Consider the following 72,089-nt stretch of genomic DNA (forward strand, 5'->3'; position numbering starts at 1 on the left):
ACAGGACTTGAGAAAAGCTGTGTTCAATGTATCTAAGAAAGACTTCTTTAAGCGCATAAAAATGAGGTTTCCGAGAAAATGATTGTCCGGAAAAGCGATGAGGATAATATTCAGGGGCTGATTGCAGACCCGCTGCTCGAATTAAGAATACAACGAACACAATCGTCAGACTCGCAGAACGTGATTGAAAATTGCATCAGTTCGCTATATGCATGCTGAGAATAATTGTCAACATTAAATACTGAAGTTCAATCCAGATTACAAAGCTCCTGCACATGAACAGGAAGACTCTGATGCCTGCCACTAGCTCCTTAATAAAACAAAAGTGTCAGAAGCTCAGAAACTGTGATAAGCTTTTTAATATGGAAATACACAATTACACAATGCAAAAAAATCAAACACGATATAATATTGAGATTATGTTTTCAACAATCGTACAGAAGGTTTTAAAGTCATTGGACATATGTCGGTAAATTATTTGCAATCTTTTCTTTAGGATAAAGATGTAAAGAACAGTAGGAAAAGCGGTGGGCAGTTAGATAAGCAAACATTAAAACACAGACGGAACAAATAAGTTTAAGACTCATTGACATTAACTGTTGTCTCAGTGCCAAGTCAACTACATTCTTATTGAATCTTTTCGAAATGAATTACTAGTGAAACAAATCGCAAAAAAATCCACATATAATGTTCCTTCAATTCGCTACAAATAAAAAACAAACATTACAACCCAAAACAGAAAATTACAGTTCTGTACAAACTGCATTTATATAGCAAAATGTTAGCTTAGTAGATACATAACGTCATTGGAATGTTGTCTAGTGATCATTGTTACTATTCACGATAAAACATATATCAAAGATTTTGTGTAACACAAAGTTCAAAGCGTTTGCTAAGAAATCTTAAAGCTTTGGCACATACCAATGCTAAAAGAATTATATGCAAACTAGTGTCAATTTTGTGCAAGGAAACATTTCACTTCTGTGAAGATTTTTGGAAGGCAATGTTTAAAGTTTGTAGTAGGTACTAATAAAGTTATAGTCAGGTCAATATTAACGGTTATTTTGTGACGAAATAAAGTGTCCCTGGGAACCCTGTATATTTGGATATTACAATCAACACTTGTTTTCAACACACCCATTCGGATTGTTAAAATGGATTTCGTGGTGTAACATTATACAACGACTGAATTGTTGGAAAATATACAGGACAAAATTTTGGCTTTCACAAAAAAGTCAGCATTGGCTTGCATACCACGTTCGGATTGTCATTAGCAACGACTTAAGCGATTGATTTCCTCACTTAATTTCCACAAACACAGAAACATAGACTGACACAAAACTTATATCATGGTCTAGTACAAAACTGTCATATACTGGCTTGAGCAAATGATCTTAAACTTGTATACAAAACCTAATACTGATATGCAAAGCCAACTCTTTTAACATGGGCAGGTAAACAATATTAACACAAAGCGTGAACAGTTGCTTGCACACATACATCAATATTAGCTTGCGAAAAAAGCTTAAACACGGTTTGTAAGAAAACCTTCACACTGTCTTGCACAAAAGCGTTAACAAACACTTTCCCTATGGTATATACAAAAACATAAACATTGAAATGTTGTTGCCATCTCCACCAACCATTTAATCAAACATGTCTGCATCCACGCCTTCTGACCAAACTGCAATCGCACTGTCCATTACAAGCACCTACTGATCAAACTATGCCGTCTTCCTGACCCATGTCTGTTGACCAGCACATTCTTACTGATCAGTATCAGCATCTAACACCCACAAACAAACACCAACAGCCACTAACAATCATCCAAATCCACTTATCTACACTAACACCTACAAACAGGCATGTAAAGTAATGGAACAAGGTATTGATGATTAACACAATCCAGCACTACCTTTTATCAAGCAAACATAATGGTGAAAGTGGCAAACTGAAGCTACCGGAGCTTATATATAAAGTATTTTCTACAATACATGTTTTGCTGGATGTGCAGTTTTTATATTTGTAGTGATGTCATAAATAGTAGCTACCATGTGAGACAACTCATATCAAATTAAATGGCCATGAATAAAAGTAATATTCAATTACAAAAGTGTCGTGCAATTTATCAAGGACAAAAAAAACCCCACAAAACAAACAAAATACCCCAGTAATATTATTTAAAATTAGCTGAGACAAAAAGTCGTACAAAGATTCCGAAACTAATACGAACTTACGTGGAGGCTAAAACTATTCGGAATATCATTGACAAATGTGACCAAAACTAAAAGCAGTACTTACATTCGAAAACTGTCACGACCTTGAGTAGAGACAGAAACAAGTCAGAAAAGAAATTAAAAGTATGATGAAATAAGAAATATAACTTAGAATTCAAAAAACCGATACGGAATATAGCAGCACATTTAACGCATTTGGAACATAATTTTTAAGAAAGATACTTCAAACTAAAATCAATGTTAAAATACTGAATCAGTCCAATATTGAATTAAAGGATGCACGCATATACAAATGATTAAATTTTTGAAAATAAGTATGAAAATTAAAACTTTTGAAAACAAAGTTTTTCAAATTGTAGAAAGGCTAGTAAATAATACAATTTAAACTGGCTAAATATTACACAAATTTCATTTTCTGGAGACATTCAAGATTAAAATATAAAATGTTGGAAGGTTGGTGGACATCGTTAATAGTATTTCTGTTTCTAGAAACATCGGTGGTCATAAAAGGAATCATTGTGTGTTAACAAAGGATTATGTTTTTAGAACATATTATAAACATTTGCATCCGTTAGTATGATGAAGATCATCGGTCAACCATGTTCACTATTTAAAACCAACAAATACAAATAAACAGATGAAGGTTAAGATATTTACATTTTGTCATTAACACACATAATTGCAATCCAACATCTAGAATTACAAACAAACATATGATGGAACGGAAATAGTTCAAGGTCATTCACATTAAATTATGAACTAAACAAGTGGTCCTAATATATTGTAATTAAAAGCATGTGCTTGTATTTCAAACAGGCTTGCTATAAATCTTCCATTTGTGACTTTATATCAATGCAAGACTAATGCAGAGCGAAAGAACAAAGAAAGTGCAGAGTTGTATAGTACCATCTTCAAAATAGACTATGTCATCCAATCCCTGATATAATCATTAAGAAGACAACCATGCTTTAAAGAAAATACACCATTCTGATTACATTATGATCACTTAAATTCATTTATTACCATGTATTTACACAATTTCGTAACATCAGATGAATTATCGAGTTAAAAGTTTTCCTGCCTCGTTTATCTGTTTTAAGCATTTGTGTTCGCCGATTCTCTTTATAGACTTTTAATGCATTGTATCGTTGCCAGTTAAGTTTTATCAAAATAGTAATACAAATCTGGAAAACCTTTACTTATGTATCATGCTATAATTAAATTATAAGACCAAATGGCGTTTCAGTGCCTTTCATATTCAATTTTATGCCTTTTTTTTTGCTGGCAAACTCAAACCAACAAGCTTCTCACAGCGACAAAGAGTACTTTCCATAACTTATTATACATTGCCACATCGTCCTATTTTAATAGAGACGCGTCTCATTTATACTTCATGTAGGCACTCGAGTAACTTCAAGGGTTGGATCTTACACACTGTTCGTTATGCATAACTAGCGATAAATGTTCCTAAACGAATTCTTGCTTTCGACAGGAAAATGTCTTTTCATCATCAGTTTACCAATAAAAGAAAACAGTATAATATAGATGAGACAAATAGGAGGGGAGTAAATCAGCATAGTTACAATGTATTTGATTTTCTTACAAATCCAATACAGATGAGTCTTACATATACACATAGAGAAATGAAAACGAAAGTCTTTAAGTAAGTTCGATTGTGTGAGCGTGATGTAATGGCTAATTTCCTCAAAGTTTTTGATCGCTAAGATATTACAGAATGTTTCGGTCATTCCTAAATCTTGTTTGCGTTTACTAAATCGTATTCTGCAGAGCAGAATATTCTGCCGGAAGGAAGCTTACTAAGGAACATTCTAATAACCTAAGCGAAATCGATGACCCATTTTGTGTCATTATAACCTAATGTTGACTATGCCCAGCTGTAAATTTTCATCATTTGGAACAGTGCTTATCAACGCTACAAAATCAGAATACAACCGAATGGAATGTAGACCAACAACCTGAATGACAAATCTAATTAAAATCAGATATCCACTATTTTGCGTTATGTCCCATGTTATTACCATAATTGCTAATGTAATCAACCAGTCAGATGAATTATTATATCTTCGCGGTTGGGAACCTAAGCACCGCTGATGATGATTTATTTGTGCCGAACGATTTTATTCACCTCTAAATTTCTGGAACCTGCATTTCCATTGCCTAATTCAAAGGTCATCAGAACATGAACCCTAAGCGGTTGCTATCAGATCTTTGCGCAGGACAGTGGAGATTTGATTTTTAACAGATTGCCCGAATGAAAATTCTTATATTGTATTCGGTCCAAATTCATTGATAACACATTATGTGCTCAAATTTGAGCATGGCAACTATTCGACACATAAAATCGCACACATGCTTAACATATTTCAAGTGGAAGTAATTTTTCCGTTACAAACAAGCCGATTTGCTGATGTTTAGTCCTTTGTAAAAATGGCGGTTGCTATCAACAATGGCAAATCGATGTTTCATATTAACTTTCTCACATAAAGATAATATTCATATGACTAATGTATATTTAAATGCCAATGAAATTCAGTACATTAAATGAACAGAGACTTTCTTTTCACAATCGAACATTAAAGATATCTAATAATTCTCTTTCGTCGCTGGAAAAATAGGATGCTTCCTCCTTGTGCCAATATAAACTTAGTCATTTGTTTGATTTTTTTTTTCTTTTCAGCAGTCATCATAAAATAATCACTATTTATGTCAATGGATTAGAGGACAACTGAGGAATTTTATTTACTATTGTTTTTCTCAGCGGCTCAGATAATTCTAAAATCGGTGAATCTATATAGTTTTCAGAGAACAGTAAAATAGTTGCATCATTGATTATTGTTAGGGAAGAACATAAGCAATAATCCAAACGACTCTTGATTGATAATGTAAGATTTGTGCAATACATGTATGCATTATCACCTCACAGAAACATATAACTAAATTTGAAACTCGGCCTTGGATTCTTTTCTATGGACAGCAAATTCAAACGTAAAATTGGCAGATATCACGCTACGCTGAACACTATGATCAGAATACTGCCCTTGGACGTATATACAAGGTTTCATATATTAAGTAATATTGCCAGTGCCGATCGGAATATTGCCCTTGGGTGAATATAGAAGGCTTCAATGGTCTAGTGAATGGCATTCAATCAGTTATTTAGTCTCTTTGAAAGTGCATAGTTGGAAATGAATATATTTGACTTTATGTGAAGGAAGGTGCCATTAATTACTATGGATGTTAGATCAGTATATTTACGCTTCTTTTATCTTCTTTTAATATCAGAGCGTAAATTGGTATTGTTACCACTCTAGATCATCACATATGTAACAGAGATAAAATGAAACCAAACTTTTAAGCAAAATCAAGAAGTACTTTTCCCCATAATAAAGTGTGAATATTCAAGAGATACTTACCATATTGTGAATAAAATTCAAAACAATCCTACATGACCTATCAAAGATCTAAATCTAAAGAATGTTCCGAATCTGTTCCTATATTCTCGAATGACCTGATATAATTCAGTCACGCAATCTGACAAGTATTTGAATGAGATCACACAAATCCAAAGTAATATCTTAGTCCAAACGTCAATGGAGACAATAGAAATTACAATGAATATTTCAAATAAATAATTCATCTCGAATAGTATCTGATGTCAACAGAACAACTGTTACTTTCTATCATGGATACCCAGAGACTGATGTAGAACATAAATGAACTATTTGCTTATCAATTCTATATTTATAAGAATTCATATTTGACCTACATTACAATATAATGTGAATACTCCAGCGGAGAAACGTAGCATAATCTTAAACAAGAATTGCCATGAACTCAAATGCTACTACACTATTTCGGTTGCATCATATAATCAAATAATTTAAGTGATTTACTATCTTGTCAATTTTGTTACGACCCAAGAGAGGATTAACCTTAAATATACATAATGGTAAAGAGGCTCGATTGTAAACGGAACAGAACGCGCACTTTGAACGTTTTCCGTAGACAAAATATTTATATTTGAATTGGAAACGGCATTCTAGTCCCGACATTAGAAAGCGTTACTAAGACGAAGCAAATGAAACGTTCAATTAAAAGCCGATATGAAGTCGCATGAAGAAGGCATGGATACCTTTAAACACTGTTGGATGACCGTGATATTTAAGAGCAAAAACGTGCAGTTCAAACTGCAGTCAGAAGGAGTTTTAATTTTCAAGTTATGAAAATAACATTTGGAAAAATAAACTTGCAGTCTTGAGATGAGCAGTTTCTAATCGGAATGACGCTTGTGATGAGTAATAAAACAATGAAAATTATTTGGGGTATCTGAGATTTCCAAGCTTCAAAGTAATAATTAATTAGAATTAAGGTCTTGTTCACTCGCTTCATAATATAATAGAACTTTGCAATCTTTTGAACGAACAGTTTAAATTTATAAAAGGTTTGCTTTTCAATATATATTGTTTTCTTTGTGACCGAGAAACGCAGCCTAAGATACTTTAAGAAGTATTGATCTTTACTATGTCCTATTACTTAAAGTCAGCCAAATTGAGTAACCAAAATAGTTAGGCTTGTTCTGACCCACATCACCAAACGAAATATGGATGATCATTATCAATCTAGAATGCTTCAGGGTCATTGTTCAGACCATTTGATATGACTATAGGATATCCCTCTGACTATTGGACCAACCGGCTCTATGACCACCGGACATTAGGAAGTATTGATATGTTCTGAGTTGGTGTAAGAATGTAAAAGATATACCAAAATCAAAGATAATTTGTATTAGTTGTACGCACTGATAAGTTACATCCGATGCCAAATTGGATACGGTCGCTCAAAGGCGACAATTACCATTCTGATGTATGTTATTAGAAATTTAATACATACGATGACAAGTTCTTTGTAGCATAGGGAATTTCTTCACAAAAAAAAATGTTAAGGCTGAATGGCAAACTTGATTTTAGAAAATAAAGGCTTCGTGTCTGAAACGGTTGTAATTGTAAATCTGTTTTTCAATGATCATAATGTGTTTCTTTTTATCTGACATTAACTACTGCCTTTATCACCATTAAACAAGGAATTTATTAGCATTATATTACATTAATAAGGACAACTATAACATTATTTCCATATGACTGCTGCCATTTACAAGATAAAATATTACAATGCACATGATAATTTCTGCCGCCGAAAATATGTCATTTCATAAGTGAGTGTCGACAATCGCTTACACGTATAGATTTGCAATTAGTAGTGTTTGACTTAAACAATGTTCTAACGGCCCATATATATATATATATATATATATATATATATATATATATATATATATATATATATATATATATATATCAACTGACTGCAGAGGTTAATAATGCCTTTGAATACTCTCTTAAATAACGTTTTAAAGAAGAGAATAAAGCTGCTAATATTTAACCAATATATCAATGTATGCAACACCGACTCAAGATAATTTCATGTACATCACAAATGATGCCTATGAAAGGTTTTGTTTCCGAAAATACGTTCTAACTCTAACGTTTTGAGTAATTGGACTATATAGTACTCATAAATTTCAATTTTGCATCTGCGTCTACGTGAAGACTATGGATAAATGAACACAAACTTCACATTACAAATACTAAACAAGATATTCCTCAGTTTTCGGCAACTAGGAAACTGTTGAGATTCGTTACCTTGAAATGTACTTGGATATCTTTTACAAGAAAGTGTGTGTGTGTGTGTGTGTGTATTCTTCATTTGCCTAGTGTATTCTGTGATAACTATTGTAACATTGTGCCCTTCTCAGGTACGGTATTTCAATTCGTAAAAATTATTGATAGATCTAGAGGTTTCGATGACTGCAGTGAGGCTGATATGATCGAAACTCTCTGCTTTCATTATGAAGCCATAAGGAGGATGATTCCCCCAAAAGAACTTGCATGTTGACGTTCTACTGAGTCTCTGTGTCCAAATCGATAAACGCCTTTCTGCAACATTCTTTTAATTTATTAAATATTTACCTTTTGAGAAATATGGCAACCAAAACGGCGACTGCAAGAGGAAACAATCTGTCCCAGAGGCAAGAATGAGATCAAGATTGATCGTCCTCCGCAGAGAATAAATGTTTGTGCTAATTGCAAGGCAGAACATTTATCATACGCTAATGGAAACTATAAAAGATACAAAGCATAAAAGAGAAAAAAGTCATGACCTTTCCAGCGGCCAGGAGATTCGTGAAAAAGAACCTGCCACAAATATTGTCTATACCCAGAAAGCCATTTTATCCAAAGGTCCAGTTATAATGTTAGTAATGATGCCAACAAAACCCATGTTAACAGCGAAGTAGATAATCTAGTTAATTAGCCTGACACTGTAGTAATAACATCTAATACTACAAGCAAAACACCACCAACATCTAGCCTATGGAAAGAGAAGCAACTCATTTGTCCTCACGGAGCGACGCAGAAGATTCCCAACAATCCTGCCAAAATATCGGGTTCTACGCCAAAGGAACAGTCATCTAGCGCTAATGTCGATTAATTCATAAAATCGAGCAAGAGGAAAGCTAAATAACAAACTTGACCTTTTAAATGTATGGACGATTCTATCAAGCAATTTAATAAATTTGGAAGTCTAGATATTATGAACGCTATAGAGCCCGTGATAACGCACTAGAGAAACCTCCCAGACATTACATACATCCACGACTTCCATACACATGAATGACACCCTAATACAATGACAATGCCGCGGTTTAAAGGCAAATATAGATAAATTCGTTTTCTACGAAACCATGATCCAAAAACTATTTGTCTTCAGAAAGTGATAGTTAATTCTAAAATCGTCATCACCTACATCAATTTTTCAAGACATTCTTTTACTGCTGCTGGAGGAGTATACATCATGATCAATAATAAAACTCATCATAGCCAAAGTAATACCAATACTACAGGCTAAAGCTGTTCATTGTATTCAATATTTTTAGTTTGCTTAATGTCACTCTCAACAAGAACTCTATTCAATTCAATTACATATTTGAATCGTTCCCTGCGCCTTTGGTTTGCTTGGTATTTTGTACGACCACCATACTTTCTGGGGCTGTAAAAATGTCAACGTTTCTTTGCCCTTGTAATGATAATTGAGATAGATAGATAGATAGATAGATAGATAGATAGATGGATGGATGGATGGATGGATGGATGGATGGATGGATGGATAGATAGATAGATAGATAGATAGATAGATAGATAGATAGATAGTCATCCTTCCATCAGATCATATTCGTCCATAGATCTCACTTCAATCCTTCTTTTTTATTTCACGTCTCGTGGGAAGTTTTCCTTGTTGCTAACTTTTTATGAAACCCGTACTTAAAGTATATTGGTCTGATAGTTTTGTATGGTACACATGTAGGAGAGAATCATATTAACAAGGATGGAGGTCAACGTTTTCACAAAATCCACATATAATGTCTCAGAATTTCGTGTGAAAAATATAATACTATATTAAATCTTTAGCTAGAGTGATATTTCGGTTAAACTGTATACCAATTTTAAGGACTATGATTAACTTATCAAAGTCGAGCTTAAATACTCTTTTTGTAACGTCATGAAAAATCAGGTCGTGTGACATATTGTACTTTCACATTTGTAATGAGACACAGCCTTATTCCTCTATGTATATAAACGTATCTCGATTTAGTAAATTCATGTTAACAGTTTGGCAACAGGTCATTCAATGTGATTCGTTATAATAATATAGGATTATGTAATCATAAAAAATTCTTTATATAAATAACTAATCTCTTTCACTACCGATATTACAATCATCGCCTTTTTAATTGTCATTTGTAACAATAGCAGACAAGCGAAGAAACATCACTATGTATCAGAAGACGTGGACAGGCTCGAAAATTCCACGATCCAATGTTTCGCACTTGGTCAGAATAAATTCCTTTAGACCTCTGTATAGAGTATATTGTTCATATATGTATATGTTGACAACTATAGTTATATACACCAATGCACCCTAAATCTGCTTGAGTACGTGTTCGAGTATACGTGTGTGTGTGTGTGTGTGTGTGTGCGTGCGTGCATGCATGCCTGTACGTGTGTCACCCTTATTATATTTTAAAAATATAACCTGCTACAGAAATTGAGAACCACATGTCAGAAGGGTCTTTGACGACCAAATGAAATTAAATTCACAAAGAAATTCCTCGTTCTGGGAGAAATTGCATTCCCGTCTACAACTGTGTCGCACTTGACGAAAATTTGAAACCATCTTATGTCTGGCAGGAATTGAAAAAGGACTTGGCATGCTTGAAAAACAATGATTCCTTGTAATGTTGTCGAGACTGGAATAGGAGGATTTATGATGTGATATATTGATGCATGTCCTTGAAGACTGCAACAAATGTCAAGGAGCATGCACGGACAAGAAATAAAAAAGAATTAAGCGAAGTTTTGGACTGCTTTGATTTATTAAAGTATTTATTTACTAGTGTGACAATAAGCCGGGGTACCGTTAGGCTTCATCTTGTAACTTTCAAATCTCAATGGTATCATGTCTGATTATCAAGTGATAACTTGCATATTCTTACATTCTTAAAGGGTAAATCCGACGGTAATAAACAAATTCAGTCTGACCTTCATACGATACACTAGAATTCATCATGTAATGTACTTCACACACGCACGCATGCACACACACACACACTCACACACACACACACGTACGTACATATATATATATATATATATATATATATATATATATATATAGAGAGAGAGAGAGAGAGAGAGAGAGAGAGAGAGAAAGAGAGACAGAGAGACAGAGAGAGAGACAGAGAGAGTACTTGTACACGGCACGAAATAACTATCTGCGGCTTCAAACTATTGTATTGATAAATCAGACAAATGTTAAAGCAGAAAAATTGCAAGAAAAGATCTGATCGATTCTTTGACGCATTTAATGACAATGTAGGTCAAGTTTACCTAGATGTGACATTTGTACGTAAAAACGTAACTAATAACTTTGTTATAAATTGAGGGGTAGTGAAAGTTCGTATGCAAATCAGTTATGCATATAATTTTTATCTATATAAAATCGAAGGACTATCAAACTTAGTCAATACAGTAATTATGTTTAATTGATACAGTAATTATGTATATTTGATACATTAATTATGTATAATTGATACAGTAATTGTGTATAATTGATACAGCAATTATGTATAATTGATACAATGATTATGTATAACTGATATAGCAATTATTTAAAACTGAGGCGTCTGAGATTCAACAGCCTTGTATTAAACCTATATGTTAAAATTGTTTATAATATGACAAAAATCAGAAAGCCAACTGAACTTATTTTGTTCATACGTTCTTTGTACGTTTAACAATGAATCACTAAATGCGAAGCAACATTTAATCATAATTTGTTATTTTTCTTTTCTTTTCCTTTTTATTTTGTTTTGCTTATTATATACATCAGATGTAATTGCATGTTAAAACTAATATTTTCATAACCGTCAACATTTGTTCCCATTCCTGGAACTTTCTATGAAAAATAATGAAATGACTGTCAATTCGCTTAGAGAGTTCAGAATAAAGTTGGTACAATGCCTAGTATCAACTATCGACATAGATTTGTAGAATACTAGCTTAGTATCAACATAACTTCATAGTATGTTAGGTAGGTATCAACACAAATTGGTTGTATGCTTGCTTAGTAGCAGCAAAGCCTGGTAGAATGCTATTATCAACACAAATTGGTATAATGCTAGCTTAATATCAACAAAAATTGGTATAATGCTAGCCTAATATCAACACAAATTGGTATAATGATAGCTTAATATCAACACAAACTGGTATAATGCTAGCTTAATATCAACACATATTGGCATAATGTCATCTTAATTTCAACACAAATTGGTATCATGCTAGCTTAGTATCAACACATATTGGCAGAATAGTGCTAGCGTTTGATAACATGGTGTGCTCAACATCTATTAAATATCCTATGCACAACGGACTGCAATCGATAAAGCACTAGCGACTACACCACTAGACATTGTTTATTACGAATGTTTAGTGACTTAATTAACTTATGGACTGCACTACATGTAGTCTGATTACAAAATTCAATTACATTTCCGCTGAGAATGAACATCTGAGACACTTGTGAATAAACAAATATTCAAATCATTCGTGCCATCTACAATATTATCATAACTATTTCTGCCATTTCTGCCAATATTCCAATCGTTCGTGTCATCTACCATATTATCATCACTATTACTGTCATTTCTACCAATATTCCATTCATTCTGTCATCTACACTATTATCACCACCATTACTGCCATTTCTACCAATATTCATATTTGACTGTCAAATCAACGTAATTTGATTCATATTTCTTTAGTGAAAAGTATCTTGAAAGCGAGCTGACTGATACAAATACAACACGGACACGCACAATAAATTAGAGATATTTTTCTTACAAACAGATAATCATATTCGACGTTTACAAGCATCAGCTGAACTGCTTCTACGTCAGATAATGTTGATCATACAGGATCGTCATTTTCGAATGACACAAAGCAATGCCGTATGAATATTACCAACAAAATGAATACAACACTGATCTTGACTTTATCAAGATCAAGGAAAATTACAATTACAGTTTTGATCAATGCTGCCGTGGATACACTAAAAAATTATATATGTAGATTAGATTAGAGAAATCAGAACGAATATTAAGAGGACTTGCAATGATAGAGTATGCAATGTGACCCTCGTTACTTATAATTATATAACAACAGTATGCGATTTAGGATAATTTGCTTAATATACGTTAGAGCTGGCCTTTTAGTTGTTTAGGGGCTGCTGTTTGGAAAATACTTTGTCTTCATCCTCGAGACATAAGTCATGTTTGTTGTTTGAGAATGTTTAAGCAAACCATATAGTCAGTCAACGTCATATGAACAAACCTGTTGCTACATGTATTGTCTGACTTGAAAGAAGTATAACATAATAAGACCATGCAGAAATAACAGTATGACCCAACCAAACTGTATAGATATATCATTATGACCTCATCAAAAATGTACAGAAATGTATTATGACCACATCGAAAATGTACAGTTATAGTATTATGAACCTACAAAAATATACCGAAATGTATTATAACCCGACATGAATGTCAATAAATTGGTTAATGCGGAACTAGACTGTACCGAAATAGTATTATGACCCAACAAAACTGTATAGATATATTATTATGACCTCATAAAAAATGTACAGAAATGTATAATGACCATATCGAAAATGTACAGAAATGTATTATGACCCAACAAAACTGTACAGTAATAGTATTATGAACCTACAAAAATGTACAGATATGTATTATAACCCGACATGAATGTCAATAAATTGGTTAATGCGGAACTAGACTATACCGAAATAGTATTATGACCCAACAATATTGTAAAATTAATTGTACGACCCAATAAAACGGCGCAGAAATGGTATCATCACTTAACAAGACTTTGCGGAAATAGTATTATGGCCCACTAAGACTGTACAGAAGTAGTAGTTTCGCCCAACAAGACTGTACAGAGATAGTATTATGACCCAATAAGACTGTACAGAAACAGTATTTTCACCCAATACATCTGTACAGAAAATGCTTTGTGACCTAACAAGACTGTACAAAAGAGCATCATGACCCAACTAGAATGTACAGAAACAGTATGATTCAACAAGACTGTACCGTGATAGTATGAGGACCTAACAAGACTACAGAAATAGTAGTATGATCCAACAACACTGTACAAAAATAAAACTGCATATTACATCCAATAGTATATTGTTTAAACCAATCAAAGAAATATCTACAAAACTATCAAGGTAACATAACATTTCATTTGACATCACACGAATGTTTTATAATTTCTATACTTTTGGGGAAGTCCTATAGCCTGTTACACTTATCAATAAAACGGATGGCTTCCCTCTTCACTACCACTTCTGCGATGTGCAGAAAGTTACGAAACCTTCACACTGGTTGTGACATTGCCATCTGATTGATTCTATCGTTGCCATCCAATTAGATGTAACATTACCATCGAATTGCTTGTGTATTTGTATAATTGCCATCGAATACTTCTGTCATTGCCTTCCAATTAATTGTGTCACTGCCATCTAATTGTTTGTATCATTGCCATCGAATTACTTGTATCATAGCCATCGAATACCTGTCATTGCCTTCTAATTACTTGTCATTGCCATTTAATTGCTTGTGTCATTGTCATTTTATTACTTGTGTCATTGCCATCTAATTGTTTGTATCATTATCATCGAATTACTTTTATAATTGCCATTGAATTGCTTGTGTCATTGCCATCAAATTAATTGTATCGTTACCATAGAATTGAGCAGTAGTCTAAGTTGAATTTATTCTGGCAGGCTACAGCTCCAAAGTCACTGGCTGGAAACAATTAGTAACAAAAAGACTGCTACTGTGTAACTTAACTCTTTTGAATGATAAGATTTTTACAATTGTTTGAAACAATTATTTGTTTTTACACAGTTCACACAATAACCTATTATATATATCCAAATGAACTATTTCGAAAACATGGTATTAAACTTCGGGCTTAAGTCTTTAGAACGGTATTCATCTTATATTACAGCTTATAAGAACCATGATTCGGTGAGCAATATCACATCATCGTAATTCTCACAATGCCATCAATAACATACTTCAACAATTAATATAGTGATAACCTATTTAAGTGAAATGTATTGACATTGAATTGATATCACTATCTGTTCCATAATCAACAGTTGCTTGACAATAACACTTCTGAGCACAAAAAAACACGTTATTATTTGAAGGCTTCTTTCACAGGGATGAATCTGTGATATGTATCTGTTCATGTTCCAATTTTTCATCAAATGCTGTTTCAGACTGACTTTGACTCGTTTCTGTCCTCAGTGGAAAACTGTACAGTCATAAAATTATTTATATTAGCTCTCGAATCACTGCGGGTTGGATTTGACAGCGTTTCGACGTCATTTGCAGAGGACGTTGCCGATGTTTCACTCAATGCTCCAAGACTTCTGAGCAACTTTGGGGAATAAATCTTTCTGGCCTTGTCTGGTATAGGTACAGTATTTGGCGACCCGTTATGTACATGTTGTCCTTGCCACGCTACGTAATTTCCAACGGAAGTGAAGGCCATGTTTTTCATTTGTCTGAAATTTGACCTCATACAGCAGCAGCAACGCATAAACTCTCTTTTGAATTTAATGGTAAATATTCCTGGAATGAAAACAAAATACTCGTCAAATCTTAAGTCTGTCAACTAGCTACTTGTCCATTTTGGATTGGAACCATTTCTAGAGTTTATTATTGATTTGGTAATCTGTAGTTTGACCCAAACTCCCCATTTCCTTGACTCACGCCGAAACGCAGTTGTAAACATGCCTGAAATAAAAATAATTGCCACTGTTTTCACAACTCCAAGTATTTCGTTTACCAATGGCCTGAAATCTTAAATTAATAGTTTAACATTTTTAAATTTCTTATTTTGCTGCCGAAGATGCACAGCATTTATGATGCAAGCGTAGACATTTTTCACTGTCATTCTTAAAAACATATACACTCCAGGTTTGTGCCGGAAAGATTTATACTGTATTTATATCACTTTTCCATAAAATGATTCCTTTTAAAACCTCAAAGCCTCTTCATTTTATTTATGTTTGATATAAATATGCTTGTACTACCATGTACATTTTTACAAATATTTATATTTTATTCGTGACTCGTTTAAGTACAAGTGTATTTATCCACGTATTCATATTAACCCAACTTTTATTCCATGTACTACGAATAAAAACCATTGCTACGAATATTACACTATACTAATGGTACATTAAAATGGGTCATGTTAGTGATTTTAAGTTCTGTCATTGACTCTAAAACTGTGATTTATGAGTAAAATGTATTTATATTATATTATCGTACACACACGCCAGATTTATAATATTTTAAATTAGTCTAGAGTCGTTAGGAACTAATAAACATGACGCTTGAAAGAAATACGAAAATGATAAATGACTATATATTCGTCCTCCTCTCAACACTTTGATCCCAGCCTCTTGAAACGGATAAACTATCATAGCAGAAATAATTGCGTCGAATTTACGACCCTGCAAAGCCAAAACACAAACTGCTCAGATACAAAGCAATAAATCATGGTATGTATATCTAATTCGACTGAAAATGCGTCACATTCCGTTTGATTTATACTTTTTGACGTCTCACTTCAGAATTAGTTCAAGAATGCACGAATCCAATCAATGCAACATCGTTGACCATTTTTATACATTATTTGGCGGCATGACAAGAAGGTAATTTGTCAAGGTATAATGTACCAATACAGTTTTGCCAATCTCATCAAGATACACACCATGCAATTGTTTGCACTGCGAGCTTACGGTTAATGCTACACCCATTTTAGTTTTAAAATGCCAGTACTTGATTAGATTACGCATTTATCTAACCGTCTGTTAGCGTTTGCTGAAACACATTTGTCAAGTATTTCTTTTCTCAGCCTATTGCTTAAGGGTATGGTTCGAAAACTTTTAAGTTAACCCACGCTATCCTGTTCCATGGTTATTGCCATTTTAAAAAAAATTCAATATATTGGATTTAATCAATGAAGGAACAAAAATCTTGTTGCTCTTATTTGCCAAATTATGATTCATTCAGATTTTGGAGACAGTCAAAAATAAAAATGCTCTCTCCCACCTTCAAAGTACCATGTCTGCCTTCTTCGAATTTAGGAAACACAACATGTAATTCTGGATATTGGAAAATAATAGTTATACATCTTACCATAGACAATCGGATTCATGCATGAGTTGGACACAGCAAACATGAAGAGACCCTTCTGTACTCTGCCGTCCAAGTTCTTGGCGGTTTCTCTGTATAAAAATGCAAATAACATTGTTAATGCAATACTATTGATGATGAAGTCTAAATAGAAAATGAAATCTATATCTTCTACTAGGTGTAGTCAATATTGTTTTCGTTGGTAACTTTGACGCCAAAACTGCTTATATATATGAGATATTTGTAATGATGTATCTTCAAGGAAATGTGCACCTATTTTAAACAATTTGAACAGTGGGTTGCCAGAAAATGCTATCGTACGTGGCTTTCAAGCAGAGCAATCAATTTCATTCAACGTTTTATTTAAAATATGTTCTTGCTAACTTAGAATTCTTCTGTTATATGCTTCTGAATTTGTTGGATAAATATATTTTTTGTTCTCATTCACGCCACAGTGTATGTCATGTTAATCCAACTTTTAACCAACCGAGTCAACGATGAATTCAGTATCGCATTCCACGTGAGCCATTTGCTGGCTTTTCAATCACTACCATGGATATATAGAGAGTCTTCACCAGTTCCTGCATGGGTACAGTTGGCGCACGAAAGACGCTTATTCTCGATTCTATGGAGATTTTTCAGTGTTGTTAGAGAAAGAATATTCTTTGTATATAGATAAAAAAATTCACTGCTATTTCTTTAAATATTCAGACGATTTCTGCAATGCGATGCTTTGAATTGATCTTTATTTGCCCACATTATTTATTATATTCCAGGATCTGTTTGGATCGTTTGATTGTAAAGTTCTTACTTTCCTTTGCAATCGTTTTTTTATAATGAAACTTCTGATTTGCAAAAGTTTTCTTATACTGTTTACTAGATGTTAGCTTATTATCTTTACTCACTGCAGTTTTTCTAAGTTCGTGAAGTATCCTACACAAGTGGTATTCTTTTTCTGGCCTTGATACACTTGTTGTAAAACCAAGGCTTAGAGTCAGCTTTTTCTTGTGTGCGTTTACAGAACTTTCACCTGTTTGTATTTAATGTCAGTTCATCAGAACTAAAAAAATGTTACTTTAGTTGTTGATGATTGTCATGTTGTTGGGAAATTTTGCTGATGCTTCGCGGTTCATGTATACACATATTTTCTTATAGTTATTTCGTAGTGAGAGCACCTTGATACATAAATACGTTTTACGTAAGGTTTCGTCTATAGATTCGATTCTGGACAAAGAAACTGCCTGTCCGTTGTGTAACCGTTACGCTTAATTCAAAAGAAATTATACGTCCGAGTAGACGCGCTTTTGTTTGCTTTGCACTCAGTCAGCGATGTCCCGACCGGGAATTAACAGCAAAAGTTAGTTGGGGAATTATCCCAAAGCAGTTTTCAACTAGACAAGGCTGTAGCCAATCGGAACTGAGAGATTCAACTTTAGGGAGGAGTTCCCGCGTAATTGAGACGTTATTTCGGGTAAATTCATTTTTGGAAAATTAGTACAGTTAGAGAGCAGTTAGATGTACTCCGAGCGCATAAGTTGTGCACTTGGAAAAGGACGGGTAGACATTCTTGTGAAATTCTAGTTTGGATATGGAATTAAAGGCTTCTGAGAAAGCTTTCTACGTGGGAGCGAGAGGCGACAGAAGCAAGACACATTGAGATCACGTGATAGGTCTATTGAGACGTAATAATTTGGGTGGAAGCGTAGTACCGGAAGGACGCGTGGAAGAGTGTTCCGGACGTGCAAGGAGAGTACCGAGTCGAAAGTACAGGAAGTACCAGAGGAGAAAACGAGAGGCGGACAGATGAGTAACAGAATCAACACCGAAGGAATCACACTCTCTTAAGACTGTAATTTCATATGAGAATAGTAATTGGCAACGAAATAGGTAATTGTGTGTATTTGTCGGAAGAATTACGGTTGAGAAATTGTAGATGAAATAGTTGAAAACGTTGATATTTTATTAAATTGTTATACCTTTCACCTTGAGTCTTTTATACACCTAGTCTGTCGGCATTGCTGACTGTGGGCTCGGAGCTATCTAAATTTTAAATTCTCGTTCCTTCTCCGGTATTAGAAATAATACCGTAGAAGGCACGTGACAATGATTTTAGTTACATCCTCTAGTGTTATGTGAGCTTTACTGATAAGTTCCTGCATTTAAGTATTGATTTAATTCAGATTTTTGAACATTTATATGCGCATGGACTTCATTTTATCTTCTCGAAATCCCACAATATTCTTATTTTATTTTCTGTGACATAAACAATCTAAATATTAAGTACATGTAGATGATTATCCGGAATTCGCAAGCACATTTAATGTCCACATATAATTAGAATCAGACAAATACATGCCGTATGTATTTCTATGTATATCTTGTTAGTATCGGACGTTGGATATACCGTATTAGTCCGGACGCTCAGTCCCATATTTGAAATGCATTGTATCATTATCGAGACAGAATATTTAATGTTCTGTTTGTATTAAGAAAGTTATTTCAAATATCTCAAAGATTAACAGTCTTGGCATTAAAGTCACCAACCAGAACAATATAACTTCACCTAATAGAAAATGTAGCATTTCATTTTCTATTTAGGCTTCATTAAAGTTATACTACAAATATATTTAGGGTATACGTATCCTGATCCAACAATGACAAATGCACTAGCAGCTATTTCTATATTTCTAATTTTGATCCAAAGTGTATATGATTATTCTGATTCTACGACATCCACCAACTCGGAAAAAAAAAATTTAATAAGAACTGATATACCCCTGGAACGTTGATGACATTTACTTGTTTTTTTTTTGTTTTGGTAATTATTCAGTTACTATCGCACTAATGCCATCTATGTCCTCAAAAGCTTTGCTTCAACAAATGAAACAATATCATAAGAATGAATACATTCAGAAAATTCTGGTAATATGACTTTTTGTCTTGAACTACAAATATTTACATGTTTGAGTTCCTGGCATCTGCTGCGTTGGAGCCGTTAAGTGTTAAGGTTTTACTGGGTCAAATTATGGGTCAATGTTAGCACTATAGCGATTGTCCGTATTCAGGTTCATGCTGAATGGTGGGCCAAGTGTACGGCCATTTAGCTTGTGCATTGCTGACGATCCTGAAGGGGCCTCAACTGGGATATCAAAATCAGTACTACACAGAATGTAGGTATTAACACCAACTGCTGGCAAGGGAAGGGATTGACATGGCCAGGTAGGGTATACAGTCACATTTGCTACTGCTTGCTTTTCGTTCATTAGTTTGCCAGTGATTTAACGAACTTCCGCGAAAAGTTTAACTCTCCAATTTCTATCTTGCTTTTCCCTCCTGAATGCTTTGCTCTTTTAGAAACTGTTCATGTGTACCATAATGTTTTCCTTTGAGACGTGTAAGGTGCTGCTTGTAATATAGTTTTTAGATCCTCGTAGCGAGAGAACTTCTCAACAAATCGGTCGAAACTTGGGGCCCTTTCTTCGCTACGTATCTACAGATGTTCTATTTTCAGATGAATGTACCCTATTTTCTCGTTGAAATTCAACGTTTATAGGGTCAAGTGTATCACCTATGACTAATAAATGTTTCAATAAACAAAATTGTAATTTGCCTAAAAATGTATTGTTTGGTATTCACAATGAGTAGATGATTGATTCAAATATATCGTGTTGCACGCAATTATTACATTCATATCGATAAGTTTTCTGTACAAAATAGCAACGTCATTACTTCCTAAAATAAGGAAATAAAGGTTTTGATTTGAAAAAAGTGACTTTATTTTTCAATTTGTGTAGCTGGTTACATATTTTTAATTTGTGTGTCTGATTAAAACAAAATCCGTAGAGGATAACGTTATAATTTTCGAAAAGTGGAATATTAGGGACACTCAAGATGTGTGAGAGAAAAGGAAAGACAAAGAGGGAGAGAGAATATAGCCGAATATGAAAGCTAATCACTCTCTAATAAACAAATCGATTATTCCACAGGTCATGGCGGCATCAAAACATTTAATGTATATCGACCACCCTGTTTTAGCATGAATTTAATGAAATATATTCAGCTCTATCTCGAATCGAACGGTGCTGAAATACTTCGTACGCGAAACGAATGAGGTACTTTTAGCAACATTTAATACCGAAAACCCGGCAATTAACTCGGCTACAGACGCAGATATCATTAGCGATGTTGTGCGGCACGATCTACAGAATAGGAAAGCCTCCAGGGGGGTTTCATTTTAGAAGCGACTAATTACTTTGAATTGTGATTTTCAGTCTTTGCCATTTGACTAGATTAAAATCAGAGGTATGTAATAGATAATAACGAATTATTGTTCACCAGGTGGTCTAGAATGATACTTGAAAAATCTATTACAATCACCACTTTCAGTTGGTTTAGTTCATAAATTGGTACACACGATATTCCTTGCAAAGTCGTAGCCGTCACTTGCTAATGAATACGTGGCACTACCATATCTACACAAAATCAATTTAATACAGTACGCATGTTACTGGATTAAAATTAGAAACAAGTTTTTTAACCACTTCTAAATCGAGATAAGATATGGTCTGAAAAAAGTTTGGGCAATACACTTGACCATCATAGAAAATGTTATTTCAGTCCAGAAGCGAATTATAGCCAACATTTCACACTAGTATTTCCACACTAGCGTTTTATTTTAATTCTAACAGAGCGAACATTTTACAAACATAAGATAATCACGTGATCTAGCATGCACCTCGAGACATCAACCGACTATGACTATGATAAGCAGTCGAAAGCGTGAGTTCCACCTGCATGATATCTACATGTCTGATATCTATAGACAGTGATACGTTTATTTTCTTAAATAAAGCACCAAGGAAAATGCCAGAGATAAAATCAAGGCTATTGTATATCTTAATATAGACTTCATTTCGAGGATTATTTTCGTTTACATACATATTTCAATGTAAATCTAGTGGATGGTTTCGTTTTGTATTGTGGGTTTAGCGCCCTGTTTCATCACGGTAGAGGCTAATACAAGGCGGCCCGTATATCTGGTGGAGGAAGAACCTAGAAAAATTGCCAAAAGAACCATCGACCCATGGGAAGCTACTGGCAAGGTTTCTCACATTGGCCGCGCGGAGACTCAGATCAAGGTTTGATGTCAGTGATCTGTATAACTGAGCACCTTAGACAACTCAGCTACCCGGGCCACATATATAGTGAAACTACGGATTATGTTGTCAGGATATAGTTTTTAAATAAGAAACGTAACAGATTAACTTTATTGTATGGGAGTTTAAGAATGTCATCGGACAAATGTCAGTTTACATAATACCGATTATTAGGTTTTTCAGCAGTCACTTGAAATCCTACAAGATAAATAATTGATCATGTGTCTCTCTCTCTCATAAAAATTTACAAATATTAGTGCTATTATCCTGTGTGTACTGGTATGCGCGCGCGTATGTGTGTGTGTGTGTGTGTGTGTGTGTGAAAGAGAGAGAGAGAGAGATTCAAATGTTCACCAAGCAGAACGGAACGTGCTATCCCTGGATTCTACAGGAGAGTGCTTGCTAATACTTCATAATTTGTATTAATACGAATTAATGGTATTATCATGCAGGTTAGAGATGGGTATAAGCGTCGGTGCTTGCAAGCAAAGTGATGGGTGCTGTTTACCCGCGGATTCGGTTTCGAATTCCCGTAGAGTACAAATTAAATTTTTTAATATATATATATATATATATATATATATATATATATATATATATATATATATATATATATATATATATATATATATATATATATATATATATATATATATGTTAATAATATTTAATTAGTATTTGTACTGTTTGTTTAATTTTATCAATAATTACGTTCGAATATCTGTATTTTGTAATCGACCTTAGTCCAAAATCAAGTTGGTGGCCTATCTGACCAGTGACATTAATTTTGCAAGCAAGATAAATACATAGCGCTAATATTTCTCTATGATTATAGATTAAATATACAGACCATGTTTAATTATCAATACGTTCACTTCCGTTTGAGTGAAAGGTACGGTCTTGACCTTATAAAGTTCCAGAAATGAAATTTTTATTTTGTTCATAGAGTTTATGTATATTATGCATAAAGATGGAATTAGCACTCATACGTCTAACTTTATATACTCTCATAAAGTCAATCCTAATTGCAAACTGTGTAGAGTTTGTTCTGTAGTGACATAATGCGCCTGCAGACCTGGGTCTATGAGGCTTGTTACGAGTAATCATTAAAACAAACAACATAGAACCTGATTTTCCCGTACAGTTTGCTACGATAGAACAGGGTCTTTGTAGTTTACAGTTGGACTAGACTGATGTGAAATTATTACAGTATATATTAAACCTAGGTTTAAGGTCAAAGAACCTAATGTTGCATATTTTGAGTGCGATCTCAGATTATATAGCATTCTAATTTCGGGACCTCAATATTATCAAAAAACATTCTTTGGCTGTAAGTACACAAAAAATTGGATTGGTGGTTATGAAATCAAAACATTGTTTTCCTGTTCTTCTTTTTAGGCATATTTTACTTTTTTACTACTTGGTATGCATAAGCATGCTGGAATAAGGCATACCTACGTGTCATGCGTTGTTGTACTTTGTTAAAAATTATATATATTCACAATGTTATATGCATCACAGCGGCGAAATGCAATAAGTTCCATGCAACATGTTAATAATACTTTGTGGATAATAAATGCAAAGATCCAAAAATATTATAACCCTGTATTAAGCTCAGAGCTAGAGTACTCAACTTAGATAATTTGTATTGCCGTAAATATTATATTAATAAAGTTAATTTTATCCAAAAGACATGCATATATACTTAATACAACTCCTTCGGTATGTAAGTGCATTTTATTATACTTGTAACGTTAATTCGTTTGTTAATTATGGATGAAAATATATTCAGACTACTTATAATTTTGAATACTCAGAGATATACAAATATATGATTAAATTGCAAAAAAATCAGCTTCTCTACAAATTTTTGTATACGCATTAAATGAAGATTCAAATGTTCTCACCTGTCAAACCACCACCACGCGGACACGACAAAGTATGGAGTCCAGCAGAGAGCGAACACACTCACTGAAAATTGAAACGTAGCCTCGGTTATTGATGATGCGCCTTATACTTACACCAACGCAAACATATCAACCAGAATTATAGCTTGTAATTACGCAAACTGATTGTTTGCTAACAAGAAAGTTGAAATCCATTTAATCGTATGATATATAGCGTGTAGTACTCTGCAAAATAAACTTGAAAATTGGGTGACTTGGGGTGGGAGTAGGTCTTTGATATATGCAATTCAATCACAGCGTTTAAATCCATGTTACAACACACGCTATCCCTGTGGTTTAGGAAATAGATTCCCGATGAATGAAGAATAAACGCGATGCAATATTTTTATGATTGAAAAAATTCAGCCAATATTGTAATGTGCATGAAGTAATTGCCTGAGAATTTTCTTGAAACGGTTACACCGAAAGAATACACCAGGTAAGTACTTGCGACGTTTCGAGCGTTTGGGAGGTCCAATGTAAATCTGATAATAATAAAAGAATTAAAACGATGCAGATATATACTAGGTTATAGACAACCTTGTTCTTCTGACGGCTTCATGTCACAAAAATATATTTTACGCAAGATACAATTAGGTTAGTTCTAAGGGTTTTACATCTAAGCAAATCATTAGCATGTGGTATAATCTTAGGCAATTTTTATATTCTGACTTCTTCACGTCTGAAAAATCTTTTATCACAAAGTACACTCAATGATAATATTTTCTTCTAACAGCTTTACGTCTCAACAGATCTTTAGCATAACATTACAGTTTTGCACAATCTCCTCTTTCAAGCGTTTTAGCAAAAGTTAGACTTAAAAAATCTTTCCCTTCGAGTATAAATAGATCTCTAGGAAAAGGTAATATATTAGACAATCTTTCCTGCTTATTGGGTTTAAGTCTCAAAAAATGTTTAGTGTAAGATTCGCTGTTAGTCTCTCGTTTATAGCGACTTCACGTCTAAAAAAAACTTGAGCACAACTTGCACAAGGTGCACTTTCATGTAGATTAAAGATCATGACACTGATATTTGTAATGGACTAATCATAATAATATCTGTTCTTGAAAGACTGAAGATGCTTATAGTAGTAGGGAAGTATATTGATTTGTTTATCTTTCGACCCAAAATTACATACATTGGATAAGTAGGAAAACTATTAGGACAAGGGACCAGTGAAATAAAACCTGAAACAATAAATTTTAAATCTATTGTTTGGATGAAAAATTTAAATCATTATTGAAATAGTTTCGATGTAAAAATAATAATTATCGATCATTTACCTATAACAATAGTCATCTTGAGTGTTCGAACCCGGGCTCTTTCTATGACACCAATGCTCGAACGTCTTAGCAGACATCGTGATTTCTTCGGATCAATATCTTTTTGATTATCTACTGCAATTAAATGTTACCCATTACTGGGAAGCATGGTTATTCTTTAAGGCTTGAATTAATGTCTTTATATATGACACAAGCTATTTACAAAATTCCTGCCACATAATATTGTTAGTAGACTTTCGATAACAATTCACACATGACGTTATTTTAAGATAAATATCAAAGCTCTTTAATTCAGCACGTTTCCTTTTTTAATTCATTTTGTCTTTAATATACCTTCCATGGCTGCTTTATGTGATTTGATGATAATAAAAACATTGAAGGAAATGATATTTCCAAGGACTAAATTTTAAGCAAAACATAGAGCTACAGCTGACGTCTACAGATTTTGAAACATTTCCAAAAAATAACGAACACTATTATACTCTGATTAACTTAAAGTTTGTACTCATTGAACTGTTATCAAGATGTGTGCTTTTAGTAGTAATTAACATTTTCTACAATTTATGTCGTTATGCTGTTTTCATTCGTTTCGCTTTTTTGTCATGAATAAAAATGTGATCAATAACATGATTCAGGAAATCAGGTAAAATACCAGCAGTTTTAAAATTGAATCAAATTACCGCATTTTAATCCATACAGTTATCCAAATGAATTCAAATCTTTGTTACAACATGGATTATGCGAATTGTGTTCAAAATCTAATGCTATTATAGAGACTGCCAATTTAAAGAAAGTCTGACCTATATAATTAGCTTGTTTGTCAACATAATACTATAATGTAATTCAACATGTCTCCATGTATGAAAGAACAATCATCTTTAACTGAAATGGCAGTTAATAATCAACGCCGTTTACAATACGTACCCCGACCCTGTCGTGTTTTCTTCGACATCTCACGGAGAATTAGGGTGTAGGCTAGTGTAATGATAAGCAAGGGGAGACCGTACATCGCGATCATATGGAAGATGTTGTAGGCCAGTTCGTGTGCCGGGCTGGGGAAAAAGTGGAAGGTTACGCACTGCTGGAACCATTGGTGCAGCGGATGTCGCTCCACATGGAATATCACGCTCTGAACAAAACGAATAAATTGAAAAGAAATTAATGGCCTTTTTCTATGTGAATATAAAGTTTTAAAAACCAGTCAACTGTATATCGCCCGAAGCGAAGTGGAGGTTCATAAAACTTCATAGAACTTCGTATTACCCTTTATGGTCAATGACTGTTTTACTGCATGATTAAGCGAAAATCTTTTAAATTAAATATAATTCTAAATATTCAAGAACAACACATTTTGCAGCAAAATGTCACAAAAGATAGGACACTTCAAACTCAACAAAACCAAGACAGTGCAGTATGATCAATTGTAGCAAATCACGTGATTTTGTGTCATCCAGTGGGGAAATAAAGAAACTTCTTTTGCAGGAATTATGCAGTAGTGTGAAATATGTGAATACATGTATGCTACTTGGACTATTTATGCTAATAATACAATTTGTATATGCTCTTGGGACTATTTATAAGTCTAATATGTGTATGCTATTGGGACTATTTATGCCATAAATATAATTTGTGTATGCTATTGGGATTATTTGTCTAATATGTGTATGCTATTGAGATTATTTAGGTTTTAAGTTCAATATGGGTATTCTATTGAAAATATTTTTGTCTTAAGTGGAATATGTGTATGTTATTGGGATTACTTATGTTTTAAGTGGAATATGTGCATTCTGCTGTGAATGTGTATGTTACAAGTGCAATATCTGTAAGCTATTGGGACTATTTATGTTTTAAGTGGCATATGTGTATGTTATTAGGATTACTTATGTTTTAAGTGGAATATGTGCATTCTGCTGTGAATGTGTATGTTACAAGTGCAATATCTGTATGATATGGGGACTATTTGTTTTAAGTGGAATATGTGTATGTTATTGGGATTACTTATGTTTAAAATGCAATATGTGCTATTGGGACTATATATGTTATATGTGCAAGACAAACTTCAGTATAGATGATACGTAATAATTTTTGTCAGAAAAACAGGGCCATTAAAGGGTACACTAAAATAAAATATACAATGACCAATAAAGAAAGGTTTAAATCATATTTCAATCTATTTGAGGATTCAACATACAATTTATCACATGCTTTAATCGAATCAATGTACGAAAAGGAAAACTGCTGTGACAAGCCGGTTTTATTAAATGAACAATGTGCAGAAACTTTTGTCTGTACAGAACATTTGCTATGGGACGTTTGTTACTAACAGTTCGTTCGACTTTACTGATGCACATGATGTCGCCATATTTTCTTCACCCGTGAAACCAGTAAGTGTCCGTAAATTATGACCTTGTTCTGTCCGTTCAAGCTAAACGACAAGATCACTTAAGGTGAAAGTGACCATAAAGTTTTAATTGTTGTGAGAAAGTTTAGATTGATTTTCAACAATATTTGATTTCGTATGAAAACAAACACACGTCTTCGCAGTATCTCGGTTTCTCGATAAAAATGAGTTTAGTTGACGAATCTCATACTAGTAACAATAGCTATGCTCTAAGGAAAGGTTGCAATGAAATTCACATCTTTCTAATCATGTTCCTCCCGTATCAATATGATGTGGATTCATCTTCGTTATTGAGCATATAGCTTAACATACATGAAATTTAACAGTTCCAAAATGAACTTTACGGCAAGAGCGAATCGGTAGACCAAACTATCAGTAATAGATCGAATGTAAAATACTGAAGTCACAATATTATCCACCATGGCAAATTTGGTAACCCACACCGATGAAAATTTGCAACAGATTATATCACCTTTATGCGGAAATAGATTCGTATTTGGTATGAGATCCAACAATATTTCTACTAAAAGGAAGACAAAAGACCGGAAAAGACATTCACATGACGAAAATTATATTAATAGTAGACAGTGAAAAAAAAAAAAATCCCCAAAGCCTATTTTTGTTTGCCTGCCAAGTCCGTTCGACCCTCTCAAGCAGTCCCCAAGCGTACATTGTTCCTCAGCGTCAAAATTAGATACACGCATCAAACTAACTTTTATTCGAATTGTTAAAACAATAGTTTTATTTAAATCTCAGGTTAAACACTGGTTGCATATATGAATAACATATTGTATACGTGGTTACGCTTCATGTTGTGATAACATTGAATATGCAGCACCTTTGGGTAGCAAACATAAAACGCTTACGTGTTGTATTTTGGGTAGCAAACATAAAACGCTTACGTGTTGTATTTTGGGTAGCAAACAAAAAACGCTTACGTGTTGTATTTTGGGTAGCAAACATAAAACGCTTACGTGTTGTATTTTGGGTAGCAAACATAAAACGCTTACGTGTTGACCGCTCCGGTGGCCTAGTGGTTAGAGCGTCCGCCTCGGATGTGGGAGGTCGTGGGTTCGATCCCCGGCCGAGTCATACCAAAGACCTACAAAAATGGTACTAACAGCTGCCTCGCTTGGCGCTCAGCAATAAGAGGTTAGTGTTAGGACTGGTCGGCCTGGTGTCAGGATAATGTGACTGGGTGGGACATCATGCTACATGTCTGCGGCATGATGCCCCAGTGCTAGGCATCACTATAAACTGTCACACTGCAGACATCGTAGCGATATGACTGAAACATTGTTAAAGCTACGTTAAAAATCCATATCACACACACACACACACACACACGTGTTGTATTTTGGGTAGCAAACATAAAACGCTTACGTGTTGTATTTGAAACATAAACTGAAATAAACTTATCATTCATCATTCACATCGATATTCCAATCTTGAAAGCCTTTAGATTTTAAATGTATGCATCCACGAAAGTTACCTACTTACTGAAAATATATTAAAAACGCATAGTCAAGGATTAGCAGGACATTATGAACATATGGATGTGTTAAGACATTCATCTAATCAATTTTGTCCCGGAATGATGAACGTGAAGCGTCAATATTCGTTTGACAAAACTAGGGAACGGAGAACCTCTAGTGGTGTTTATATATATATATATATATATATATATATATATATATATATATATATATATATATATATATATATATATATATATATATATATATATATATATATATATATATATATATATATATATATATATATATATATATATATATATATATATATGTATGTATGTATGTATCTATCTATGTATGTATGCATGCATGCATGCAGTATGTATGTATGTATGTATGCATGCATGCATGCAGTATGTATGTATGTATGCATGTATGCATGCATGTATGTATCGCGCTTTCTTCTGCAAATATAACAAATATACTGGTGACCCATGTTGAATTGTGGAAAATACGTGCAATAGAAATTCACATAACCCCCCTTTTATTTTTTAAATCTGTGTTGCGAACAAAGTATTGAATAATAATTATTTTGTTTATTTCAAAGCCAATTCTCAAAATTTGTTAGATGCATTTATCTATAACTTTTATTTGGGTGAACAGAAAGAAAATTCTACATTCACTTTCCAGACAAAACTTATTATTATTATTATTATTATTATTATTATTATTATTATTATTATTATTATTGTTATTGTTATTTCAATCACCGATAAATCCAGATTGCTGTTTTTGCTGGAATCGAGTGGCAGGAAGATAAAAATATATATTAATTCTGTTTTGAAAAATATCAAAAGTTAGGAATGTTTTTTGAATGTCTGAATGAGTTTAAGAGTGATGGCAAACAGTGCGATTTAAAACCTCGTCAATTATCAATTACCTGTAATCAATAAAAATATAAATATAGAACATCCAAAATCGATTTGCTCAGCACAACGCAACATTCACACAATTGTTCAACTGCATAATAATTATCTAAATTTAAACTCATTATATAGCCAAGCATTGCAAATTGCAATGAATTTGACGATAAAAGAAATGTCGATATAATGGTTTTTTTATTTTTTATTTATATTTTCTGTCTTTTGGGAAACAATGCAGAATTGTAATGAAACAAATGTCGTATAATGTCTTCGTGCATATGATTCAACATTTTTCGGTTTTGGCTTCTGCACTTTATTTTCATTTTTCATCTTCCTATTATTATTATTATTATTAACGGATTTATATAACAATGCAGTTTATTATGAGGCGGGTGAATCTACATGAATGAGGTTTACAAATTAAACCTGGCATTGTGTCGAGATATAGATACCTCAAAGAATGTACTCTTTTAATCGACATATGAGTAAAGTTGTCATTGGCAACAATAATGGTGCTCTATGCATGTAAGAACAACAATAATTTCGCTCCCTAAGTAGATATCGATTCTGAAACAGTCTGCGTCATGAAGACATATAGTCACATCAGGTTTGATTAGACCTGATATGACATAACTTTAGCATCAGCCAAAACCTGAGATGTTGTTGCACAAATGTTATTTTCCAAGAACTGTGCCGTCCAATATATTAGCAAAACTGTAGTCATTACACATAGGATGAACCTGCTCAAAAGCCACATCAGCGAAACAATTTATACAGAACTTGCCAACAGCTACATCTCGACTAGACATTCTGTACAATCTCCGTTAATCCTCCTGTCGATTGACGTGGAATGCACAGGGAATCAGAAACATTGGATTCTGTTGTAGAATACATGCGATGAATTGAGCTTCAATTATAACTGCAATCCTGCTTTTTGCCTAACTATATTACAAACTTTATGGCTTTGATCACCATGTTTGCCGTGGTTTTAGAACTTAACTTTTACAGGGGCCAGTCGGCGTCTCTATTTTTATCACTATGCGCACTTGCATTTATATTTAGAAAATTATTTTAGATTAGCATGGCATTATATAGATTTGATCATATTTTGCATTATTATCAAGCTTATTGTTTCTACATTATATATTTTTTTTACATAATTTGCTATGAAGAATCCTTCTGTTGCAATGAAGAAAATAACAAAATAATAAAGGTACAATTGTCCACTATATACTTACACGATATGTATTTTGCCTTTACTGTTTACAAATCGTCTTTTGACCAGAAAATACGACAGAAATGCCACACTAGGTTGTCATACGAGAATGGAATAAAAATGTAAAGGTTGTTACACTGAAAAGCGTAGACATTTTCAAATAATAAATCAATACTCTTTACTCTTTCATCATCTATTGCTTTCAGGTGAGCTATAGGTGTTCAGCCTGTCAGGATCATGTTACTTTATCGATGGAATAGATTTAATGCCAAGAGATTGTGATTCGTTAATGCTGAAAAATAGGCAATATTTCTTTCAAGGAATAATCATGAGACAGAGCACGCTAAAGTCCTCTCTGGCAGTAGAGTAATCGTGGGTAAAATAAATTCAGCTTGGATAGATGAGAATTCATTAAACATAATAAAGTAAAATCAGCTAAGGTATTAGAGCAAAAACGAGACACATCTAACATTAGCTTGGGTAGTATGGTAATTATGAGACAGAGCAAACTAAAATCAGCATGGGTAGTATAGCAATCGTGAGACACATTAGGGTAAAATCAGTTTGGGTATTATAGTAATCGTGAGACACAGTAGAGTAAAAACAGTTTGGGTATTATAGTAATCGTGAGAGACATTAGAGTAAAATCAGCTTGGGTAGTATAGTAATCGTGACATACATTAGAGTGAAATCAGCATGGGTAGTATAGTAATCGTGAGACACATTAGGGTAAAATCAGTTTGGGTATTATAGTAATCGTGAGAGACATTAAAGTAAAATCATCTTGGGTAGTATAGTAATCGTGAGACACATTAGGGTAAAATCAGTTTGGGTATTATAGTAATCGTGAGAGACATTAGAGTAAAATCAGCTTGGGTAGTATAGTAATCGTGACATACATTAGAGTGAAATCAGCATGGGTAGTATAGTAATCGTGAGACACATTAGGGTAAAATCAGTTTGGGTATTATAGTAATCGTGAGAGACATTAAAGTAAAATCATCTTGGGTAGTATAGTAATCGTGAGACACATTAGGGTAAAATCAGTTTGGGTATTATAGTAATCGTGAGAGACATTAGAGTAAAATCAGCTTGGGTAGTATAGTAATCGTGAGACACAGTAGAGTAAAAACAGTTTGGGTATTATAGTAATCGTGAGAGACATTAGAGTGAAATCAGCATGGGTAGTATAGTAATCGTGAGACACATTAGGGTAAAATCAGTTTGGGTATTATAGTAATCGTGAGAGACATTAGAGTAAAATCAGCTTGGGTAGTATAGTAATCGTGACATACATTAGAGTGAAATCAGCATGGGTAGTATAGTAATCGTGAGACACATTAGGGTAAAATCAGTTTGGGTATTATAGTAATCGTGAGAGACATTAAAGTAAAATCATCTTGGGTAGTATAGTAATCGTGAGACACATTAGGGTAAAATCAGTTTGGGTATTATAGTAATCGTGAGAGACATTAAAGTAAAATCATCTTGGGTAGTATAGTAATCGTGAGACACATTAGGGTAAAATCAGTTTGGGTATTATAGTAATCGTGAGACACATTAGAGTAAAATCAGCTTGAGTATTATAGTAATCGTGAGACACAGTATAGTAAAATCATCTTGGGTAGTATAGTAATCGTGAAACACAGTAAAATCAGCTTGGGTAGTATAGTAATCGTGAGACAGTATAGTAAAATCATCTTGGGTAGTATAGTAATCGTGAGACACAGTAAAATCAGCTTGAGTATTATAGTAATCGTGAGACAGTATAGTAAAATCATCTTGGGTAGTATAGTAATCGTGAGACACAGTAAAATCAGCTTGAGTATTATAGTAATCGTGAGACACAGTATAGTAAAATCATCTTGGGTATTATAGTAATCGTGAGACAGTATAGTAAAATCATCTTGGGTATTATAGTAATCGTGAGACAGTAAAATCAGCTTGGGTAGTATAGTAATCGTGAGACAGTATAGTAAAATCATTTTGGGTAGTACAGTAATCGTGAGACACATTAGGGTAAAATCAGTTTGGGTATTATAGTAATCGTGAGACACAGTATAGTAAAATCATCTTGGGTAGTATAGTAATCGTGAAACACAGTAAAATAATCTTGGGTAGTATAGTAATCGTGAGACAGTATAGTAAAATCATCTTGGGTAGTATAGTAATCGTGAGACACAGTAAAATCAGCTTGAGTATTATAGTAATCGTGAGACAGTATAGTAAAATCATCTTGGGTAGTATAGTAATCGTGAGACACAGTAAAATCAGCTTGAGTATTATAGTAATCGTGAGACACAGTATAGTAAAATCATCTTGGGTATTATAGTAATCGTGAGACAGTATAGTAAAATCATCTTGGGTATTATAGTAATCGTGAGACAGTAAAATCAGCTTGGGTAGTATAGTAATCGTGAGACAGTATAGTAAAATCATTTTGGGTAGTACAGTAATCGTGAGACACATTAGGGTAAAATCAGTTTGGGTATTATAGTAATCGTGAGAGACATTAGAGTAAAATCAGCTTGGGTATTATAGTAATCGTGAGACACAGTATAATAAAATCGTCTTGGGTAGTACAGTAATCGTGAGACACAGCAAAATCAGCTTGGGTATAGAAACGTCTCGATGCTTCAGAAGAAAGAAAATAATCTCAGAATGAGATACAAAACAAGTGCAGTAATGAGTATCACTTTTATATTTTCTACGCTTTCTTTCATTACTACGGATATTTTGTGTATCGTGTCTTGATTGAAGGTGTACTAAAATATGGAAAATACGTTTCGAAGTAACAGCCTTTCTCCCATAACTAATTTAATACTTCAATGCTGTCAGGAATGTATTAAAAAAGCAATCAATTCCCTCTCATTAGGTTTCCTTCATAAAAGCAAGACATTAAAGCTGCTTATAAGACCATTAATCAAGAGAGATCGATGAAAGCGATAGTCTGTTTTGATTTATCAAAGGTTTAATTTTCTGAGGCGGTTCTTAAGCACTGTACCGTAAGTCTTCATGTTGTCGATGACCACACGCTATAGTTATGTCTCATTTGTAATTGAGATGCTAACGTACGTTTAAAGGATACACTTTCTTGCAAGACAATTTGGTGGAGGCAAAATTGATCGAGTAATTGGAAAGACTCAGGATGAATAGCTGGCAAACATGGATTACTTTCATGATAGTGCTAACGAGAAGTACGCCGGATATATGAAAGTTCGTTCACGTTCATTCTTTAAAACATCTTTGATCAGCTCTTGAGTCCATGGCAATACATTTAGCATTACCATGAATTCGGCAGACACCAACTCACATGTATAAGTTCGTCATTTTTTTCTTTTTTGCCGCGTATTTTTTGTGTATTCCATTTTTGCTCTGCTTGTTCCCTCCTTACTTGGACCAAAAAGACGTATGCAAAACACTAATATCTATATATTTTTCAATATGCTTATCTATACACTCTACTATGCATAAAAAAGATTTAGATGAAGAAATTAATGAATCATTTTAGAAAGATTAGTTATATAGTTTTATTAAACAGAAGGGTATATCTTTGACTCAACAAACTCATCTTCACTAGCCAAGGTTCGATAACCCTATTTACACCTTGGCATATCGAGCAGATATGTATGTGCTTCTGGTCTGTGAATTTCTTTGGATGCAGTGGCAACCCATCGTGTCTAATCAAACTTAATTTGTTCAAATCTGAACACTGTTCCTATGTGATCGAGAAACGGGGAGCACGCAACTCGAAATGACTATATAAGAAGCACTTTTCCAGCGACAGTCCGTGTTTGCACAGATACCTTTCACTCAAATAGATCTGTAATGGCTTCCCTCTGGTACATATTCATACTTTCGATGTTAAACGTACAAAGTGTCCTTTTAAGGTCAATTGCCACAACCGTTTTAGGCTGATGTACAATGGACCACGTTATTGGTTAGCTGGTTTTACACACTAAGGGAGGTAACACATAAAATCCAATAAATGTATCTAGGACAAAGCACCGATATATGTGTTCGATCTGCCAAGGTGTAGATAGTGTTATTGGAACCTTGGCTAGCGAAGATGCAACAAACTGAACAAGTAAAATTTCGTATCATAAAATCGATCTCACATATCGCATTGCGTTTTGTTTTTGTTTTTCTTTGGGGGGGGGGGGAAGGGCATGTTCTGTTGAGCTTCCCCTGGTCACACAATTTGGTCAAAGAAATCTTGGTGTAAAATGTAAAAAGTGTTAAATATATTAGTCCTCGTAGCAATGAATATTATACTTTTCGGCAAACGTATTCCAAACTGTCTACTATATAATCTGCAAAATAGTATATATATATATATATATATATATATATATATATATATATATATATATATATATATATATATAGAGAGAGAGAGAGAGAGAGAGAGAGAGAGAGAGAGAGAGAGAGAGAGAGAGAGAGAGAGAAATTTATTTAATTTATATTATGTGCTTCATGTTTTCCTTGAGTAGAGATTTTGCGTACTTGTCATGTGGCATATTTTAAGATATTTACTACAACCCTGGCCTAACCTTGTTTACGAGATTAGAAGGATCTGGAAATGAACTAGGAAAAGAGTGGGTGGAATTTTCCATCTTAAATGATAGTTTTCAGAGCGATTTTTGCGTCATAGGTCAAGTGGGCTTTGTATATAAAATGGTTATGTAAAGAATTACTCAATTCTGGTTACTATTAGCTTTTTAGAAACCATGATCAGACTTCAGCGTTATCAAAAATAATTTGATAGGAAGTATTTATTGGAAATTATTTACTGAATTACTATGTGCTCATTGATTTTTTTTTTGACTAAACTTTTGATCTTGGAAGTATTGGGAATTCAAAGATATTCTGGTTCTAATCATTTTAGAAATTCAAGTATGTTGGAATTCGTTCAAAACATTCTATGGTTTTTTTTTACTAGTGATATAGCATTTTTGGACTATTTCGAACCCTATTCAAAATAATGTACAAGCCTTCCGAACTTTCACTTTGTTTCTATGTAAATATATTATTTGTTGAATTTTATTTAAATTGTGGGTTTATATTCTGTTCTGTCACATAGTTTAGGATTACAAAGTCGTAACAGAAATTGAAGGCCCGTCTGGGATCAGAATTTCTCTAAATAAGATTTATTTATTTTTAAATTTATTTTTTTAAAATTGACTTCGTTTTTATATTTCGTTGTCTCTGAAAATATTTTAATTTCATATATTTAAGAAATCTTTATTAAAACTAACAAGTATTCTCAATGTCATCTAATGTTAAGAACTTTGATTCACATCCCACATAGACGTGGTTAGAGTGTACGAAATACAGGCGAGTTCCTTGAGCTTGCTAGATATTAGGATATTTCCGAAGAAAAAAGTATCTTGAATAAAGGAAACAAAATATTTACGTTCAGTAATTGGTAGGAACGAAATTGTTGGATGATAGTGCTTTTGGGTTGATTAGTAAGTCTGTCTTTTGTTTGCTAGGGGAATTAAAACATTACACTCAAAAAGTCTGATGTAATTGGAGTCATCAACGCTTCAGCTTCAGAAAGACGTGATGAGAATGCAGATACAGATGGAGAGAAATAAATACAAATGCAGAGTGGAATAAGAGAGAGAAATGAAAATGTACAAAGAGCAAGAAAAAAGAGAAATACAAATTGAGAAGGATGAATAGGAGAGGCAAATATAAATGCATATTAAGAGAGAGAGAGAGAGAGAGAGAGAGAGAGAGAGAAAGAGGGAGGGAGGGAGAGAGAGAAAAAAATATTAATGTAGATAGCGGAAACGGACTGGGAGAGAGAAAAGTTGAGTGAGAAATTCAATTGCAGGGAGAAGATGGTGAAATGCAATATAGATGAAAAGAGTCAAAAGTTATTTCTTCCTCCATTCATGTATTATAAGAAGAAAGATTTCTTCATTTTTGATTGCTGCAGGTTGAAAGATACGCAGAAAGTCAGAGCTATTCCACATGTTCCTATTTCAGTGAGGTCAAGGTCACTGTCTTATGTTGAAAGTAATATATTTCTTGGGTCAAACAAACCCCAGTCTGACTCTATTTAGTAGAATTATTAACCATCCCTGTTGAAACATTCCATACCAATTATTGCAGATTATGCCAAGCCAATCCCTATTAATATTATAAGGGACACAAAAGCTTCTCGGAATCTTTAGTAATCAGGTATTTATCTTTGTATGAGAAGTCTTCTTCTAGTGAAATTCTTCTTATTCAGCGAGTAGTGTGCAGTGTTGTTCGTGTTCTTCTCCAATGAGTCAATTTGGCATCAAACGTAGTCTCATGAACCGTAACCGTCGGCGGTTGCTTCTTTTTACATATTGAAGATATTCATTCATTACTCGGCAATGAACTAACTGGAGGTAAGGATGTAGTTTTTTCACTAGTAACTGACGAACCTTGCTTTAATCAGAATGTTCATCCTGTAAAGAGTGAATTCCATGACTTATATCCTGCTTGTGCATTTACAAGGGCTATGGTAAAAAGAACACAGGAGAAAGATGTTGATTAGGAATCTAATCATTTATCTGACATCTGACACAATTTTGTTCAGGAATTTGATGAGGTCAGTTTGATCGATTTTAATCACAATGGTCATCTTCATCATTCTCTCTCTTCTTATCAGGATGACAAAAGCCATTTAGTGATTGTTCGTTTCAGATCTTTGTTAGCAAAACTGAAGCCACACAAACGCTAGTTTGTTATATTATTAGAAACAATGGCCTTATGAGAAAATAGAGACTAACTGAGGTAGCCTCTGGGGACGAGGGGTCAATGAGCTATCAAAGTATTGTTTCGAATTCAAATCAACATTAAAGTCTTAGTCTAGTCCTTTTCCCTGATCAATTATGAATCGATAAGACATTCCAAACGATCTGGAATAATCTTTATTGGACGAAATTTAAATGTGAGGTTTTCGAAATATGGTAATCTTGTCAGACTTGTCAAATGGCAGGAGAATCCAATCAGACGATACTCAAGGTTCACATGCAACCGATGCCTGCATTTGAAGAATCATTTAGCAGTGTAATTGGTCAGTCTCTTACCTAAGACTAAGTCTGGCAAAAAATACTTGCTTATCAGAATGTGCATCCAGAAGAAGTCTAGAAACAATTTCTTTGAGAAATATTTAAAAATAAAACCATATCAAAAGTTTTTAATAAAGTTTGTATTTTACACTTGTTGACCTCCCTAAATCAGTACTAATTGATTAATTGTCAAATTTTATTTCCGGTATTTTCAAGTAAATTGTTCATGAATTAGGAATCCAATGGCTTAATCCTTCTCTCCATCACTTTCAAAAACAAAGGCTTTGGAAAGATTTCATCAAACTTTGAAGAATATTAATCGGTCATATTACTTTCGTACCAGGACTGATATGGACCAGGATGTTGTTTGATATTAGAGAATTAGTTCAACAAGTATTGTTTTAGTCAATGGACAATTGAGGTTAATAAAAGAGAAGCTTGTTTAAAATGAGTATTCCAAGATTAATAATCTTCACTGTCTCGATTTTAAATATAAGTTATCAAACCCTTACGATCTAATCTTTAATCTGCTCAGAGCAATCGTGCAAACTTTTGTAGATATTTGTCTCAGTACATTCTGTCGTGACGAGCGTGACAAATAACCATTAAGATTGACGTATGGGCTAGACTCCCAATGACATGGCAACTCGTGATGGTTGACCTCTCTTATTAGGGAGAGTCATTAGTGAATTGAATATTTATTAGATTCCATTCAACAGCGGTGTGACAGATATGTTACCGTATGTTCGAGTAGCCGTATATGAAAATGCTAAGACAAACCAGAGACAAAATTGTGGAGAACCGATATTTTCCAGAACAGTTGTTATTTGTGCTGTCTAGAGAGAATTGTTCTGACTTCGATGGGAGTGGGCACTTTGTGGCAGGTAGCGAAAATTAATCCTACCTAGCTAAGATAAATGAGGGGATAAGTTTTTCCAGACGAAAATCAAAGTTTATACACTCTCCCCAGAAAAATTAGTCAGTCTAAATTTTTGTGAAAAGCCAGAATTTAGCTCTGTAACTTTGCTCGTTCACTAAGTAATCCAAAGAACATTGGTCTGGACGATAGTGATTCTGCTTCGGGGAGAGTCTTTGAAAAGGCACTACGGAAACAATAAATCCATACCTGTACTGCACAGTGGAATAGAACAGTCTACAACCAAGACGGTTGATGGCTCGACAAGGCTGGATGACGAGAGGACGAAATAAAAGAAATAATGCAATGCCGACATAATTCCAACTGTGATTAGGAAAAGACCGGTAGCAAAATAATAATGCTGACATGCTGGCAATCTGAGTTCGATCAGTCACTTGATTACTTGATAAAATTTATTTTGTCGTTGTAAGAGAACGGCTAATTGAATTTCGCATAAATTTTGTAACGTTTCTAAGAGAAAGCGAATCATTGAAATTTCACGTTAAGTTTTGCTTCTGTTATTGATTAAATTGTTATATTTTATTTGCGTTGGTTCCTGTTGTTCTATCCCATATTTCTAATAAGATCTATGTTATTCCATCTATTAACTTCTTATTTTATTTTATTGCTTGCTCGATCCGGGCAATAACACCTCTGGTAGGTCATCTCCTGAATAACGATAACCGAACACATCATAACAAGTGTGGACCTCACATCATCACATCTCTAAAACTCAGCAAAAATGAACTTAGGTATGACAGAAATAAAAATGGAAAGAAGTCCAGCTTGAGCGAAATATGTAGTCTTCATACAAGTGAAAAGAGAGTAAAGAACTTAAATAATGCCATCAGAATTCCTGGGAGACGGTAACATTACAAACAATTTTGTCATATAAATATATTCAAGGAGTATTTTGATAAGTATAGCCCAGTTAATTATTCAATCAATTTAGTTGTATCTGTTTAACACAGTAAGGATGTAAACGATGAAATGTAATATGACAGTAGTAAGTTTGGTTTAACAAATCGTCGGAATTCAGAAATATTAAACAACCTAGACAAGAAACTTTCACATCTACACTTGTCAAAGGGCATGTGTGACAAAAATTCAATATATACTCTAGAATGGTTTCATAGAACCAAGTATAAGTAAATGGAGATCACAATGTATTCTATTGTGGAAACCAGATAACACATTATGCACGTGTAATGACTATCAAAACATTAAGTGTCACTAAAACGGGTTCATTGCCAGTTCCACGAATATATCACTGCATCAAAAATTCGGAAATGCGAAATATGCCACCAATTTTGACCTTTTTAAAAGATTCTGGCAAATATCCTAACTGAGAGAGAGAGAGAGAGAGAGAGAGAGAGAGATAAACTAGTGCCCTCTGTTACGAAGGGTCCACCGGCAAAGCATCCAGGACATATTGTGAAACACGGTTAAGTTAAATCTGTTAGGTCAAGACTACAAGGCTATCTCTGAATTACCAGTACATGTTGGTAGAAACCAATTGATGTTATCGTTGGGGACGGCTGGATGTTGTTAGAAATTTTTTTCAAATATTTTCAATAATTGCTGAACCTCCGACTCATTTGTTGAGTATGAAATCCACATGTTATTGGTCTGACAAGTTTTTAGAACCTTTCGACAAATTAAAGGCCATATTTAAAGGTGCTCCATCTTCTCATCTGCAAACTTCTGACAATTGTTTGAAATATATGTTGATGCATTTTTTGTTAGGACTGGTTGAGGGTTGATTCAAGAAGACAAAATTAGTGTAAATCATGCAGTGTGTTATTGTTTTATTTTCGAAAACAAACCCACAAAGACAAGCACTAGATATATTATTTTACAGTCGAGAAGGACATTGCTTTGATATTGGCAACGGACCTTTTTTATCTGTATACCAGGTCAGCTCTTTCTCCGATTATTGTATTCAGTGGTCACAATTCCATTAGTGGCATTTACAAAGTGAGAAACCAAACTCAGAAATTACTGATATCGAGTTTTATACTGAGGGACTACAATACTGACATTAGATAAATCAGAAAACGATAAAGTGATCAAAGATGCCCTCTCACGTGTATATAAATACTACATTTATTTTTCGTGTCATTCAAAAGACATCTTTCTTCGTAGTTATAATTATAATTTCACATATATATATATATATATATATATATATATATATATATATATATATATATATATATATATATATATATATATATATATATATATATATATATATAAGCTTTATTGCATAAATCTTTCTTTTTCTTTACGAGAGGAGTAATTATGCATATTTAATTATATTGTGCACTTGACTTTTTTCCTTGATTAAGGCTAGAGTTTTTGCATACCTGAGGTTTGTCACATTTTTAAAGATATTTACCGAAATTTGAGTTCAAGACCTAACCTTCCTTACTAAGATGTTGAAATGCTACTTCAAATGTTGGTTTTACTTCTTTTCCGTTGCATAGTCTACGACCATTGATTCGTAATAACACACACACACACACACACACACACACACACACATACATATATCCTTTCTTCCGGCCGTATTCTATTACATTAATTAATGACATTACTTTCTGCAGTGATTATTAAAGCAAGGAATTTCCGTAATTACAAGCCGAGAAGGTAGCAAATAAGGCGTAATTTAAATGATTCCCGTTCATAGATTGCCTCAAATCGGCATTGCTTTCGATTTCTAGAAAAGTGATCTACTATAATCTTCGCCAGAAGCTCTTTAGAGCCAAACCTGTGTCGTTTGATATATGCAGATAAAGAAGTCTGACGGACTTTCTTCTCAGTACAACTAATGCAAAATTAATTTAATAAATGATTCACAAGGTGGGTCAAGGAAGATTCCTACGATAGAATCTATCGGTAACGAGATTGTAGCGCAAGAGTTTAACGGCTTATTTGTACCAATTAGATTCACTTACACGTATATGTTAACATGTTGGCATAACACAAATACTAAACGACACACTGTATGCAACGTGTCCCAACTATGCAGTAAATTGCATCTTTTTTGATGGTGTGCAAACGATTCTGTGAACAAAATTAGAAATTTTAATATTCGTACAAAAGGAAAATATATATTCTTGTCACACTTCAAATGAGAAATCAATCGGTTCTTCACTATATACAGGGCCATCGCTCGCACCTTGCTTGTTGCAAGGCTGTTTCATTAGAATCCCTGAGTTGGACCTTCACCTTACGCAGAAATCATCCACTCATCTCAAACATATTAAACTGGTAGAACGGGCAAAAATGCTGCAAAACCCAGTACGAACATTGAATAAAAGTTATGGACCGATGTTTTCAAACACAAAAGCTGTTTATGTAATAATAATAATAATAATAATAATAATCCTTTTACAGACGATGATGATAATGATAATAATGATAGTGATTGTGATAGAGATAACACATTATCAAAATAACACTGGCCACAGCATATCCTAAAAATGTAGATTATGAAAGAGTCATTTAATGGTGACACACATACAAAAGAAGAATAGAAAGGTAGCATTAAAAAACTGAAGAAAAAGATGATACTCTTGTTGTTGCTGCTAATGCTGCTGCTGTTGATGATGATGATAATGATGATGATGATGATGATGAAGATGATGATGATGATGATGATGATGATCATCATCATCATCATCATCATCATCATGAAGTGCTGCAAGTCGTAGTATATGAACGTTAATTTTGTTTTCCTTTAAGTGAGCACTAAGCACGGTAGGAAATGTACCATGTGGGAAAAATATCAAGTCCCGTTGAAAGATCCATAAAAAAAAAAGTGTTTTAACGTTACAAGCAAGAATCAAACACAGTTATTGCAACGTAATTATCTGGGCCTTGGCCGAGTCTGAAGTGACACATTTACATACGATTATGGATTACCCATTTTTTTGTTTTGAGGTATAACACATTGAACTGAAACGTGAGTAGAAGAAGAAATTAAACGTGAGTAGAAGAAGAAATTAAACGTGAGTAGAAGAAGAAATTAAACGTGAGTAGAAGAAGAAATTAAATGTGAGAGAAAAAGGACAATGTTTGGCAAGAAAGGTATTGCATGCAAAGCGATTAATTCAATACGACATACATGATAGGTGCCGTTATTTGCAGTAGTGCCGGGAACAGATTTCGTTGCTCTAACAAACTTGATTATGATATGCCAGAAGCCTGGCTGACTCAGTAGATAAACGATGGCTTTGAGAACAAAAGGATGTTAGTTCCATACCAGTCATCATATCATCCCTAATCGGACAAGGGACTTTACCTGCTATGGGCTAATATAATCTTCTTCATAGTGTTACCGTGTTACTAACGGTCCCAAAAATTCAAACAGAAACAAATTCATTTTTTGCACGGATGAAGCCCATGTAGCTTAGAGACCCCAAAGGCATCGCATATAATATCAAAACATTTGTATCTCATTTCTCTGGTACTCCAAGAACCGTGACGTTGTCAAGATGGCGTTGTCCAGTATAACATTAGACAGTCCAAATATATATATATATATGCATGCATCAAAAAATGATTGGCCCCTTGTAGACCCTTTTTGTAGAACATGAATCTTTGCCTCTGCAATTTAGGTGACCCACAATGGAAGCCTTCAATAGGTATTATGTATCAACTGTCTGCCAATTTGGACTTGTCACTACCGTCTTTTATATATATATTCACTCACATACGAAAGAATACAATTTACGTGCCGATATTTAATAATCTGGTAAACGAGTGGTAAACGAGTAATTAACTTATTTCCAATTTCCACTGGACAACTATTAAGAAGAATGAAATTTGCCTTATTAGTGTTAGTAAGAAAGTCTCTACACGAAAATCATTTCTTAAGAGTGTAATTTTTGAGAGATTAGATGTAATATCAAGATCGTTTGGTAAACAGTTTCCATTGATTGATGAAAATCGTAAACGTGAAAGAGACAAATGTGCATATATATATATATATATATATATATATATATATATATATATATATATATATATATATATATATATATATATATATATATATATATTTTGCCCTAAAATAAAGCCTATCTAATTTTTTTATTCTCTCTCTGTACCTACCTACCTACCTACCTACCTACATACATACATACATGTTTTCTAATTTCATGGTGTTTTTTGTTGTTGTAATAATATGATTATATGTTTTTTATGTTATAGATGTTGTCTAATGATATCAAGCGCTTAGAGCTTCTAAAGATCAGGCCCTAAACAAAATCCTTATTATTATTATTATTATTATTATCATTATTATTATACATACATACATACATACATACATACATACATACATACATACATACACGCACACACACACACGCACGCATGCACGCACGCACGCACACACACATCCATCCGTCCCTCCATCCATCCATCCATACATACATACATACATACATACACGCACCCACACATCCATCCATCCATCCATACATACGCACGCGCACGCACACACACACACACACACACACACACACACACACACACACACACACACACACACATACATACATACATACATACATACACACACACATACAAAAGTGTTTCAGTAAGTTTGGATTATTTCATATTAAATGTGACTAGTCGCTTTTTTTGTTTTTGTTCTGTTCTTTGAGATTGAGGTCCGTGGTTATCGACAAATCTCTTGCTGGCTAATATAGTCGCGGCTTCATGTTTTGTCCATCAATAAATACGTAAACATTTAAATTTGTCCATCAATAAATACGTAAACATTTAAATCAATCCATCGATCTACCTATCTCTTCGTCTGTGAGCGTACGCGTCAAAGTGTTTGAGGAGAGAGAGAGAGAGACAGACAGAAATACAGAGAGGGACAGAGACAGAGACAGTTCCACAATAATCAAATTATACATTATTCAGTCTGGATGTCTTCGTTATTTTGTCTTATCTTCTATTTCATTTTTGATTTTAGCGTTTCTCGCATGGCGTTGAGCATATTTCAGTTTAAGCTAAATAGAAGCGTTAATGGTAGTTTGAAGACTAAACCTACAAGGAACATGCCCAATGGTTTCTCCGCTCTCATTCCATTCACACGAGTGGTCCAGAAAGTGTCTAACGACTCTCATCAATAACAATGACAACCTTAACGTTACAAAATGGAAAAAATATAGGTATCTCTGTGCTACGAAATGACTGTAGGAGGTTACTTGTAGGACAGTAATGAATTCTGTATAACAAATTTTACAGATATTGAAGAAGAGTTTATCTTTGAAGCTGAAAAAGCATATTTACATATATTTTGTACAGTTACAAGTGAAAAGTACAGAAGAATTACATCCAAAATGGCGTTCATTTTTCAACCATTGGCATCTTTATGATATCAGAAGGAATGCCGCAAAAGTGTTAAGACGACCAGACATTCATTACTGCAATCTAAGACGTTCGATTCGACAACTGCAACACCAAGTGTTGCGCCAAATTCCGTGTGAGAATATCATTCAAAGTATTCCAGACATAGTGGATAACTCGTTTCTTTTAGAAGAATTAATTCTACAGAACGATACCCAGTTGAACTTGGACAAGGTGCAACGTGTCTGTGCTTGTGTGTGTAGATGCGTGTGTGTGTGTTAAGTTAGAAGCGATGTTTACCTGACCAACCACTTTAACGCACATATTGATATGCTCTGAAAAGATATGATAGTAATGACGACAAAAAACAATATGACAGCAATGACGAACAAAAATAAAACATTTTTCTGTTCGTGAGAAAGTAATGTTATTCAATGGCGATATAAACTATTCTACCCCTATGAGAGGAAGAAATATGTCTAACCTTGCGAATATAAAACACCGATCAAGAATTTTGTGTCGCTTGTGATTTGCACCAACCGACTCTACAATGGAACAGTATGCGCATCTGGATATGAGACGTAGTTCAGAACTATGATGTGTTAAAATGTTTACTCAACCAACACCGTGAAAAATAAAAAAGAAGCCAGACGGTAGAAAACACAAAATGTTAGATATTTCTGTTTATGTAATGTAAATAGTCCAAATTTGAATCATGTTTCTATCCTGTTTAATTACCAGAATTCCAAAACTCTCTGGTTATGACTGCATCCTCGATTTTCAAAGTGATTAAAGAAAGGTCATATACCTTACATTGGAAAGTCTTGTATATTTGCAATTTCTTGAATATATTTTTTTCTTGACCTATCTCTCTTCTGGTAAAACCGAATTTTTATAACGTTGGATTTAATAAATAACTCTTTTTGACCCGCCTTCACAACTTATTCTGTGGTGTAGCACAGAGTAACAATTAGCTTACTCGCAACCGTAAGAAATGGGAAAAAGAAACAAATTCAAGTGCAAGACATGTTGTGTATGCAAAGTATCATCCTGATGTTGACAGGATTATGCCTGGTTCCTGTATAACAAAATCTCATCTTTCATATAATAGGAATAGCGATCATGAAATTTCTAAATTGACCACTATGATGCCATGTTGAAGGTCACACGAATATCATTGTCATTTGTAACCTGCTACGTATTGCTGTTTTTATGAAAACTGAGACATGATAGTTTAAAATGAGGACAACAGAGAGCTTTTATTTACCCCATAAAGGGCAACATCGCAAAGCCAGTATAATTTCTATATCGGCAACTTTATTTCAACAAATCAAAGCGTATCGCACTCTTAGCTCAATTCCTCGTAAGTGGTAATGCTCAAAATAGCCAGATACAAATCTTAATTACAATTGTGAGCAACACAATTGGGATTTCATAGATCGATTAGGCTAATGCGAATGCAACGCGCTTGTCACACTGGTATTAGCTATTTCATCCCTTTTGAAAAAAGTAATTTATCACGAAAGCAAGCAGAAGAAAGGAAATCATGTTTATTTATATGGGTTCTCAAAGATGACCCAAACAGGTCAAGAACACCATCTTGAGTATCATGAAAATAAAAATAAAAAGCAATTTCCAGATCCATTTTAGTAAATTCCGTAAACGATTTTAACTTTTGCGATGGCAGCACTTCTATTTAAGACTGAGAAAACTATATTGGTGATTGGTTCAGCGCTGTCAATCTTTAAAGTAGATGCCTGTGCTGAAGCAAAGCGAGGAACACGGACAGGAAGAGTAGAAGGATTTTCAAACTCTAACAGCTAAAACACCTACGACAACGTTGCCACTCACTGCAATTCAACAAACAAAAATGTAAGCCTGGACAAGAACGATATGTTGATTACCCCTCCGTCAGAGCAGAAAGGAAATGAATTGGTAGAGAGGTGAACAAGAACCCATCACACACGGTGGAGCTTCCTTGCTCACTCCTACCCATTGCACGTATAAGACGTAAAGCATTAGATCAAAAGCAGCCATCTCAGCACAGGAAACTGATTGAATTTGCCAAAATGGACCAGATCCTTACCAGCATGTGTTACCATCCGTCATAAGTCACAGGCTAGGTAGCAGTCAAACGTATACATTTCCAGCGATGTGCAACAATAATTTAAACAGCAATCCATGAACAATCATACAAAGCTAGTCGATGAATATTTGCAAGACAACATACGAGGGTGGCAAGGATTGAGCATCATGGTCGAAGAGATCCTGTACATTAAGCTTCGCACTTTCAAGCCTACAAGTTTATATTTTGTGTGTTTGATCTGTTTTCAAAAGTAGCTGAGTTTGTGTCCTTGACATTCCAAAGAGGTAGAGAATTGCTGCAAACTCTGACAATGGTGTTGAAAGAAAGCGATCGTCATCCTCTGCTGTGGCAAACGGACAAAGTTACTAAATTTCTCAATCGACAGTTTCACGACCAAAAATCAAGACAACAAAGAGTATGTCGTCCAACTTTGAAAGAACGTATTTGGAAACATTTTACACAAGAGAAAACGCTGAAGCACTAACTACCACGTCTTGTAAAAGCATTGATTCAATCAGGCCATCTTAACGACAGACGTACACCAGAACAAGTAAGAACCCAGAACGCAGTGGAAGTAGTTAATTGATTGCCCTTGAACACCAATGAATACGAGAATAAAATTATCACAGTAGATCACGGAAGATATCATCGTCAACATCCTATTCTGTGCTGAAAAACGGGAGACTGGTTTTGAATCAGAAAAACTAAACGCATTTTCGACCAAGGATATTTATCTATGAGCTAGACAAGCTGTTTCGTATTATGCATGTGTGTAAATTGAAGGACATGAAAGGAACAAATTTAAAGGAAGATATAAGAGTCACGCTGCATACAAGAAGTACTTGAAAACATACTTGGTCCTGTCTGAAGCCACACGCCAGTTGGGTACCAAAAACACAGAAATAATTTCCCACGAAGACTTTCAGGAAGCAGCGACGGGGGCCATTTTCCTATCAAATCGGGTCATCAAAGTCTGAATATTCTGTGTGCCTTATCCCTCGGCAAGACGGTGAAGGCAATGTTCTCTAATGAATTCGAGAATACCCAAACAATCGAGAGTCTGAAAACAACTGACCATAAATTGCCCTAAATCCGCTCATAACAAACATGAACATGGAAATGGACAATCAAGAACACCAAATAATGTAGTCACCAAAAAGACGAATTGTGCCCGTACGATTGTCAAAACAAGCAAAAACCTTAGTGAAAAGTTTTGCTAAAAACACTACTAAGAAAATCACGCTACTGACAGACGTCACGTCGATCACTAATGTCTAATGATGACCTAAAAGTTGCAGTATTATCTTGAAAAAAGATTAGATCCAAATCCAAGAAGATGAAATCGTGAAAGAGTGGCATAGAGACTTGTTACTAAACCCGCATTGGCTTCACCGTTAAGAAACATGATGAAGGTCTGTCACATCAGAGCACTAATCCTTCTGGCTGCATATCATACTTCAACAACCTGTTTGAAATAACAGACAAGTTTGAAAGAATTGCTCACCTTACCTATAAAGTATGTTTTATTCTAGGAAATAATAGATTGTTGCTTGATTACATCCTCGCACACATATATTTCAATGATCTAGTGATTCGCGATAAATATAAACTTCACATTGAAAACCAGAGGAAGTTCGAACCTACATTGGACAAAGTTTTATGAGCTTTATCACTATAGTGTACTGAGAGCGTGAGCGTCATTATATTAGGTCTACCATATTCCAATTTATATATAGATTAATACTCAGTTATGCATCACTCAACATCGAATATTCTAATTAACTTGATGCAATGGTCTGCTGTAGCTTAATTTAAAATGATGTCACTTCTTTATTTTTTGCCGTTGAAAAAAATATTTTTCTTTCAGAACACGCTCCCTTTTGATTCCCTGAAAGAAAAATCTTTTACGAAATTATCAAACATGAATTCTTATCACTGAATACATATGCTTCGTGTATTCCCAAACGCTAGTAAATAACTAAAAAAATGACGTGTTTATATCTCTCTTTTTGTGGGGTGAGTGGGTGGGTAAATGGTTCTGAATGTGCTTCACAACATTCCATTTGGACACCTTGTTGGCATGCGTGACACGTGTCAAACATGTAATTCAAAGATCATACATGTACTTATATTTGTAATATCCACCATTTTTGTGACAGATACAACCGCTGTGTAAAACAATAAGACTTTAAAAATTATTCTGTCATCAAAAACGAAAACACGATGTTAATATCATTAAACTCAAAACAAGATTAATCGGAATTTCTTTACATTCCTTACTGTTGGAAACTAGTGACATACAAGTATAATTAAAAAAGTTCAAACATACCGCGTTAAACCGACATACCTGGTAATAGCACACATCTCTAATGTGTAGTGTGTACATCTCTCTCTCTCTCTCGCTGCCGTTTACATTTAGGTCAAGATCAATGTAACAGAAGGTAATATTTTCTTGTTAATCGTTGGTGACAATTCAAGCAATATTGTCATGGCAATCAATTTAGAAGGAATATCAATAACAAGGTTTTAAATATGGCAGCCATATCGGCCATATTGCATGTCAAATTGGAATCATTTGCATTTAGAACCAACTAGTCATCATAGGAAGTCTAATAGCGAACAGTCCATGTCAATATAAACATCCCGTCAGAAGGATTCACGATGACAAGATTTTCAAGATGGCCGCTGTAGTGTTCATATTGGATGTCCTATTGTCAGAATCATCATTTAAGACCAACGAGGCGTCATATGAATTATTTTAGTGGAGGGGTATCACTGACCGACATAGCGGAAATATTTTATGTTAAATCAGCACCATTTGAATAGAAGTCCATGTAAATATCATAATGAGTAATTTGGTGAAAATCGAGTCACTCTGGCTGTCAGTTCAAGAGGACGTCATGGCGGCCATATTGGCTGTCCAAGCGACACTATTTTCATGCTAGACGAACTAAACATTTGGATGAATATGTGTGCAAATTTTCGTGACCATCTTATAAGTAGTTAAGGAGCAGAAGTGGCAACTAACCTGTGCTAAAAGACAGCAGACGAATGGACAAAAGACCGACGACAAGAGACAGACAAATAGCTATCGCATACACTGTTCTGGTCTATGACCAGAACCAGTCAGAATTACACTACACTACATTGCAGTACTGCTACTACTATTACTACATATTTTCATCGTCGTCATATTAGTAACAGCAGCGGGAGCGAGCATAAGTTTAGGAAACAGAAATAAGGATCTTTGAACAGAAATAGCTTAAAATTGCTGATGGATCGGAAGACTGCATAAAAAGCATAAAATAATGGCTGAAATCACCAGAGGCGTTCATAAATATCGGGCGTGCGTTTTGGCTTGGGTATCAACACCAGACAATAGTGAAAAGCTTAATGCAACAACTTATTAGATATTATCGGCAAGAATAGGAATATTTATGGCCAGGCCAAGCGCAGGGAGTAAAAGACTTCAGACACATTAATAGCGTCCCGTGAAGCAAGTATTAACCAACTGCGATGCAGTAAAGTAAATTGTATGTCTGAGCATCCTATACTGTTACTTTCAGGTATATTATGAATGGTTAGTAGAAGCACACTGTTTCAAGCCTCGTCTGCGTCTAAATGTAAATGAACGTCGATTGTGTTATTTAGTTTTTGTTGTTATTGAATTGTTACAAATGTTATAAATATTAGTGGTTACGACATCTTGAAGCTGGTTAAACCGTAATGATTTTACAAGGCCTGGCATTATCATGTAAATTTCTAAGGTATAAACTAGGCTACCCTTAGTATGCTAAGTATATAAATTTCTAAAGGTATAAACTAGGCTGCCCTTAGTATGCTAAGTATATATCAACAGCCACAATTGCAAACACGATTATGTCTTTATTTAGTTTTGTTTTGCTTTAGGCTTTTTAAGAAAGATTTTCATAGGCATTTCTTCAAAAGATTGTTAGTATATTCTGACAAGTAATACTTTGATCTACTACTACTACTACTAATATATATATATGTGTGTGTGTGTGTGTGTGTGTGTGTGTGTGTGTGTGTGTGTGTGGATAGATAGATAGATAGATAGATAGATATGCCTCTTCAGGAATTACATATATTAAGAGAAAACAATTGACGTTTAGTCTGCAAGGATGAAACGTAGTACACAAACATCACGTACGTAGGTTTCTCTAATTAATAGTTGAAACTTCAGTGTAAACTCTGCTTTACTTAAAATAGTTAAGACTTGTGGTACAGGTACAAGCGTTGTACAGATATACTTATTATTTATTATGCCGGAAAGAATATTGCCAATCTAATTATCTTGTAAGTGCGTTTGGTCATTTTATGCGGCTTTGTAATGTATAGGTATAGGGTATTAGAATTTTTAAATTCAGAAGGAAAAGGTCAAAGCTTGATTTCTTGGAATATAGTGTCAGATAGTTTTTCATCTCTTTTGCTTTGAAAAAGCTTAACAGAAACATTTAGGAATGATAGACTGCATTTATGGACAAACATGTATGCCCTCACTGCAGTAGTGAGAAGTAATTCTACTGATTTGTGGGTAGATTGTGACATGCTTGCCTTCATTCCAGTCATAAGAAGAAACTCTAGTGTGATCATATGGATTCTTTGCTATAGTTAAAGAAATATACTCTCGGGAAGTAAACAAGGAAAGATAAATATTAATTGTAACGGCAAATTCTAGGAACGATTTTGGAACGGCAACATTATGAAAGGGTCAACAATTGATCTTCATACCTGGAACATAAACTATTGGAAGTCACCTAATATCTCTGTCTGACAGGCGTTATTTTATATATCACAATGCATTAATATTATTTGTGGATTCTCTCTGAATCGTTTGCAAACTGTGCGTGAAACTGTAGGCAAAATGTAGGCACTTTTCAAAACCATTACTGCAATACAACTTCTATAGCAAATAAGGGCAACTATCAATTTATTCCACCATGAGATAGGAACAATAATGTTTGATTCTAAAAATGACAAAAGTGGTCTGGATTTAACATTAATAACATTAAGGTTATCAACTGTGACAATTTCATTACGTTCAAGATGGAGGCGGAAATATTTCTTTGTAATTAACACCGTTCGATATATATATACTTGTAGATGTAAAGCCTGCATACAACTTCAGAGTTCAAGTGAAAGTCTACGCTTTTAACATTTTGCCACAATTACGTTTGGTACAGTTAATCAGATGTGAACATTCTAACATTGATATCAGCAAAGAAAAATCATCGTGTGTGTGGTAACATCCTGTTTGATGTATGTTCTTAAATCTTTCAAAATGTATATATTATTATTATTATTATTATTATTATTGCTGTTATGAATATCTTAATTATTCCACCAAATATCACTATCAAGAAGAACATGTTGACAAATCGACTTTGTAAGGTAATGCCTTTTCTACACAGATGTTACCCTCTTTTTCTCTCATTGTTGTCAAAACAGAAAGACTGAATCATAATTAAGTACATATATTGCCTGGTTAATGTGATCATAATTATTGTTAAAAAATAAAGGATGCGTATTTTCATACATTTATAAAGAAGGATTTTGAATAATAGATATACATGTTTGTCAGCAGGAAATATATGCTTGTTACCAGGAAATTAATGTTAACTCGAGGCTCAAATATTCAGTTCTTAAGATCTCAGTTACTATTGAACAGGTTTATATTTTCCACAATTCCTCTGCTATTATTCCATGTCAGCGATTGAATGTGAGCTGACTTTACTTCTTAATTAGTAATCCTTTTCTGTTAAGCCTACCGTTCATGCAACTTATTATCAACCTGTTTAGTTTCATATCAATTTCGTCTTATACATCAAAGTCCATGATAGTTGCATAATTTTCAACATGGAACCGGTCTTAATTATTGAGTAATCGTGCATATAGAAATACATAACGGAAGCATTTGTTCACTTACACGTTCTTTACCATAGTGATGTCTCGCTAAGTGTCTTCCATGACTCAATGGCAAGAAACGTTAACACAAGTCACTATAGTCGTATTTCTAAAAAGTGTATCAAAGGGACGCTCAGGACAACAGCACACTAACTAGGGATATCAAAGCACGTTCCACTCGTTTACAATGTACAGATCATAGCTGATATGATGGGGAATATTTCTTCCGATAATAACATACACAAATTATGTTAGTTTGAGTATAATTTAATGAAATAATATAATCGTCTCTGTGGAAGCTAAGTAGCAGCAATATAAGTAATAGTAGTAGTTAAACATTCAGGAGTGATAGCAGCAGTTGTATTAACAGCAGCAGCAAAAGGAATAGTTGCAGTAGTAGTAGTAGTAGTAAAAGCAGTAGTGTTAACAGCAACAGTACTGGTTTTACAAAGGATAAAGTAGAACAACAAATAACATCCTAAAAGCTAACATTAGATGCGTTCATGGGTAAACTATAACTGCGAGTATAAGGAATGGAGTACTAGATCAATAACTGTATCAGCAGTAGTAGTAGAAGTAATTACATCATTAGAGTTAATATAACAAATAGTTGTAGACGTAATTACATTATTAGAAGTAGCATGAGTAATAGCTATGGAAGTAATTATATTATTAGAGTTAGTATGAGTACTAGCCGTAGACGTAATTACATAATTAGAAGTAGTATGAGTACTAGCTGTAGAAGTAATTACATTATTAGAGGTAGTATCAGTACTAGCTGTAGAAGGAATTGCATCATTAGAGGTAATATGAGTACAAGCTGTAGAAGTAATTACACTATTAGAAGTAGTATGAGTACTAGCTGTGGAAATAATTGCATTATTAGAGGTAGTATGAGTACTAGCTGTAGAGGTAATATATCATTAGAAGTAGTAATATTATTAGCTGTGTAAGTAATTATATTATTAGAAGTAGTATGAGTACTAGCTGTAGAAGTAAGTACGTTATTGGAGGTAGTATGAGTACTAGCTGTAGAGGTAATGTATTATTAGAAGTAGTATGAGTACTAGCTGTAGAAGTAATTATATTATTAGAAGTAGTACTATCTGTGGGATTGATTGCATTATTAGAGGTAGTATGAGTACTAGCTGTAGAGGCAATTATATTATTAGAAGTAGTGTTAGTACTATCTGTGTAAGTAATTGCATTATTAGAGGTAGTATGAGTACTTGCTATAGAGGTATTGTATTATTAGAAGCAGTATGAGTACTATCTGTAGAAGTAATTATATTATTAGAAGTAGTATTAGTACTAGCTGTAGAAGTTATTACGTTATTGGAGTTAGTATGAGTACTATCTGTGTAAGTAATTGCATTATTAGAGGTAGTATGAATACTAGCTGTAAAGGTAATTACATTATTGGAGGTAGTATGAGTACTAGCTATGGAAGTAATTGCATTATTAGAGGTAGTATGAGTACAAGCTGTATAAGTAATAATATTATAAGTAGTATGAGTACTAGTTGTAGAAGTAATATCTTATTAGAAGTAGTATGAGTACGAGCTGTAGAAGTAATTATATTATTAGAGTTAGCATGAATAATAGCTGTAGACGTAATTACATTATTAGAAATAGCATGAGTACTAGCTGTAATGTTTGCAGTAGTCCAAATTATCGCTGTTGATTCTATTGTCGTGGCGATAGCAGGAGCTCATATACAAGTTATGCTGGTTGTAATAGCGTCAGCGTCAGCGAAAAACAAACACACTTGCCCTTGCTTCTATCAAAGAAAGATTAATAGAGACGCATGTCTAACTAGATGCAGCATTAATCGTTTGTGAGCACATCTTATAACATTAACTCTTTTACTTTTTTCTTTGCCGCTGATAAATTCAAAGTAAAAACAAATGTATTAAATAATAACAATCCATCTCACAGTGACAAGAAAGCAAAACCAAAATTACAATTGCACCATTTGTCTCTGAAAACTGTAAAACGTTTGAGCCCAGCTTAAAAAAAAATGATGAGCATAATTAATATATGTACGTGTCTTAGCGAGATAAATATGTTGTCAGAATGAGTTGCATTCTGTAAAAGTCCCAAAATGATTAGGCCTTGAGTGTTTTTTTTTTCAGGATTTATTTTTAAAAAAATGCTGACATTTAGTCTGTCTATTACATATAGTTTTTGAATAATGTACTGGTGGTTTTAAGAGCGAAACAGTGAAAAGGACTCTGGGTCGAGAACGCACCTGACCTACATTGTATGACTTATGTGCACATTTGATGACACCGTTCAATTTTATATGAAGAATAAATGAATAATGTTTCACGGAACAGGGGCCTCAGATGGGTTCGGTTAATAAGAACTGTGAGCAGAAATTACTTTCTCCATATTTGCAAAATGTTATATTCATTGAGCACAAACCGTATAACGATATATATATATATATATATATATATATATATATATATATATATATATATATATATATATATATATATATATATATATATATATATATATATATATAAAGATAGAGAGGGAGACAGACAGATAGACAGACAAAGTATGGTTTTTATATAAATTCACATCAGCAGATGAAATATTATATCGTGCAGAGGCTATTGTAAAGTGCCTTTACCCGTAGAAGAACAAAGTCGGCCAAGCAGTATAAATACTGAGATACTAAGGAGGATTCGAGCCCGCATCGCGTTTGTTTAAAGTTCAACATGCTGTCCATTTACCCACCCCCGTAGTTTGAAATATAATGGACATCATATTCCTTCTTCTGGAAGGTTGCTTATAGCTGTGGGTTTTCTGACAACACAAGTACTTGAACTCACCGAGAAATGACAACAGGACACTTCTCAAGAAATGAACGACTTTAGGTCTTCTCATTTTCTGATAGCTTCAGAGACTAGTAGCTAACTAAATCAATTGATGTGTAATGCAATAAGTGAAAATAGCTTCAGATTTTACACTTGTGAGAGATTGTCGATTACACCAGCACCTGTGCCAGTAATCAGCAAAAATGGGAAAAAAAGCAACCGCAAGTACAAATCAACAGTTTGATCGTTAAATCGGCCATGGAGGTAATATTGAACGTAACACTCCCTCTTTATAAGGCGTTTTATCGGCCATGGATGTAACATTGAACGAAACACTCCCTCTTTATAAGGCGTTTTATCGGCCATGGAGGTAATATTGAACGTAACACTCCCTCTTTATAAGACGTTTTGACTTTGACAATTCAAAGCTGTTGTTAAATGTATCAAATAAATTAGAGAAATGTTTGTGGAAAGAATGAAGAAAAAATCATTCCTACTACATTTTTCATTTTTGTCAAAATCACCAGCAGCATGTATGTCATCTGTGTTACAGAAAGCTGGCACGTATTATTCTAATGACATCCAAAGACCGTTGACCCTGAGGAAATTTAGTGAAATAAATGTATATTCCAATCAACTAAAAATGTATAGTCACTTGTACTATCGCAAATAAGATATTCCAATTTACTGTTGTCTTTGACATTAACGCTTATTATAAACATTTTCCGTTGCTTATCTTTATAGAAAACCGAAGTCATTTTCAGTGTACGACGGCATACTGGTACTGGAGTAAAATGTTTCCTTTTTGTAGCTAATGCAATTTGAAAAACTATTTAAGAATTCTTTTAAATGTTGTGAAAGTCAACATCACGCATATGGATATGTATGCACGTTAACACTGATTTACGGACGAGAAATGTTTATTTAAATATAGCTGAGAAGCATATATTGCTGTGTCACGTTGGACACATTCCTTTCTGTCTCCATAAGGAGAACGTGTCATTTTAGGATATAAAGAAACGACAATCTGACTTTCATTCCTCATTGTATGGCATTTTGTGTTATAGATTCAACACAAAATCTTGGATTTTTTTTGAAAACTCTATGATTCTCATTTCTCTTGTAGAAGCTGTAATTTTGTCTTGCACTGAGTAGAAGCTGTCATTTTGTCTTGCACTGAGTAGAAGCTGTAATTTTGTCTTGCCATGAGTAGAAGCTGTACTTTTGTCTTGCACTGAGTAGAAGCTGTACTTTTGTCTTGCACTGAGTAGAAGCTTTCATTTTGTCTTGCCATGAGTAGAAGCTGTCATTTTGTCTTGCACTGAGTAGAAGCTGTAATTTTGTCTTGCCATGAGTAGAAGCTGTACTTTTGTCTTGCACTGAGTAGAAGCTGTACTTTTGTCTTGCACTGAGTAGAAGCTTTCATTTTGTCTTGCCATGAGTAGAAGCTGTCATTTTGTCTTGCACTGAGTAGAAGCTGTCATTTTGTCTTGCCATGAGTAGAGGCTGTCATTTTGTCTTGCACTGAGTAGAAGCTTTCATTTTGTCTTGCCATGAGTAGAAGCTGTCATTTTGTCTTGCACTAAGTAGAAGCTGTCATTTTGTCTTGCCATGAGTAGAAGCTGTCCTTTTGTCTTGCACTGAGTAGAAGCTTTCATTTTGTCTTGCCATGAGTAGAAGCTGTCATTTTGTCTTGCACTAAGTAGAAGCTTTCATTTTGTCTTGCCATGAGTAGAAGCTGTCATTTTGTCTTGCACTGAGTAGAAGCTTTCATTTTGTCTTGCCATGAGTAGAAGCTGTCATTTTGTCTTGCACTAAGTAGAAGCTGTCATTTTGTCTTGCCATGAGTAGAAGCTGTCCTTTTGTCTTGCACTGAGTAGAAGCTTTCATTTTGTCTTGCCATGAGTAGAAGCTGTCATTTTGTCTTGCACTAAGTAGAAGCTGTCATTTTGTCTTGCCATGAGTAGTGTATGTAATTTGTCTTGTACTGAGTAGAAGTTGTAATTGGTCTTCCCACGAGTAAATGTCATTTGTCTTCCCATGAATAGCAGATCATCGACTTAATGGTCATATGACGTAACAAACGACTTCATAACATATTAGAATGTCAGTTTTCGCTTTTCAAGCGGAACGTTTTGTTATGTCTTGGAAAAACTCCGTCGTCTTTGAAGTTCCCAGTATCTTATCTTCATCGTCCACTTTGGTTTTTAAAGCATATCAAACTGTATTGGTTTTCGAAATTCCAACTCGAGAGTTCTATAAATCGTCTTTTGGGAACATCTGTACATAACAAATGAGCTTTTTCACTCTGATTATAAAGCATAGCGATTGTGCGACTATGCGACTATTTCTCCCCTTACTTATTATGCGCGAGTCAAGGGAGTAAGACTTTGCTGGTGTACCTTTCACACTATTCTAATTCGAATGCAGAACATGTTTGGATGCATCAATAACAATAATGGATTTCAGATCAGCAAATCAGCTGAAAATATTTTATAGATTTCATTAAATGCTACCCAAAATATATAAAAAATTTATAAATGATATTATCAAATAGTGTCTTACCTGTGGAATACTAGCAACAGCGCTAAATATCCAAGCAAAGGCCAACATTATCTTGCCTCTCCTGTCGGCATCGTTCAAACTCAGAGGGTGCAAAATTGCAAAGTAACGATCTAGAGAGATTGTAACCAAAACAAATGAGGACAAGTATAATCCAAAGGTCCTGAAAAACATGAGCACACGACACCCGAGGTCACCGGCTCTCCATGAAACCGTGGTGTGCCATCCGATTTCTAGCGGCATCATAATGAATGTTACGATTAAATCTGCCACGGAAAGATGCAGTATAAATAAGTTTACTCTAGACTTTATTTTTCTGTTTCGGAAGAGCGTTATAAAGACTGTCAAGTTTCCACAGGCTGCTATCACAAAGAAGCAAGAATAGGCAGCAACTGAGATGATGTTTTGACTTCCGAACTGCATTTCGGGTGGAAGCTCAGGGGTTGAAACGTTGGTGGGGCTACATACTTGATCGTAGGACATGGTGGATGCGGTGTGGTTGCAGAATGAGCACATGCGGCTTTTGGTGTAAGTTCCTTGAAATGGGTTTTCAGTGTATGTCGTCTTGATCATCATAAAAATTAAGAAAAGAACCATATTGCTGAAGTACCAGACACCTATGCGAGGTATAGAAATATAGTCAGATTGTTTTGTAAATTAAAGTACACTCATTTGCCCATGAATATCACGTTCTGTCGTGTAAAATATCCGTTTTTTCTAACCTTTTGTTGACATACGAATTGTTCCAGTTGCAAATATATACAGTTTTACGAAACACATCATTTTCAGTCCGTTTTACGTATATAAATCATGTACGTCGTACATTTGGATGTTCATATATGCTGTAAAACGCTTCTTCAGTACTGATAAGCAGGTATCAAACACACCAAAGCCTTTTAAAGGTGCATCACAAGTTTTTCATCAATGCAATTGGACATACCTTGATTACAGATTACATTCCCAATCTGCTGCTCTAACTCTGTCAGTCGAATGATTGATTCGGCGATGTGACTCCACTCAGATCTCATACCAGAGAGGTACGAACAAGTCTTCTGGATCATTCAACGGAGAAATGATTAAAATAATATATGGTGGCTAACCTGAGCTGATTACTGCTATCATTGTGCTGCGAAGGAATCGATTGGTTGGCAGGCAGGTATCGCAGAGTTACAAACGGATCAGCATTATCGAGTCTAATGACAGGCGAAAAGTATATATATATATATATATATATATATATATATATATATATATATATATATATATATATATATATATATATATATATATATATATCGTGTTTGGCTTTTCTTTAGCTCATTTTCGAACACGGCTTGCTTTTTAAGGTGTCCCGATTATCTAGGAAAAACTAAAACACTATCAGGCAGATTATAAGGAAACCATGTGTCTCTCTCTCTCTCTCTCTCTCTCTCTCTCTCTCTATATATATATATATATATATATATATATATATACCCTGACTTTTTTCATAGGAATCCGGAATGACTGCGTAGATACATGAGAAATAATTACTAGGTCGTCAAGCGAGTGTGTCTGCTACACACGAGTGCATATAACAACAACTGAGTAACATCATTTTTTGGTGACGTGCTTAGTCGTAAGGGAATATGGGCTCGTGTGTGCAAGCAAAGCGATGGTTGCCCTTTACCCGCGGACCCCGATTCAAATTTCCGATGAAGTACGAATTAAATATTGTCTAACCTGTATGATAGTATTATTTGTATTAAAATATTAATTCTGCCTTGTATTATTAATACTATATATATATATATATATATATATATATATATATATATATATATATATATATATATATATATATATATATATATATATATATAATCTTGCGAGGCTAAGTCATACACCCATCATTTAATTTCATAATGCAACAAAGTCAGTATCCGGTTCCAACACAATTTCCTAAATTGCAGAATTGTTATCTGCTTCTAGTCAATTTGCTAACTTAAAGAAATGAGAAGAGCTTCATTATTGTCTATTTGAAAGTATTTCGTCCTTTGTCATATATTGTTACTTTTTTGCAATGATTTTTCTTCTGTGTACGTTGGTATGGAGAAAGTAGATTTGATAAAATGTTTTAGAACTGTGTTCCACTCACTATGTCGTTCACCATTTTCTCTAAAGATGGAGCAAAGATATTGTGTCTATATAGTATGGCATGATCTGAACCTATTCTTTACCAAACGCCGTGCATGTCGAAGTGATAAAGTTCAATAGATTTCCTTTAAATATTTACCTCTTAAGTAAAATAAATAAAGTTCTTGCAAATTTTGAACATGCCTTTTCGAAAACTATCACATTCCCTCATTATATCAATTTAAAGCTTAAAAGTTGAGCATGCACACAATGGTGGACAATGTATCTGAAATATATTAATTTGTTTTAGATGTGGTTCATCTAATACTCCATTCTTATTAAAACTACGGTGTCGTTTTCGAGCTGTCGAAACCATAAATAAGTACACTGTCAAATCTGGTGGTGATGTATTACATTTAGCCATAATTAATGACACTGTCAAATCTGGATAAAGCTGGTGCTGTATTACATTCAGCCATAGTTAATTACACTGCCAAATCTGGATAAAGCTGGTGCTGTATTACATTCAGCCATAGTTAATTACACTGTCAAATCTGGATAAAGCTGGTGCTGTATTACATTTAGCCATATATTAATTACACTGTCAAATCTGGATAAATCTGGTGCTGTACTGCATTTAGTCATAACTAATCACACTGACAAATCTGGATACAGCTGACGCTTTATTACTTTTAGCGATAAATGATTACATTGTCAAATCTTATTGCAGCTGGTGCTGTATTACATTTAGCTATACATATTCACACTCTCAAACCTCGATAGAACTAATGCTTTATTACATTTAGTCATAAATAATTACACTGTCAAATCTGGGTACAGTTCACTCTTTATTACATATAGAAATAAATAATTACACTGTCAAATCTGAAAACATCTGGTGATGTATTACTTTTAGTCATAAAACATCACTCTGTCAAACCTGGATAAAGCTGGTGCTTTATTACATCTAGCCATAAATAACAACACTGTCAAATCAGGATCCAGCTGTTGCTATATTGCATTTAACCATAAATGATCACACATAGATCTGGATAAAGCTGGTGCCTTATTACATTTAGTCATAAATAATCACACTATTAAATCTGGATACAGCTGGTGCTTGATTACATTTAGCCATAAATAATCACCTTTTTAAATTGGATGCAGCTGGTGATTTATTACATTTAGTCATAATTAATCACCCTATTAAATCTGGATACAGATGGTGTTTTATTATATTTAGTCATAAATGATCACACTATGAAATCTGGATATAGTTCGTGTTTTATTATATTAGTCATAAATAATCATACTATTAAATCTGGATACAGCTGGTGATTTATTATATTTAGTCATAAATAATCACTGTCAAATCTGGATACAGCTGGTGCTTTATTACATTTAGTCATAAATAATCACACTATGAAATCTGGATATAGTTCGTGTTTTATTATATTTAGTCATAAATAATCACATTATTAAATCTTGATACAGTTTGTGCTTTATTACATTTAGCCATAAAAAAATCACTAATAAATCTGGATACAGCTTTTGATTTATTACGTTTAGTCATAAATAATCACACTTTTAAATCTGGATACAGCTGGTGCTTTTAACATTTAGTTCTTGTTGTTGATGTTGTTGTTGTTGGGTTTAGCGCCATTTTTCAGCACACGATAGGCTAAACATGGCTGCCAGTATTAATGGTGGAGGAAGAACCCGGGAAAACCCTGGAAAGAACCACTGAAACACGAGAAGCTACTGGCAAGCTTTCTCACATACCCACATTGGCTGAATCCGAGACTTGAACCCATGCAGATAGAGGTGAGATGGCAGTAATCCGTAATGTTGAACGCTTTAGACCACTCGGCTTTACATTTAGTCATAAATAATCACACTGTAAAATCTGGATACAGCTGGTGCTTTATTACATTTAGTCATAAATAATCACACTGTAAAATCTGGATACAGCTGGTGTTTTATTATATTTAGTCATAAATAATCATGCTATTAAATATTGATACAGCTGGTGCTTTATTACAGTTAGTCATAAATAATTACACTGTCAAATCTGGATACAGCTGGTGCTGTTTAACATTATACAGATTCAACAGCATTGTTTAAAGAGTTGTCACTCTATTCCTTGTTTCATATCAATAATTAAGAGTCGTCACTATATTCTTTGTTTCATATCAATAAATAATAGTTGTCACTATATTCCATGTTTCATATCAATAATTAAGTGTTTTTCACTTTATTCCATGTTTTATGTCAATAATTAAGAGCTGTCACTATATTCCATGTTTCATATCAATAATTAAGTGTTTTTCACTATATTCCATGTTTCATGTCAATAATTAAGAGTTTTTAGAATATTCCCTGTTGCAAATCAAAAGTCGATTATAAAATTTTCAGCATATTCCCTGTTTCATATCAATTGTGGATACAGGAGCTTGGACACTGAAATCTAGCAATTATAGTGTGGATATAGTTATCAATACCATTCCCATTACCTAATATTAATACTATATAACATATTCCCATGTATAATACCCTTGTATAAAGTGATATTACCATTAACATCGAAACACCTATATGGCTCCATGAACAATATTATAATGAGAAACTACTGTTTCAGAGTTACTGATTTATGCATTATAATTATGTTGTCCTCGTCCTCACAGATAGCCAGCCATATGATCATTTCATTTCATCGTATTCAAAAGAATCGATGTGATAACTTGAATTTTTGTTATTTTAACTGAGCGTAAATCAAATTGGTTGACAAATGTATAGAAATCTACCAATGCTAATATATGAATTACTGGTTGAATCATTGTAACTCATATTTTTGTTTACCATGCCTCTGTAACAATCATTAAGACTTTATAAAAATCATATCATGCGATGTAAAAAGCAAAGTTGTTCTCAGTGCATTACACCAAAGGTTACTACGTATTTATTCATGCTCACTTCTTGTATGCTTTACTATTATTTGCGAACTCTGGGCAAACTTCAGTTTTTTTGTCATGAGATTTGTTATAACTTCCATAAATATCTCCCACTATAAGAATGAACATCTTGAAACAATGAAACTTCAAAATGGATTGCGCACTGTGCATGAATTGCATTCTCTTCCCTACAGTTATAGACATGAATACTTCAGAATGTTAGGTGTAGATCTTCAATAAACATATATGTCTGTAGAAGGACTACTGCTGAGGAAGTCAAGAAATAGACTGAATATTCAACATGTTATCAATTTTAGAGGATTTTCCATATTATGAAATACATTTGTACCCGCATTGAAACTACTAACTATAGGTATGGCTTAGTTTAAATCAATATAAAATATAATGTATTAAATCCTGAAAAATAATTAAGCTATTGTAAACCATATTTACTAATACAGAAAATGTGACAAAGAGAACAGAAAAGACCCGTTTCATTAATTTTATCCTCGTTGTTATGCCCTCGATTGTAAATCATCCGCTGCATATATTTTATGTAAGTCTTGTAAATATGTCAATAATGTGGAATGAAAATAGAACGTATCTCTTCATTGAAGATTCATCAAAATCACACACATGCTCACACAGACAAACATGCACGCAAACACACATGTACATGCACATATATGCTTAGCTGAATGAAAACAAATAGTAGATGACATGCATGTTTCTTTGAGCAAAACTGTTATATACATTAAGATTATGTAAAGAAATAAATGTAAACCACTTTGAACAATCTTCTCTCCGGTTGACCTTCATAACATGTTGGCACATTTCATTTCTGACAAAGTTCAATTTATTAGAGATAAGCCTGACAACACAATTTCAATTGACTCATTATCACCATACATTTGTGACACAGAATATACACAGCAACCTTTAACAGCATTTGAATCTCTCTCTATGGAGTTGGTACATAAAATCCAGCCACAATGACATATGTGTTTTTATTGCACTGTTTTTAAAATCAGGGTAGGTAGGAAGTTTTGTTTTAAAACTATATAATAATAATAATAATAACAATAATTACTATCTATAATGTACTAAGCACTTCAAGTATTGGGCTAAACTACTTCAATTAAATACATAAATCAAGTTTTTTTGTAAATTATTTTTTGTTTTTATACATTATAAATGTTAAAATGATTAGTATATATAATATTCTAAACACTTCATGTACTGGGCAAAACAAGCTCAGTTAGAAGCAAGAATTATTCTCGGGGAGTTATTGGACAAAATTTTTAAATATTGTTCTAAATTTTTTTATAAATGTATGTAATGTACTAAGCATTTCAATTACTGGGACAAACCAACTTAATTAGATGCACAAATCAATTTCAGGAAACTTTCTTTTTGTCATGAATCAACTTTTGTAATCACACCGTTTGTAAACTGATGACTGTCAAATATATAAATCTACCTGACAGGCCCAAATGAAGTCGAGGCTACTATCCAGGGCATAGAGAGGTGTATTTCCGATGTGAAGTCATGGATGACATGTATATAACAAGCTGCATATGACTGATGTTAAAATTGAAACCATCCTGATCACCACACAGAAACTTTCTCATTCACATAATTTACCTCCGACAATAAGCATCAGCAATACCAACATTAAATTCACATAGTATGAAACCTAGATGTCACTACTGACAGCACAAAATCATTACACTACCATATAATGAACATATGCAAGGCTCTATTCAGTTTTCTTTCAGCTGATGCCACTAAATCACTTTTGTTTTCCTTAGTACTTTCAAGAATGGACTATTGTAATTCATTTCTATATGATTCATCTTAGTATCTACTTCAGAAACTTGAAAAAGTTCAAAACATGGCTCCTTGGATCATCCTTAGAATACAAAAAAAAAAACTGAGCACACCTCCCACATGCTCTGTAGCCTTCACTGGCATCCCACTCAATCCAGAATAAAAAATAAAATCTGTTTGCTATGCTTCATTTCATTTACTAGCTTCATCCCAATATACCTATCTGACCTCCCCCATGTGTACTGCAACATCTAGAAACCTAAACTCCTCTTCTGACACTTGTTGTTGTTGTTATAGGGTTTAATGCCATTTTTCAGCACAAGATAGGCTATACATGGCAGCCAGAATAAATAGTGGAGGAAAAAACTAGAAAAACCCTGGAAAGAACCACCAACCCATGAGAAGCTACTGGCAAGCTTTCTCACATATCCACACTGGCCGAACTCGAGACTCAAACCCACACAGACAGAGGTGAGATGGCAGTGATCCATAACAGTGAGCACTTTAGACCACTCTGCCACTTTAGGGCCCTCCTTCTGACACTTGTATTCTCATTGTTCCCCGTGCTAAAATGAAGTGATATGGACGATGTTCTTTCGTGTACTAGGGCCCAGCTATGTGAAATGAATTGCCCATAGATCTTAGACACAAGAACACTGTGTTCTCATTCATATGTGCTCTTAAAACTCACCTATTTTAGACTACAAGAACAGACTTGAAGACTTAATAATATTTACTTCATTAATTATTGTCAGCATGCTTTTGTTTTGTAAATTTATGGTGTTTATTTTGTAACCTGCTTGTTGTTATATATTTATATATGTTATCTAATACTCTAGACCACAAAAATATTAGGCACTGTACTAAGTCCATATTATTATTACTATTTCTTCTAGCCTTCTAAATATGGCTATTGCAGGAATTACCTGAAGACATTATTGAGAGCTGTTAATACATCAACAATAGCTGACATCATACCTTTTTATATGATGACGAAAAGAAGAGTTAAGTTTGTAAATGTATCATGTATATTAAGCTGTGTCCACATTCTTCATCTTTTAGGCTTGAAATGAAAACTACAAACTGATTTTAAAAAATCCGATTTTTTTTATATGGGTATGCTAAAAGGTGAACAAAATATTGACACAAGAGGAACCTTACAAAATCTACACATACCTGGATCTACAAAACTCATTATTTCACATGACCTTTCGTTTCATCATCCTGGTGAAATAGCAAATGACAACAAATTTGAATCAGATGAAGGATATTATAGTGTCATGTGAAATAATAAAATTGCTACAGCTGAAATCAAGTATGAGAGGTATTACAATTAATTACAAGTACAAAAGACAGAATCCTCAAAATACATGGCATTTAAGGTTTAGATATATTTTGGTACATGACATTTAAGACACTATGTACCATACATTTTCACTTATTAGTCCAAATGTTAACTGCACAGACCAAGATCAACTGTAACATAATGCACCAGCAGATCTTGGTCTGTGCAGTTTGCTAGGAGTAATCAGTAGAACAAAGTTCATCTTCAAAAAAGAGCATTAGGGCTAATATCAATCCAGAAAGAAAGCAAGGAACATTTAGCTGGTAAGTTAAAAATATTACCTATTAAAGACTGAATCTGTTTGAGAAAAGCCAAATTAATGTACAGTATATCCCATAATAGTGCTCCTGAATATTTACAATCACTATTCCAGTATAGGCTACCTGGTAATACTCCCCATCTGCGATCCATGTCTACCAAACATTATAAAATTCCCAAACCAAATAAGGAGTTATTTAAAAAAAGTTTCCAATACTCTGGAACTCTGCTCTGGAATAGTATTCCAGTTGAGATTAGAAATGCCCACTCTATTTCTTTCTTCCAAACCCAAATTCCAGTGGCTTCAGAGATGCAGCTAAAATAAATAAATTCCTTTGCATGAGGGCCTCAAGTGGATTAGTTCTTTGCTAATTGTGTTACCCTCTTTAAATAAGGTCATTATTATTATTATTATTATTATTGTTATTATTATTAAAAACAGCATAGACCCTGATCTTCAGGCATACCAAGATCTTTGTTGTTTGCAGACTGACTCGACTTTTAAGAGAGTGGATACAGTACCTTGATCCTTTCTAATCAATGGCAGGTTTTTCATCTGTATTGGATGCCTTTGGTGGCCTAGTGGTTAGAGCATTCACCTTGGATGTGGGACATTGTGGGTTTGAACCCTGGCCAAGGTACACCAAAGACTTATAAAAATGGTACATGCAGCTGCCTTGCTCGGTGCTCAGCATTAAGAGATTTGTTAGGACTGGTTGACCTGGTGTCAGGATAATGTGACTGGGTGGGACATGATGCTACATGTCTGCAGCATCATACCCTAGTCCTAAACATCACTATATACTGTCCCACTACAGAGATCATAGTGATATGACTTAAAAATCATTAAAGCTATGTTAAAAATCCAATACACACACAGTGACACACACACACACACACACACACACACACACACACCATCTGTATTGATACTATATCCAGAAAGCAACTGCTTGAATCAGCTGTCATTATAGGAGTTACTGATAATCCAAATGCATCAACATCATCTTGCTTGGTCATGTTATCATCTTTCAAAGCGCCATATTCATCTGCCACTGATATATCTAAAGCAGCATGATCTTCTGGGAGATCTTCTTGCAAAGAACTTCCCAATTTGTCAATGGATGATCTTATGTCACTTGAATAAACACAAGAAAGAATGAAGACAACAAACTTTTAAAAAAATACAATGATTTATTTCCCTGGAAAAATTCTGTAAAAATGAAAAAGAAAACACGAACTTACGGTTTTATAGAATCAAATCCAAAATGATCCAAAAATAATCAGAGAATAAAATGTTAGTAGTCCTAATAACAATATGTTCTACTGATTTAACGTTCGAATCCCAACGAAGAATCCAGGATGGAAGACGATGACGTATGCTACAATCTGTAATGTTGAAGTCTACAGTTCATTATAGAAATAAAAATTATCACTCCGGTTTCTGATAGCTGAATAAAATTTTATTAAAAAATGTCCTTGTTCCACAATATTACATGAGCACATGTATTTTCCAGAAAAATAACAGAATTAATCCTTTTGAATCCAAATAATTTGAAATAACTCCAAACAGCACAACATACAACAGTTTAACAGCTTAGCTTCTATTGATTAATTCTCCAAAACATGGGTTATATCAGCTTTCTAAAACATAAACAAGGGTCACATGATTCTAGAAGTTTATAGAAGCAAGTACTTGTTACAGCCAACATTCCCTCTAAACGAATGGTAGATGTGCATGCTATGCGCGCTGCATTGTGCAAGCATTATGGTGACTTGAGTATCAATGTTGGATTGAATACTTGGTAATTTTGATCTGCTGTGCAGAGAACAATTCAGCTGCGTGGGGATGCCTGAGCAACTGCATGGCCACGCGCGCACGCAGCTTAGAGGGAACGTTGGTTACAGCTCATGTTTACCCAGTATGACCCTGACGAAAACCAATCATTTGTACTCTAAGAAATAAAAAATAAAAGAAAATTTTATATCTTAAAGACAAGGTCCCATCATGACCTTGGAAACAACCAATCATTTTAAAATAAAATAGAGCTTGTTTACGAAGGTTGCAACAAATTCTGAAACAAGGTCAGGATTTGGATCAACACCTGTTGTTTATATTGTAACAATCAAGGTCAAACTATTTTCTAAAAAAAAGTATCATCTCTATTGAATAAATTTACATAACAATATCATGTAATGAAAAATAATTTTTTTTTAAAACTGACAAACAATTAAATTGAAATAAATATATATTAAATCAGATATAATTAAATCAAATATACATAACAATGATGTCCCCAGAACATCAATTCTTAAGAAGACGTCATCATGCAACACATAATATTGTTCATTAATGATGTTCTAAAACATTATTACTCTCAGTTTCATAATTTTTTTTCTATGGAATTGCCCAATTCAGTGTTACATGACAATTCATTTGATGATTTACTTCAAGCAATTTATAAATAATACTTATACTATTTAATAGCCATCTGTTTACTTTTACTGCTAGATATAAGTGGTTTTAAGGCAAACAAAATCCTCACTGCATGAGCCACTTCTAGTATAGCTAATCTATCACTGGACATGATTTTTCTACATAAATTCTACAACTAGACAGTAAATGGGACCCAATTCACACAACAGTTGCTATCATTTAGATTGATACTCATGCACATCACATCTCAGTCAGGTTAATTTTATCATTTTAGTCCAGCAAAATACCCTCGTCCCATTTTGTCATCTCAGGCAAAATCACTGCTGTGCCACTCTCTGTAAATGCTATCACATGCTGTTAACTCTGATCTTTTCACACCAGAGACTCTTCCCTCCCTGGAAGTAATGAAGAAATGAAATATAGTTACCAAACCTCAGTCTTCTCCTTTATGCAAGAAGGTTTTTTGCTATGCTTTCCTTCATTCTTCAAATTTGTTGCATGGACGATGAATAAAAGTATTTTATTTAAAAGTGGTATACTTATTAAAAAAAGCATATACCAGTAGAAAGTATTGGACTTGGATTTATATGCTAAAAACAAATGAGAACAGAATATGGACAAAAGCTTAGAGTATGTATGTATGTATGTATGTATGTATGTATGTATGTATGTATGTATGTATGTACGTACGTACATATGTATGTATGACTGACTGACTGACTGACTGACTGACTGACTTTATTTCCTCTTTAAAAAGAGATTACATCAGAATAAACAAATTCATGATAATACAAGATCATAAAATAAATCAGAAAATTGACAAAAATACAATAGTAATACTGTGTCAGCTACCGTATTGACAAAACGAAATATCTCACTGCTTGCAATTATGCAAATCTGCAGTCATTTGGCGGAGCAAGGTACTAATCTTTTAACAGTTGCTTGATGATGATAATATTTCGAAAAGTTAATACGTCTATAGTGTTATGTGCTTAACATTAAGTTCGAGATAGTAACGAAAATGAAATGAAAAACTTTTAACAGTGTAATTCTATATGTAGTTTTTTTTTTTATATGACGCATGTATTTATGCATATATATACTTGTTTGCGCGTATGCGTGCGTGCATGCATTTATCTGTGACTGACTGTCTAAATGACTTAGTTACCTCTACAGCAAAGAGTATATCAGGTTGCTAAGATACATGTTATACATATCATAGAATTATGAGACACATCATAGACGAGAACGCAAGCATGATATATACATCGTCAGCTAATGTGTTTACAAAATGAGATATATAAATACAGAAAACCATATAGAAATCTCTTGGAAATAAACATAAACAAATACATAAACAAATACATAAACACACACACAAACACCTGTCATACAACAAAATTTGCGGATTTGACAAGAAGACTTTGGCCTTTAATTATTAATATTTAATGTTAATTTACTACTTACTTTTAATATCATGTTAGGGCATGTTAGTTGATAGTAGGGCACACATTTTATTGTAGAATGAAGCTATGCTGTTTGCAGTCACCAACATGAGCGTATCTGATACGTCATCGTCAATAGACGACATGCAGTCAACCCTGCTTCCAAGAAGTGTCTCCAACAATATATCGTCTTCTTGATTGAATAAGTTAACCCCGTCTCTCACTTCTAAAGAGTCAATCACTCTCTCAAAGAAAACGTTTCGTTCCTCAAGCAGCATTTCGCAACCTAAAATAAGATGTTTCGCTCTGTCGTCAGTCTCTTTTCCACAGAGTTTGCATACCATAACTTTACCAAAAGGCATGATATATAGTTTCATTACTTCAGA

General features: G+C 33.9%; 1 protein-coding gene across 1 annotated transcript; it reads right to left on the minus strand.

The window, feature by feature from the left end:
* Positions 1-11,219: 11,219 nt before the first annotated feature.
* On the minus strand, positions 11,220-59,805 carry LOC149801488 (adipokinetic hormone/corazonin-related peptide receptor variant I-like). Its single transcript, XM_089956807.1, has 6 exons — positions 59,326-59,805; positions 26,482-26,686; positions 25,558-25,668; positions 24,236-24,299; positions 17,176-17,264; positions 11,220-15,597 (listed from the first exon to the last, which is right to left on the minus strand). The coding sequence occupies exons 1-6, from the start codon at positions 59,803-59,805 to the stop codon at positions 15,239-15,241; spliced, it is 1,308 nt and encodes a 435-aa protein (XP_089812933.1). The 3' UTR covers positions 11,220-15,238.
* Positions 59,806-72,089: the final 12,284 nt, after the last annotated feature.

This window comes from Sinohyriopsis cumingii, chromosome 4 (assembly GCF_028554795.1).
Source record: "Sinohyriopsis cumingii isolate HCF-2022 chromosome 4, ASM2855479v2, whole genome shotgun sequence".
In the NCBI taxonomy this organism is placed as follows: Eukaryota; Metazoa; Mollusca; class Bivalvia; order Unionida; family Unionidae; genus Sinohyriopsis; species Sinohyriopsis cumingii.

Excerpts from the sequence above, each read along its gene's own strand:
- LOC149801488 (XM_089956807.1), bottom strand. The coding sequence starts at position 59,805 with ATGTCCTACGATCAAGTATGTAGCCCCACCAACGTTTCAACCCCTGAG. Across the intron at positions 26,687-59,325 it reads CTGTTGCTAGTATTCCACAG|AGCGTGATATTCCATGTGGA; the intron begins GTAAGACACTAT and ends CGTTTTGTTCAG. Across the intron at positions 24,300-25,557 it reads CAAGATGACTATTGTTATAG|TGAGTGTGTTCGCTCTCTGC; the intron begins GTAAATGATCGA and ends TTCAATTTTCAG.